General features: G+C 40.4%; 2 protein-coding genes and 1 long non-coding RNA gene across 5 annotated transcripts; 2 read left to right on the forward strand and 1 right to left on the reverse strand.

Moving 5' to 3' along the window:
• Positions 1–10,425: 10,425 nt before the first annotated feature.
• Positions 10,426–18,420, forward strand: LOC134309237 (zinc finger protein Gfi-1b-like). Of its 2 annotated transcripts, XM_062990887.1 has the most exons (5): positions 10,426–10,672; positions 12,559–12,737; positions 14,049–14,189; positions 15,471–15,636; positions 18,119–18,420. In XM_062990887.1, the coding sequence occupies exons 1-5, from the start codon at positions 10,426–10,428 to the stop codon at positions 18,325–18,327; spliced, it is 942 nt and encodes a 313-aa protein (XP_062846957.1). In that variant the 3' UTR covers positions 18,328–18,420. The 2 variants fall into 2 exon arrangements, 1 of the variants encoding a protein (XP_062846957.1); XR_010011012.1 differs by lacking the exons at positions 10,426–10,672; positions 12,559–12,737; positions 14,049–14,189; positions 15,471–15,636 and adding an exon at positions 17,883–17,978 and having other exon boundaries at positions 18,119–18,203.
• A 9,810-nt stretch (positions 18,421–28,230) lies between these two features.
• On the reverse strand, positions 28,231–54,794 carry engl (endoglin, like). Its single transcript, XM_062986652.1, has 17 exons — positions 54,701–54,794; positions 54,060–54,226; positions 53,527–53,839; positions 53,066–53,234; positions 50,830–50,974; positions 50,551–50,743; positions 47,683–47,837; positions 47,399–47,554; positions 45,278–45,367; positions 37,750–37,974; positions 35,619–36,137; positions 33,361–33,443; positions 31,652–31,679; positions 31,574–31,601; positions 30,736–30,801; positions 29,355–29,444; positions 28,231–28,325 (listed from the first exon to the last, which is right to left on the reverse strand). Exons 1-17 carry the CDS (start codon positions 54,792–54,794, stop codon positions 28,231–28,233), a joined length of 2,616 nt encoding a protein of 871 aa, XP_062842722.1.
• Positions 54,795–57,524: 2,730 nt separating this feature from the next.
• Positions 57,525–58,871, forward strand: LOC134309238 (uncharacterized). 2 transcript variants are annotated; one of them, XR_010011013.1, is made up of 3 exons: positions 57,525–57,565; positions 58,380–58,498; positions 58,617–58,871. It is a non-coding gene; the product is annotated as an uncharacterized LOC134309238 (long non-coding RNA). The 2 variants fall into 2 exon arrangements; XR_010011014.1 differs by lacking the exon at positions 57,525–57,565 and adding an exon at positions 58,215–58,276.
• The last annotated feature ends 13,218 nt before the right edge of the window (positions 58,872–72,089 follow it).

Raw genomic sequence — 72,089 nt, forward strand, 5'->3', positions numbered from 1 at the left:
GAAACACTAAATCACTTGGTCTCCTCGGTGCCAAAACGTCTTTTAAGTGTGGTGAAAAGGAATGGCAACATTACAAAGTGGTAAATGCTTTACTATCCCAACTTTTTTTGGATTGTGTTGCAGGCCTGAAATACAGGAATTGATGTTTATTAATAAACGAGATGAAGTTAAGCAGACAAAACATGAAATATCTCAGGTTTATACAGTCTGCGATGAAATAAGTCAAACTAAATGTAAGAAAAACTGTGTTTTTTATTATTTGCATTTTCCATGCTGTCTTAACTTTTTCTGATTTGGAGTTGTATTTAAAGCAAGGGTTTTATGATGGCAGGGGTAGTTCTTTAAATAAGCACACTGGAATAGGATATCATTGCTAGATAAACAGCTATCAGCACTAGTGCTTCTCTAGGTGTATTGCTGCTTAATAGGGTTGCTTAAAAGGAAATCATCATTGTAAACACTACAGATGTCATGTTTGTATCTGACCTTCATCTTGTTCACCTACATTATGAACATTCCCATAATTTACCATCAGTTAAACTTAGAGTGAAAATCTGTTCTAATCAGTACTAGCTATTGAGTCATTTAGCACCTAATTAAGAGCAAAGCAAATGTTTTATAGTTTATCTCTGTTAGATTAATATCATGGGAAAATGTGATTTATTAAAGACCAATGAGACAAATCATGAGCAATCTTTATTTTCCCCTAGAAATCACACTTTAAACCACAGCAAGAAAATCTCACGGCTGATTTGTGTGGGTGAATTGACTTTCAGTAGCGTTGGTTAATCACTCTTTACGTAATAAGTAGTGTATTCGAGAGCTCAATGTGTGGGTTTTCAACAATAACTTGCGTCTCATATATAAATGTTGTTGAATTTGAATGCATGTTGCTTTGCTAAAACCTCTTCAGCATCGGCCACGTTCTCGTAAATGTGTCGAGTTAACACTTCACCTCCTCATGACAAGATTACTGCACAGGGCTGAGCTTCCCATAAGCATCAGCACAAAAACTGTCAAATATAGGAAATAGAGTAGCTCTCACTTTAAGCTAAATGTTTTGTTTTGTTTTTTTGCTATTAGCTGCATTTTAGTTTTACTGGAAAGGTCATGTGCTTTGTTTTTTCTCCAGAGGTGTCAGCTTACAGTTTTTCACTCTCTGACCAACAGGAAGCCACTGAACATGAAGATTCTCAGCACATCATTCACTTAAAAGTGGACAGTGACGATAGCAGGTTATGAATTATAACTAGGGTCCTTGTGATGATGTAAGTACTCCTTACACATCACCAACACTAGACTAAGTAATCTAATGTAATTAGTGTAAATAAATAAACAGGTACAGTAGACCCTTGAGTTACGAACCGTTTACCATACGAACATTTTTGGTTACGAACGATCTTTTTCAACTTAAAAAAGGTGCAGAGGAAGTGCAGAGGTGAGAAAATGAACAAATCTATTACATTTGTTGTTGTATAATTACTCCTGCCAGTAGGTGTCACTGTGTATCAGACAGAGGGGACAGTGAGTGAGAGAGAAGAAGGTCCGCTGAGTAAAGTATTCTTTCTTTCGTGCAATTACACCTACAAAATACAACACTATTAAAATAAAGGAAATAACAGAGAGATATGACAGTTATTGTTTCTGGTAGATACATTTTATATAAAAAGAAGGACATTTATTATGGTGTATGGTACAGCACACGTACTATACTGAAATGTGATGTGTGTTATGTACAGTACTACTGTGTATTGTTGTTTATTATTGTTTATTACAGTAATGTCTATTCTATAATTTAAGATTAAGGGAAAATAAACTTGTATTTATAACGAATAAGACCATTTAAGACATTAGAAGGGTTAGGTAAAGGGGGGGTTTGGGAGGTCTGGCACGGATTAATTCTATTTATATTATTTCTTATGGGAAAAATAGGTTTAACTAATGAACATTTTGACTTAAGAACAGCCCTTCAGAACCAATTACATTTGTAAGTCAAGGGTCCACTGTACTTACCTGTTGTCAGGAGGTGATCCAGGTGTCAACAGAGGTTGGCACTGGTCCGGGACTTTGATGTGTAGAAGATACCTGAAAAGAACAGAATAATGAATAAAGCTAGCTGAATTATTGAATATGCATTATGTATTATGAATGAATGTGTACACTGAATGATATGGCCATATGAATGTGATTTGTTGTGTGTGTTTAAATGCCCGCTCTTATTTCTCCTGCTTCAGGATTGGCCGCCAGGTCCTAGAGAGGAGGGGCCTTTTTGTTAAAGCAGGAGGAAGTGAGGAATGAAGGGGGGGAGATGGCAGAAAGTCTTATGTAGCTTTACCGCTACCACCCCTTAGTGAGACTGCTATGGTCTTTACTGTCTTTAAGTCTTTACTGATTGGTAACTGCCTTTAGTTGACAGAGGTCAATGGGGTTACTTATGTTAACCAGCTGTGGTTTTTATCCATCGACGTGTTTGTAAATATTTCTTGTGTGGAAATAAAACAATAGCCCTGGGAAGTTGGACTTTTGAGCTTCTGTTGCTTTTGCAAGCCTCCAACACTTGGCTCAACCTACCTCACCTCCTTACAGTCCTGCTAAATTAAAATGTGCTTAAATTCAAGGACATTGTTTTTCAAAAATCACAGATTTCATGTATTTTTTAAGAAAAAAACGATAGATTTGCACGATAGATTACACTCAATACACAGCACAGCTACCTTCATGGTAGAATGTAAACCTAGAACATCCAGCGATGGTACGAGGCTTCATGTTCTGTCTCAAATACCAAAATACTCTGTTTTGACACCTCCCACCTCTGCGTCCACAGAATTGGTTGGTAGTTTTCCAAACTCAGTTACCCGAATCGTGTTTTTAGCTGCATTGCACTTCGACATCTTGGACATTTTGACTAAGAGATTGCTAACTGAATTGCTGTAGGATTGCTAGGACGACTCATAGTGCAAATTAACCAGTAAACGTGAGACACTTGAATGCTACGAGAATGAAAAATGTTAAATCGCTAAACACAGACCTTACAGTTACAGTTTGGATTTCACAGCAAAAAAATGGCTTTTTATGGGTGTAAAAGTAGGGCCTACTTGATATAAATATTATAAATGTTACTTGTGTAGAGTTGCACACCAATCCTATTTTTCCCCACACATACACCAACAACATCAGCTTTTTTAGTTGTAAAGTGCTCACTAGGAAGATCAGATTCAGATGATATTGCAGTCAAAGACTTATAGAAACCTGTATGAAATGTGTATAGTAGGTGATGGTAGTCAGGGAGTAGTGGTTTAAATGAATTCAGCAACTGGTCTATTTCTTCAGCTTGATCATTTTTACATTAGTAAGTGGTAAAAGCTTTTTGGAAATGTGCTGCATGTCTGAAATGAAGAAATAGATTGATATTACCAAATAAAATAAAGTTGAGTGAAAACTATTACTAAAAGTCATAGTAAAGTAAGATTTACATTTTCATTTTTTATTTCCCATTTTAACTAAGTTTTTAAGTGAGCTGTCAAGTTTCAATTTAGCTTTACATCAACGGCTTTAAGGGCTGTCATGGAAAAAAACTGTTTTTTGTCCATATAAGTAATCCAGTCAAGCTTTAAAATGGGTGTTGTTTTACTGTACTGTGATATAAATACATGGCAATGTAAAGCTCACTTGACTGTAAACAGAGTCACCTGTCCTCCAGCAGTTATTGCAGAGCATACAAATATCATTAATTTAAAACACAAACAAGTTTTATTTATATGGGCATCATATAGTCCATACAGTCAATTATAATTATTAACAAGGACTTTATACACCATCAAATTAATGATCTAAGTGGAATTAATATTTTTGACCCAGCAGGGTTTTTTTTTAGAAGATCCATTAGAAAAAGAAAAAAAAAACTGAAATTCAAAATAGATTTCCGTCATTCAGTCAGAAAAAAAGAACTGTGGTAAAAATCTTTCAAATCTGCCACGAAAAACAAGTGTGAATGTCAACTTGAATAGTTTTTTTTCTTTTTTTTAACTTCTGGAGTAACAAATATCATAGAAACAAGAATGTTTATAATTTTATCATTTATATATTTTAAAATAATATTAATAATAATTTTTATGTGTGTTACATTTAAATGTACACTGATCAGCCGTAACATTAAAACCACCTCCTTGTTTCTACACTCCACTTACCATATTACAATTACTGACTGTAGTCCATCTGTTTCTCTACATACTTTTTTACCCTGCTTTCACCCTGTTCTTCAATGGTCAGGACCCCCACAGAACCACTACAGAGCAGGTATTATTTGGGTGGTGGATGATTCTCAGCACTGCAGTGACACTGACATGGTGGTGGTGTGTTAGTGTGTGTTGTGCTGGTATGAGTGGATCAGACACAGCAATGCTGATGGAGTTTTTAAACACCTCACTGTTACTGCTGGATTGAGAATAGTCCACCAACCAAAAATATCCAGCCAACAGTGCCCTGTGGGCAGCATCCTGTGATCACTGATGAAGGTCTAGAAGATGACCAACTCAAACAGCAGCAATAGATGAGCGATCGTCTCTGACTTTACATCTACAAGGTGGACCAACTAGGTAGGAGTGTCTAATAGAGTGGACAGTGAGTGGACACGGTATTTAAAAACTCCAGCAGCGCTGCTGTGTCTTACCCAGTCAAACCAGCACAACACACACTAACACACCACCACCATGTCAGTGTCACTGCAGTGCTAAGAATCATCCACCACCCAAATAATACCTGCTGTGTGGTGGTCCTGGGAGAGTCCTGACCATTGAAGAACAGCATGAAAGGGGGCTAACAAAGCATGCAGATAAACAGATGGACTACAAAGTGCTTCTATATGGTAAGTGGAGCTGATAAAATGGACAGTGAGTGTAGAAACAAGGAGGTGGTTTTATTGTTATGGCTGATCAGTGTATATATGTGTGTACATACATGTACGCTCAAGGAGACGTTCAAAAAATTTTGTTGTACTCTGTGCAATGACAATAAAAGCATTCTATTCTAAACCCCCATCATGTCTTTAATTTAGGAAATTGTCTTACTCTCAAGCCCTCTGTACAGCTCTCTCACACCCTAAACTCTCCCTCCACCTCAGTCTGCTTCAACCAAAACACATCATGATGACAGCATACACACATTCACACACTCATTCACATACACACTCATACATGTATGCACAGCATCACCACAGCGTACACACACACACACACACACACACACACACACACACTCGCTCATCAGATCTCAGGTGCTGCTAATGATTTAAGAGGTAAGTTTCATAAGAATAACTAAAACAATAACAGATTTCATCTGAACATTGTTCACAGTGATGACCTGCTGTGTTTCATACACTCGTATTTTTAGTATGAGTCAGATTATTATTATTGGATTTAATAATTACTGTGCAATGTTAAATATCATCATCAGAATATTTTGCTATTTGTTTAATATTATATTTAATAAATGAATAAATGAAAGTTCTAAATTTATTATTTTTTTTAATTATACAATTTTAGAAGACTCCCTAAAACAAGTGAATAATATTGGATAAAATTATATCTGTCATTATTTAATATTATTCACCATTATTATTATTATTATTATTATTATTATTATTATTATTGCATTAGAATTAAACAAAAATGAAATTTCAACGGTAAAAAATAAGGACTATTTACCTGTCTGTGGTTGGTTCAGAACTAGTAACAATATAAAAATAATTTAAAATGTTGTATACATTATATACAGTCTTGATTACATTTCTAAGATTGTTTCTGCTTATATTACACAATTTGTTCTTATTTTTAATGCAGAAAATAAATATTCAAATATTTTATTTGCAAGTTATGCCCCACATTTCTTTACAATGTGTTGCTAAAATTTAGCAATTGATTTATAGTTAGGTTTGCTCACTATAGAGGAGTGTGTTATTTTTAACATAAAAAATCAACAAAACATGAAAACATGTCTAAACTTTAAATAAGAGTGTAGATGTGCATGTATGTATGATTCTATGTGTGTTATCTAAAACCAAAAGTATGTGGACACCCTTTTTGGGAGGCTTTACTATTAGATTTTGGAGTACAGTTAAAGGGAATTTGTGTCCATTTCATTACAAAAGCATTTCTGAGGTCGAGGACTGATATTGGACACAAGAGCATTGCTTGGAAATGATATTGCATGTCATGCGAAGGGTGTTCATAAGGGTTAAGGTCAGGGCTCTGTGCGGGCCACTGAAATCCCCTGATGCCAAGCTTACCAAACACAAACTTGGAAGCATATTATTTTATTTTATTTAATTGAGATTATATACCTGTTAGCACTGGGTGTGGCTGAAATACTCATTAATTAGAAGGGTTGTTCACATATTTGTAGCCATATAATGTGTGTATTGTGGTGGAAAAAAAACTAATAAAATACCTCAGAGACTGGACTGTGAGTAGAAGAGTTTTAATCTTGTCTGCAGAGAGAGATCACATCGACAGAGGCTCACACAGAGTGTAATCACCTTTACACTGTTGTTGGTGAGCTTGTAGGACAGTGGAAGATTCCACGGTTAACAGAGATTTCTAAGCTAGAACATAGGAACTGGTCTAAACCAGCTAGAACTGGGTTTTGGATGTCATAATGTAATTGACGCACTTCTTATCACGAACACCATGTAAACATCCAGTAACATTCTATTGTAGCAGTATTTATGGAATATTGGAACATAACTACTGGCCCTAATCATGCCCTATAACATATCTACATTTTCTAGTAGTAATTGATTATGTATTAATTCTTCAAGTGTAAATGAACATTTTTCTCTCACAGTATATTATTCAATTGTTGTATAATACCAACCAAATTTGATTTAACAACATTGTGTCCTAAATTTGTATTTACATGTATTTACATATTTGACATAAATAAATGGGTATATAACTGACAATATATATAATAATATATATAATAATATATATAATATAATAATAATATAATAATAATAATATAATATAATAATATATATAATATATAGACAATATATAACTGTATTTTATAAACATGTATATATACACACCGATCTGTTACCTACTGTCTCTCAGGCGGTGTAGCACTTACACATACTGTGCAGCGAGGGGGGCAGTGTGCCCTTCTCCCAGAATTTTTTTTAATTTTTCCAATTCTGTGAGTGTTTGGTAATTTGGGATTTGTTGTTTAAATCTGTTGGTGAAATTTTCTCATGTTGTTTTGAATTTTTAATATTTTGTTTTAATGTTTTAATATTTTTTGTTAAAATATTAAATATTTATTATAATATGTTTTAATATTTTGTTTTAATGTTTTGAATATCTATCTATCTATCTATCTATCTATCTATCTATCTATCTATCTATCTATCTATCTATCTATCTATCTATCTATCTATCTATCTATAAATTAGAGAAAGTTAACAGTGTCAGTGTGGATACAATTCACACTCATCATTAATAAAAAATACTATATTAGTTGTGAGCTGCAGTGAGTTCATATAAACTGTGGCAAAACAAACGTGACACTCGATGTTCTGTGCAGCTGGAACGGGACTCTCTGAGTCTGGGTACAAAACCTCAACCTCGGGTTTTAGCATCCTAACTGAATCACACAGGTGTGTGTGTGTGTGTGTGCTAAAACTGCACTATATCATATACTGTATGTAGCTGTACAATCTTTGCTGTAATGTAAAGAGTTCAAGCACCACAAAAGTTCAATCTCTTTGATTTGCCCATCTGGGAAACCTTAAAGATTTTTGTAAAATCCTCCAACCTTCACCTACTATCACTGGATCTTTATAGAACTGTTAACTATCAAATAATTTTGGGAAAGCATTTCTATTTTTGTTTTATTGTTTTTGCCATGAATTGCATTTTGTATAAATTTTTTTTGTTTTGTTTTATTTGTATTTAATAAGTACAAACCCTATCTCTGAAAAGTTGGAAGATTTTAAAATGTGATAAGAAGAAGAATCTTTGATTTGTTGGTTCCCTTAAACCTTTACTTAACTAACAAAAGTACAGAGAAGTGCCTTTTGGTGGACCAGCATGATTGTATTTTATATATACTAGGATCTTCAAAAAGTTTCCACACTTTTATATTTTGGTTGGAAGCGGTGAGGGTGGGAGGTGCAGTAATCGGTCGTGTCTGAGAGACTGAGAGAGCTTATAGTCCGGATTTAGCTCCATCTGATTTCCACCTATTTGGACGCTCAAAGAAGCTTTAAGGGGAAGAAGATTTTCATGTGATGATGATGATGTGAAAGCAGCGCTGCATCAGTGGCTACGCACTCAACCAAAAACATTTTTACTGATGCCATTAAAACATTGGTAGGGTGCTGGAAAAATGCATCAGAAGGTGAAAATGTAGAAAAGTGATGTGATTTGTTTTTGAAATTTTTACTAAATAGAGTTTAAAAAGTGCACCATGCACTTTTTGAAAACCCCTCATATAAATAAATTTAAAATTTGATGCCTAAAACACCTCAAAAAAGTTGGGATGGGGCAAAATAAGTGAAAAGTTTATAGAATATCCCACAGTACACAATAAGCAGGTGAATTGGTAACAGGTGATGGAATCATGATTGGGTATAAAAGGATCCACTAAAGGATCAGTGTTTGTAATTTCTTAAATTCTTTCACCACTATTAAATGGGCGTGACCTTTAAACATGCTATGCAGAAATGCTTATACAGTATAACAGGTTATTTTCTGTATAATGTTTATATAATAGTTTAATACACTGATCAGCCATAACATTAAACCACCTCCTTGTTTCTACACTCACTGTCCATGTTATCAGCTCCACTTACCATATAGAAGCACTTTGTAGTTCTACAATTACTGACTGTAGTCCATCTGTTTTTTTTTTTTACATATCTTTTTAGCCTGCTTTCACCCTGTTCTTCAATGGTCAGGATCCCCACAGGACCACTACAGAGCAGGTATTATTTAGGTGGTGGATCATTCTCAGCACTGCAGTGACACTGACATGGTGGTGGTGTGTTAGTGTGTGTTGTGCTCGTATGAGTGGATCAGACACAGCAGCGCTGCTGGAGTTTTTAAATACTGTGTCCACTCACTGTCCAATCTATTAGACACTCCTACCTAGTTGGTCCACCTTGTAGATGTAAGGTCAGAGACGATCACTCATCTATTGCTGCTGTTTGAGTTGGTCATCTTCTAGACCTTCATCAGTGATCACAGGACACTGCCCACGGAGTGCTGTTGGCTGGATATTTTTGGTTGGTGGACTATTCTCAGTCCAGCAGTGGTGTATAAAAACTCATACCAGCACAACACACACTAACACACCACCAGCATGTCAGTGTCACTGCAGTGCTGAGAATGATCCACCACCCAAATAATACCTGCTCTGTAGTGGTCCTGGGAGAGTCCTGACCATTGAAGATCAGCATGAAAGGAGGTTAACAAAGCATGTAGAGAAACAGATGGACTACAGTCAGTAATTGTAAAACTACAAAGTGCTTCTATATGGTAAGTGGAGCTGATAACATGGACAGTGAGTGTAGAAACAAGGAGGTGGTTTTAATGTTATGGCTAGTGTATTATTTTTGTCCCGAAACTCGCAAATCCGACAATAAACGATGTATTAGTGTACTAGTAATCAGAAGGTTGCTGATTCAAGCCCCATCACTGCCAAGTCACCACCGTTGGGCCCCTGAGCAAGGCTCTTAACTCTCAATTGCTCAAATCATGCTCAGTCATAAGTGTAAGTCGCTTTGGATAAAAGTGTCTGCTAAATGCTGCAAATATACTGTATTTTGTTTGTTTATTAGAATTTTAACGTCATGTTTTACACTTTGGTTACATTCATGACAGGAACGGTAGTTACTCATTACACAAGATTCATCACTTCACAAGGTTATATCAAACACAGTCATGGACAATTTAGTGTCTTCAATTCACCTCACTATAAATATAGTAAATATAAAGACACACATGTCGCTCCTAACTACTACCATGTCATTTCTTTTTATTTTTTGGCTACTATACCCACCATCACCTCACCTCTTTCGCTTTAAGGCAACAACGCTAGCAAATAGCTTTCATTCCACCTGCCGGCTGACACTCATAATCTCTGATTGGTCTCATAATGACATATCTGTGATCTGACTGCATTAAATAGTTACCACAAACGGAGAGGAAACTCTCGACTAGGCGGCGCAGAGAGCACATTCTACCGACACCACACAGCACACCTGGAAAGCTAATCAAGATTTGGGGCACAAACCCTGTCAGATGAATCCTGTCTACCTGAACATTTTTTCTCAATCCGGAAACGTGCACCCCTAACGCTCTGCTTTATTTTTTTTTCTGTTCCAGACACCTGTTCTATCTTCCCTCCTCACATCTCGTAAAGAAAATGCCTCGTTCTTTTCTGGTCAAGAGCAAGAGAGCAGGATCTCACGCCACACGCTCCAGTCACTTCTACGCCTACAGCTATGATAGTCACCTCGCAGCTTTGCCCAGGCCCGGTAAAAGATGCTCACCTGAAGCCCTTGACATCCCTTCCAAAATAACTTCCAGTTATTCTAATCCTCACTGGGCTCCAGAAGCAACAATCCCTGACCCTGCTTCCCAGACTGAGAAACTGGACCTTTGGGAAACAGGTAGAACTCAAATAATTTCCACCAAATGACATTTTAAGTGGCTGAATGGTCTAATGTGCTAGTTTACCAATACCATTAGTGCTACTGGCCTGGTTGGTTGCTTTACAGACACAATTACCTGTGATTAATGGGGGAAAGACCGGACAGGGACAGGGAGTCACCTCCTTTCTGCTATCTCTAAACTGTACTAACTATAAATTACTATTGTAAGCTCCAAAAATGCCATAACCTTTATGCTCCTTGGGTGAAAGGGATGACAACTCTTCCAATCAAAGCTCACCAATTCATGGACATCTTTCTGTCTCTGTCTACAGAATAGGGCAGATAGCGTCCACTGTTAGTGTGTTCAGCTGTCCTAATATGTTACACATGCCCCCCCCATTTTCTCCCCTAATCTAGTCGTGTCCAATTACCCTGATTGCGTCCTCTATACTAATTCGACCCTTCACTGCTGACTGAGGACGCCTCTCAACTGAAATACGCCCCCTCCGGCACATACAGTCAGTACAGACTGCATTTTTCACCTGCATGAGTCAAGTTTATACATCAACAGGCACTAGGTACGGAAGCTAATACATGGAAGCTAATACATGGAAGCTACAATACACAGCACAGCCACCTTGTTGAAAGACGAAAATTGATAACTGAGTTCAACCGTCCGAATTGGTTGAACTCAGTTATCTGCTTTACACTCAGACATCTTGGACATTTTGTCTAACTGATTGCTAACTAAATTGCTGTAGGACTTCAAGTGTAAGCGTATTTAGTGTGCTCAGTAGCATAAATACTTTACTGGCTTGTTCTTTTGAGCACAGACTACAGAGAGATGATCAAGTGTGTAGAGAAGTGCACTGTAACATTGATTATGGAATCCCAAAAGGAACAAAATGCTGTCAATGTGAGCTCACTAGAGCTGGGTGGTTCCTGAATCACCCGGGTTGATGATTCGAATCTTTGTACTGAATCAGGCATCACAAGTCCGAAATCTCAATTAACCCGGATCCTATGAGTCCTCTGAGCTGCTGCTAAGTACACAAGGCGAGTGAGCAGGCTCACCGGAAACACCGTGGACTTAGATGATTTAACTGAACTGACTTTACTCCAGTCCGTGAATCTAAGTAATAAGTTAAATATTCCGATAAACAAGAGGTTAAACACACTGATGTTCGTTATGTTTAAGCACATGCTATTATTATTATTATCAGTAGTAGTGGTATAGATTAGTAATGCAGCATATTTTCTTGTAAGCAAAACAACAACAAAATATAGTTATATATTTTATTATAACCCATCTGATTGGTAGGTGAGTCCACCCCCTCTCCCCCATGATCAAGATTCCACTTAGAAAAAAATGTCAACTTGTCACTGAGAAGAGAAGTGTGACGTGCAAAGAGAATTAAGAGAGAATGATTTATTTACAGAAGATGAGTGCAAAGAAGACAAGTGATATTTGGATGCATTTTCATGCAGTAAATCAATCGCAATCAAGATGCTAGTACAAGTGACTCAAGTGACTCAAGTGAACCGGATCACATTACTGAGTGACTCCCGAGTCCATAAAATGAACCGAATTTATCACCACTAGAGCTCACTACACCCCAGAAAAGTCTCTTACACTAACGTAATTACCGTGTGATCGATAGGACCGCCTCAAATTTCATATTGCGCCACATATTTCAAATGCTATGTAAATGAAAAACGTTAGATTGCTAAACACAAACCTTAGATCTTGAATTTCACAGCAAATTGCATATTACACAGAAAAAGGCTCATTTCACCGTCTGTGACGCAATTTTTTTACGGCCATCGTAATCACATCATAATCTACTTATCATATTATCATATTAGCTTACATCAGCGATGCTGACCCCTGTGTGTCCCTTCAGATCAGTTGGAGGGTGAGACTGAGCGCCCCCCGGAGTCAGGATCAGTGTGGTCTACTCCGACGGTAGAGACCGTGGGTTCCCGCAGAGAGCAGGAACTCGAGCGTTTGGTTCAGGTTCTGCTGAGCTACTGTCTGCAGGACAACAACTCTCCCCTGTGTGAATGTCCTCTTTGTGAGAAGGTGAGAGAAGGTCTTCAGAACTATTCAGGGATCTTCTGAAACCTTTCTAACACTGTGTTCTACTGTAGAACAATGAACGGATCAAGGATGTGCATTCTTGTTGCAATTGAAGCATCTTGTATTTATTGAATTAGAGCTTTAAAAATCTTTTGATCTCTTCACACTCTTTTGATTTTCACTGTAAATCATTTTTTACAATCAATAAAATTTTTAGACAACTTTAGAACTCTTAATATTTTTTGCATTTCCTCCAATTTTCCTTCTAATCTAGTCGTATCCACTTACCTGATTGCATTACGCTTCCTCTCTACTGATGTTCCCCACTCCTGACTGAGGAGAGCTGTGACTAGCACACGCTCCATCTGACACGTGTGCAGTAGCTGATTGCTTCTTTTCACCTGCACAAGGCGAGTTCATATGCAAATCAGCTTTGTGTAGGGAGAGACACACCCTGATCCTTAGTATCCCTAGACTCTGTGCAGGTGCCATCAACCAGCAGGGCTTTGGCTGTTAACTTCAAATCAATTTATATTTTTTTAAGCTTTTAAGAAAGTTTTGAAAGAGTTTAAGATGTCAAAGTTACAAAACCCTCAGGCTTACGTTTGTGTGTTTCTTTTGTGTTGTCAATTTTGGACATATTTTGGACATATTCAGAAGTCCAGTAAATCTTTTTAGAGTGAATAACACTTAATGAGGTGAAGAGACTGCTATTAAAGTGTCATTAAAGGAATCAGCACTGTCAGTCATCTGCTTTTTCATGACCCCTGCTGACCAACAATGGCACGGCAGGTGGGAACATTATCATAATCTGGGCCAGTGATAGCTCAGTGGTTAAGGTACTGGACTAGTAAACAGAAGGTTGCCGGTTCAAGCCCCGCCACCACCAAGTTGCCACTGTTGGGTCCCTGAGCAAGGCCCTTAACCCTCAATTGCTCATCGTGTTCTGCTCATTGTGTAAGTCGCTTTGGATAAAAGCGTCTGCTAAATGCTGAAAATGTAAATGTAAATCTGCATCCCCTGGCAGCCTACATGGCAGGCAGCCACCCTACAAAAATGTGTACAAACTTTTTAGGTATACTGAAATATTTTTTTCTTTGGTATGTTTTTTGCTACTTTAAACCATTACAATTTTAGAATTTTATAGATCAGATAAATATCAGATAGCTCACGTTCAACCATATAAATCATCCAGCATGTCTCTGCAGTTCAATAGAATATCAACTGCCTTTTCAAATGTTACATTAGGTAAACAGCAAAAAGCTTTATGCAAAATTCTGTGTCTTTTCAATAATAATTCACTCTCACTTTCAGGTGCTGTCGTCGGCTGTTGGATTAGTAACACACCTGCGCAGATCTCACATCAACAGGGTCACTGTTCCGTTCACCGGGTCAAGCCTTAACACAACGCATTACAATCCCCAGCCCCCCACTGCTTTATACAGCAGGTCAAAAGTAAGACCTTTTTGTAGTTCAGTGTACTGTATATATACATGAGGGGTAGAGTTAGTAACTAACAACACTGTGCCTAAAGGAAGAAAGGAATTGAGCTGCTGGCTAGCTGGCAAAACTGCAGGAATGAAAGACTTGAGTGGAGATTGAACACAATCAACCTAACATCACACTAATTGGTTTAAAAAAAAAAAAGGAATAAAAATGAGCAGATATACCTGAATGTAAATGATGCGAGAGTGCTAGGTGAAACGTCAACAGAGTGCAACATGTTAGCTACTCAGCCCATCAACGTGTCGACACACGATCACAGTTCAATACTTCTTCATCTGCCCTAATCAGTGAGACAATTGGAACAGTAGATCACAGATCTGTATATACACACCTTAATGTCTACCAAAGACTCCACACTGATCTGGGATCATCGTGGTATAGTGATGAGCTCAGGTGTGGCGCATCAGCACTAACAAATGCAGTGACCCCTGGGATATGTAGTTCCTTTGGTATTACTGCGTGTTGCCTGAGCTTCCTTTTTCCACCAGGAGTGGTATTAGCAATTCGACCTGTTATAGTCACATGACTGAGTAACAGCACACAAACCTAATATTATCAGCTGAAGAGGTGTACATAAGCATTGGACTCTGTAGCATGTAAACAAGTTCAATTAACCTGACTGAATGTCTTTGTACTGTGGGAGGAAACCGGAGCTCCCGGAGCAAACCCACACAGACATGGGGAGAACATTCAAACTCCACACAGAAAGGACCCGGATCTCTCCACTCCAATCAAACCCAGGACGTTCTTGCTGTGAGGTGACAGTGCTACCCACCGAGCCACTGTGCCACCCCCTTTAGTTATAAAATGTCAAAAAGTGACATTCTAGGGAATTGTGTGCATTCACAATGGTTAAGGGTGGCTGTTTCCTGTGTCAGCATGTCAGTACCAATATGCATCGAGCAAGGTCTGTTAAGAACCGGACATGCCTGCACAAAGTTCTGATGCTCTCAGTGTTATCCACCACCTTTGGGTTTTATTGAAACAATGACACCAAGCCAGTTTTTATTGGCCAGTAACAGTGATCAACCTTTCTAATGGATATGATGTTTGGTTGTCTACATACTTTTGGCTTTTGAGCAAGTTGTACAGACTGTATGTGTGTATTACTGTTTGTGGTGCTTTAGTACTAACTGAAAAGTGTAAAATATGGATTTTTACATCTTTGGTTTTGATTTTACATGCTATAAATGTTGAATGACCCTGTGTGTGTGTGTGTGTGTGCTGCAGGAGCGTAGTTTTGTATGTAAGGTGTGCGGGAAGGTGTTTAAACGTTCGTCCACGCTCTCTACTCACCTGCTGATTCATTCGGACACTCGACCATACCCCTGCCAGTACTGTGGCAAAAGGTTCCATCAGAAATCTGACATGAAGAAACACACCTTCATACACACTGGTGAGTCAGACACACTTGCGTGCACAATTCGTTCCTGGTCAGGGTCACAGAGGGTCCAATTGGAAGCGGACAATTGTCCAAAATGTCTAGGATTGCTAAAGCACTAAGATTTCACTAGAACTAAGGAGTCTAGGCCAACCCTTAAAAAACAACCCCATAACATCATCCCTCCTCGATCAAACTTGCAGTTTCCATTGCTCCAGAGTCCAGTGGTGGTGTGCTGACTTGTTGCACCGGTGGCATCCTATTACAGCAGGTTGTTGGCATTTTAAAATACTGTTTAAACACACTGGCCTTTTTATTAGGAACAGGTTGTAGGTGGACAGTTGGAGACTTTTGTCAGAGACACTTTTTCACTGATTTCATTGGAGCGCTATTCTCCTCCCAGCATTGACATTGACACCAAGGGATTTAAAAATCCCAACAACACTGCTGCACCTGATACACTCATACCAGGACAGCACACACTACGAACACAGTTACAGTGCAGTGCTAAGAATGATCCACCACCCGAATGAAACATCACCTGGTCGGTGCAGGTCCTGTGGGGGTCCCTTTCAAATGATGAGCAAGGTAGAGCGGGGTGACATAGGGTCTGTTCAGAAACCCAGTGAGCTGCCTTGCTGTCCCAGCTGCCTAAGTAGAGAGGACTTTAATAAGTCATTGACAGATTATTTGAACGCACTACTTAGACAGTGATTCCATCATTTTTCTGCCATATTTTTTTATTTTTCTGAGAAAAGTTGTGCCGCACTGAATGCTGGGATTGCATTCACTGCTAAGCATCAGATGCTTCCTCATTATTCTGTCAAAATACCATTCAGATTTAAGGTGCCTTACTAGGGAGCATTTTAAGGCATCTAAGAATTTGAACAGCCTCATTCTCGGGAGCACGCATAGGATGACGTAAAATGCTGTCTATGTAGAGAGATCACTAGGTTTTCGAACACACCCAAAATGTAAAGAGTAATGTATGGTCGACAGTCAGGAATTGTATACCCAGAAGTTAATCTGCTAGAGTCCAGTGGTGGTGTGCTTTATACCACTCCATCCGATGCTTGTCATTGTGCTTGTTGATGTAACACTTGCATGCAGCTGCTCGTTCATAGAAACCCTAGTCATGTTGCTCCTGGTGAACAGTTTCTGTGCTGATGTTAATTTCTAGAGAAGGTGTGGAACTCTGTAGTTACTGATTTAAGACACTGTTGGTGACTTTTATACACAATGGCATATATTATGCCAGTAACTTTAGATCAGGGGTGTCAAACTCATTTTCACCGAGGGCCACATCAGCATTATGGTGGCCCTCAAAGGGCCGATTGTAACGTATCCTGCTGTGATTGCAGTCTGTTGTTTTTCTTGGAGGCCGAATTCTGCATTTATATTGTCCTACTCTACCACAGACACGGCCTCATAACACAAGAGACGCACCGGTTTCTCTTCCTGAAGCACAAACTTGTTTTCATTTTCATTACATTTCCTCCTTCTGCTTAATTTTCTTACTTATCTTCTTTTACATTTTAGGATCATGTGTAAATATGTGTAACATTATCTACTGGCGGGATGTGTCACTTTGCAGGTCACAAATTCAGCATGCATTTTGAAAGATGCAGTTTGTTTAGGATTTTACAGTGTATTTTAAAGACAATTGTTCTGCCCTCACTAATAGTTTATCCCCCTTTCCCAGCTAGACAGACAGACAGACAGACAGCTCCCTTCAGAATACAGTCGGTTTTACTTTCTTCCCAGCTGTGTGATACACTGTGTGCATCAAAATGAAGTAAAAATACAAACAATAAAAACAATAAAGAACTTAATACAGTAAAGGCACACAGCTGTAGTCAAGTATTACATCTGGTACAATATGAGATTTAACCAAACGTAAAATAGCGCTAACGAGTTAAAATTGTGTGTAAAGATACTAATTGCTATAGTAACGTAACAACAGTATTTAATTACGGTAAATTTGTAACATTTACTAACAACTGAGAATATAAACGCCACTACTTACAGACGTTGCTTTACAGACATTTATTATTGTTTACATTACTGACTACGCTACTTCGCGTTCTCTTTGCCGTAAAAGTCATATGGCTTAAGGTTAAAGTTAGTTGCCATGACTACGATGTCACGGTTGTCTCTTAAAGGCGCAGGAGTCCCGTTAAATTATAAGTGCGTCTCTGTAACGACCCGAACCATCACAACAATCATACAGTCGTTTAAGCTCTCGCTGGCCCGCGGGCCGTGAGTTTGACACCCCTGATTTAGATGGTCTGTCACTTCGTGGCTGAGCTGCTGTGGTTTCTAAACACTTCCACTTACACACACATTATACACCTGTGGTAATGGGACTTAATTAAATACCTAAATTCAGTGATTAAGAGATGTGTCTCAATACTTTTGTACTTTTATTTGTCTATAAATTGTACATGTATTTTACACGTGTATGTAAACTTTTGACTCTTTGCTTTGTGTATCTCAGGTGAGAAGCCTCATGTGTGTGTGGTTTGCGGTAAGGCGTTCAGTCAGAGCTCTAATCTGATCACACACTGCAGGAAGCACAGTAACTACCGACCTTTTAGCTGCCTGCACTGCCCGGTCGGCTTCCAGAGGAAAGTGGATCTGCAGCGCCACCTTGAGACACACTGCACAAATAACACCACCGTGCCCTACCAGAACGGCCTGAGCTGATGGTCACGTGGCTTCAGTGTCTCCTGCTCTTTCATGTAATTATACAACCAGACTGTCACGTGATAGCTGTTTAATGAATAAAATCATACAGACACAAGCTACAAGCTTCAGTGTGATGAGTGACACACACACACACACACACACACACACACACAAACAGTCACTCCATACGTGTAGGTCTTTGTGTTTTGTCACACACTGGGTTCAATTCTCAGGTGGAGCGGTCCAGGTCCTTTCTGTGTGGAGTTTGTATGTTCTCCCCATGTCTGTGTGGGTTTCCTCCAGGAGCTCCGGTTTCCTCCCACAGTACAAAGATGTGGAAGTGAGGTGAATTGGAGATAAAAAAAATGTACATGACTGCGTTTGACATTGAAGATTTGAACTGATGAATCTTGTGTAAGCAGTAACTACCGTTCCTGTCATGAATGTAACCAGTGTGTAAAACATGACGTTAAAATCCTAATAAAAATAAAAATTTAGGACACTGCATTTAAATTTTAAATTTGGTGAAATGGTTTTATTTGTGTGCACTCGAGATAGTAAAGCTAAAACTATTTTCTGAAACGCCTTTCCATTTTGATACTGGGCTACATCAAGCTCAGCTAAATAACTATACAGTTCATAACATGCAACCTGTGTGGTCTGCTTTGACCATTTTCATTTACATTTTAGGCATTTAGCAGACACTTTTATCTAAAGCAACTTACAGCACTGTGACAGTATATTGTCTAAGCAATTGAGGGTTAAGAGCCTTGCTCAAGGGCTCAACAGTGGCAGCTTGGGCTTAAACCAGCAACCTTTCAATTATTAGTCCAGTAACTTAACTGCTTGCCTAAAACTGACCAGTTTGTTAAGACAGTGCTTGGATTTTTTTTATTTGGGAGACTGGAGTTCAGTATCCACCATCTAAAATGTGTCACACCTATTATTTAATATATTTTTATTATATCATACATATTTTGTATGAGTACACCATACACAAGGCTGACCTAACTAAACAACCCACATTCATGATTTTTTACGCGACTGAAACAACACCAACAACACATCTTACTCTGTACAATCTGGTCCCACTGTGGTTTACAAGACAGATAGACTAGATAGATGGATGGATGGATGGACGGACGGAGCTAGATAGATAGATAGATAGATAGATAGATAGATAGATAGATGGATGGATGGATGGACGGACGGACGGACGGACGGACGGACGGACGGAGATAGATAGATAGATAGACAGACAGACAGACAGATAGATAGACAGACAGTTAGATAGATAGATAGATAGATAGATAGACAGACGGAGCTAGATAAATAGACAGACAGACAGATAGATAGATAGACAGACAGACAGACAGACAGACAGACAGACAGACAGACAGATAGAAAGTTAGATAGATAGATTGACAGAGAGACAGACAGATAAATTAATAGATAGATATATGGATAGATGGATAGACAGACAGACGGATAGATATATAGATAGATAGACAGATAGATAGATAGATAGATAGATAGATAGATAGATAGATAGATAGATAGATAGATAGATAGATAGATAGATAGATAGATAGATAGAAATAAAAATACAAATAAAGTAAGGTGTAGCAAATGTACAATGTGCATATATTTAATATACGGTATGCAAAAACATATGTGCAAATTGTGCATCTGGTACAATAATAATAATAATAATAATAATAATAATAATAATAATAATAGGAGCACTAGTGTATGTATTCTTATAAATAATATATACGCATATACAGTGGGGTCAAAAAGTATTTAGTCAGCCACTGATTGTGCAGGTTCTCCTACTTAGAAAGATGAGAGAGGTCTGTAATTTTCATCATAGGTACACTTCAACTATGAGAGACAAAATGAGAAAAAAAAATCCAGGAAATCACATTGTAGGATTTTTTAAGAATTTATTTGTAAATTATGGTGGAAAATAAGTATTTGGTCAATAACAAACAAGCAAGATTTCTGGCTCTCTCAGACCTGTAACTTCTTCTTTAAGAAGCTGTTCTGTCCTCCACTCGTTACCTGTATTAATGGCACCTGTTTGACCTCGTTATCTGTATAAAAGACACCTGTCCACAGCCTCAAACAGTCAGACTCCAAACTCAACCATGGCCAAGACCAAAGAGCTGTCGAAGGACACCAGGAAGAAAATTGTAGACCTGCACCAGGCTGGGAAGAGTGAATCTACAATAGGCAAGCAGGTTGGTGTGAATAAATCAACTGTGGGAGCAATTGTAAGAAAATGGAAGACATACAAGACCATTGATAATCTCCCTTGGGGTCAAGATCTCATCCCGTGGGGTCAAAATGATCATGAGAACGGTGAGCAAAAATCCCAGAACTACACGGAGGGACCTGATGAATGACCTGCAGAGAGCTGGGACCAAAGTAACAAAGGCTACCATCAGTATACACACTACGCCGAGAGGGACTCAAATCCTGCAGTGCCAGGCGTGTCCCCCTGCTTAAGCCAGTACATGTCCAGGCCCGTCTGAAGTTTGCCAGAGAGCATATGGATGATCCGGAAGAGGATTGGGAGAATATCATGTGGTCAGATGAAACCAAAATGAAACTTTTTGGTAAAAACTCAACTCGTCGTGTTTGGAGGAAGAAGAAAAACCCAAGAACACCATACCTACTGTGAAGCATGGGGGTGGAAACATCATGCTTTGGGGCTGTTTTTCTGCAAAGGGGACAGGACGACTGATCCGTGTTAAGGGAAGAATGAACGGGGCCATGTATCGTGAGATAAGCCAAAACCTCCTTCCATCAGTGAGAGCATTGAAGATGGAACGTGGCTGGGTCTTCCAGCATGATAATGATCCCAAACACACCGCTCGGGCAACAAAGGTGTGGCTCCGTAAAAAGCATTTCAAGGTCCTGGAGTGGCCTAGCCAGTCTCCAGACCTCAACCCCATAGAAAATTTGTGGAGTCCGTGTTGCCCAGCGACAACCCCAAAACATCACTGCTCTAGAGGAGATCTGCATGGAGGAATGGGCCAAAATACCAGCTACAGTGTGTGCAAACCTGATGAAGACTTACAGGAAACGTTTGACCTCTGTCATTGCCAACAAAGGTTATGTTACAAAGTATTGAGTTGAACTTTTGTTATTGACCAAATACTTATTTTCCACCATAATTTACAAATAAATTCTTTAAAAATCCTACAATGTGATTTCCTGGATTTTTTTTCTCATTTTGTCTCTCATAGTTGAAGTGTACCTATGATGAAAATTACAGAACTCTTTCATCTTTCTAAGTAGGAGAACCTGCACAATCAGTGGCTGACTAAATACTTTTTGGCCCCACTGTATAAGTACAGTATATGGCATGACAGAAGCCTGACTGACATGTGGGGTGTTTTCGAAATGCCAGAAGGAAACACAGTTAGTAATATCCTTGATGTAGGTCCAGCCACAGCATAACTCCCAAAATATTTAGTTTATTACTGACTTTCATGTTGAAACAAGAAAGTTACAGTTAACCATAAAAAAAAAAACGTTGATACCCCTGTGTATCTTAATAAATCAACATAGATTTTGACAGCATTAGTGTATTTTCTTTAATAAACACACGTTCAAACATTGCAAATTACAGTTTAATGTAGTTTTCATAAAGAAAAATACTGAAGTACGTCAGCGACAATCCAACACGTTCATCACAGTACAGCACTGAGCATTTTTCTAATAACACTCTTCTATAAAAGCAGCACTAAAACATTACCCTCTCTCACAGGCCGTATACCTGCTTCACTCAGGCCTGCCACTTTTCAAAATAAATATAAAAAACAAGGATCACGTAGTGGTTGTATTATCAGGACACATTATGCAAGCCTGATCTGCAAAACCTGCCGGAAATGTCGGGCTAATTATGTCAAAAATGATGTATCTAATAAAATAAAGTAACATTATTACGCCGAATGTAATTAAGCTTTATTTAGAACTGTTTAACCCTCATAGTTTTTACTATGACAAGGTTTACAGGCTTTTTTACATACCTCCTGCCAGTCAAAAACAAACAAAAGTATTGGAACAACCCTTCTAATTTTTTTAATTTATGTGTTTCAACCAAAGCAATTGCTAACAGATGTAATAAATCAATTATATAAAGAAAATGAGTTAAAAATCAACATAATAAATAAAATGTTACATGTATGACAAGTACAAGGCTGTTTTACTTAAGAAATTATATTACATTAAGGGATTCAATGTAGCTTCAATATAACAAACCTGGTCATGATTACATTAACATGTTTTACACACCTCTGTATTTGTCATGTATGACCTGAACTTTACATATTATTTATAATCTTTAGCAAAATCCTTTTCTGGAACATGTTATAAGTCTTTTTATGTTTCAGTCACATACAGTGCTAACTTGAACGTAAAATTAAAGCACATAGCCATGTCTTCTCCACTGACAGACATAGGCAGGAGAGTGGATCATAGTGAAATGCTTTTTATAGGACAGTTTGTAAAATCTCTGCCCTGCTAGATCTGCCCCAGTCAACACAAACGGGTGCTACTGTGAAACACAAGCAGTTAGAAACAACAGCAGCTCAGCTGCAAAGCAGTGTTAAGGGAAGCAGCATGTAAAACTAACCATCCACTAAAGAGTTCCAAACTGCCTCTAGAAGCAACACCAACATAATAAATGACAATCAGGAGTTCATTAAGCCAAGTTAACACTTTTTGGATGAAGTGAAACATGAAGTGCGAGCCAGACCTTCTTACAAACAACTGTGTCTGATCTACACACTGGACCTATAATTTATTATTATTTATTATTACTTTACATAAACTGTCTACCTCATACATTTCTGCACATTATACACCCATTAAGACCCTATCTATAAGTATTAACTGTATTACTATTATCAGTGCTTGTAACTTTATGGTGTTCATTTGTATTCTTGGGTAAGGTAAGCTTCTGGTTAAAGTGTATATTTTTTGCTGTAACTTGTTCTAGACCCTGTCTTTGTAACTTTGATTATTAACATTGCTAGAATTGAAGTAGCATTTAACTATTGTTAAAAGATAGTCTGTTGATGCATTAATCTGTGTTTTGCTGATTGGTTAAAGTGGTTTCAGGTGACTGTTGTTAGACCTGTTGTTAGAGGCTTAGGTGGGAATTGAGGGGCAGGGCTAAGCTTAGTATAAAATTAAAGCTCGGTCTTCTCTATCACTAGTTTTTTTTTCTACTAATCTAAACTAACTTGGGTAAGTACTATCAGTCTCTGACATTGTTCAATCTATCAAACTTTTTTTCTCAGCATGTGCTACTCAAACATTCCTGTGCTTATATCTCACAGACCCTGCAGACATCAGAGGGCACATTATAGGAACAGCAATGCCAGTAACCTCATCTACCCCCAACTGTTGCAACAGTCTCACACAGTGGTGGTAGGTGGGGTCTGGAACTGTCAATCAGCCGTCCAGAAAGCTGACTTTATCTCAGCTTTTGCACTTTCTCACAGCCTTGACTTCCTGGCACTGACTGAGACGTGGATCACCACCGAGAACTCAGCAACACCAGCAGCCTTATCCTCTGCCTACACCTTCTCTCATACACCGAGAGGATCTGGTAGGGGTGGTGGTTAGTGATGGGCTGATAAAGCCTCGTGAAGCCTTGACGCTTTCCATCAAATTGGTTCGAGAAAAGGTTCATTTCTCGAGGCTTCATTTGCACACAAACCCCCCTGCTGGTCAAAACTATTATTGTCATTTCAACTGATGTGATGACCCCTGCCTCCCATGCAAGTGTTAACATGGGAATAATCACTGCCAAGAATAGAAATAAAAACATCTTAATATGATTTTGTGTGGTTAATTCATCCATCCATCCATTCATTCATGATTTCATATATGATTTTTGTTAAGTGGGAAAAAGTAATATAGGTCTATTCATGTTTAAATTTTAGTTGTGTTTAGTTAGGATTGTGTTTGTGAATACTGGTGAGATGGACTTTATTCATTTTTATTTAGAAACAGTATTTTTTCCACTGTGCTTGGACTCAGGCGGTTTCTTTTTTTTTTGATAGGACCTCCAGCTTTTGAAAAAACCCTTTCACATAAATCGCGCCAGTACTCGAACCACTTCCTGAACCGGCGAGGCTTCACACGTCATCCGTGACGTCACTTGTTCTTAAAGAAGCAAGCCTCGATACGCGCTTCACGAAAGACTTCCTAGATTTCTCGACACACGCTCCGAAGCCTCGGCACAGTACGACCCATCACTAGTGGTGGTACAGGTTTGCTCCTGACCAGGAAATGGCAATTCACTACTGTGAATGTTTCTCACCTTAACATTTCATCTTTTGAATTTCATGCTATTACTGTTACTTTTCCGATTACTCTTCATGTCATTGTCATTTACAGACCACCTGGCTCATTGGGAGACTTCATAGAAGAGCTGGATGTTCTTCTGAGTTTCTTCCCTTCAGATGGAACACCTCTGACTCTTCTTGGTGACTTTAATCTCCCTACACTTCAGTCCTCATGTCTTCTTCCTCTTCTTTCATCTTTCGACCTCCTCTTTAATCACAGCCCTCCGACACATAAAGGAGGCAGTCTTCTGGACCTTGTCTTCAGTCGTCCAACTTCTGTTCTGGACCTCACGGTCACCCCACTCCACCTCTCTGACCATCACTTTGTGTCCTTCTCTCTCTGTCTCCCAACTCTTCCAACCTCCAACCACACTTTCACCCTTACAACACGCCCTAATCTTCACTCTTTATCTTCCTCCCTGTTGATCTCCACCATCCTAACTTCACTACCTAACCCTGACATTCTTGCTACCCTTCCACTCAACTCTGCAACTAATACTCTACTCTCTTCTCATCCCTCGATCAGCTCTGTCCTCCTACCCTCAAACGAGGTAAACCTTCTCACCCTGCTCCTTGGCTTTCAGATGCACTGCGCAGCAACAGAAGAGAATTAAGGGCAGCTGAGAGAAAGTGGAGGAAATCTAAGCTCAGTGTTGATCTCCACTCCTACCACGATCTGCTGTCCAGGTTCTCATCCGGCGTGACTGCTGCAAAAACATCTTTTTACAAAGCCAAGCTTGAACAATATGCTGCTGACCCACGTAAGCTTCATGCTATCTTTTCCTCTCTTCTAAACCCTCCTCCTCCCCCATCTGCCTCTCTTACTGCTACTGACTTTTCAACATTCTTTCAGGACAAGATCGACAAAATCAATCAATCCTTCTCTCTGACTGACCCACTTTCAACTGACCCTCAACCCACCAACACTCACCAGCTTCACCCCACTCACCATGGATGAGGTTACACAGCTCCTCTCATCCAGCAATCCCACTACATGCACACTTGACCCTATACCATCCACCATCCTCAAAGACATCTCACAGGACCTAATCCCCTTCAACAACAACTCCCTGACATCAGGTGTTGTACCTACTGCTTTTAAGAATGCTCAGGTAATTCCCCTTCTTAAGAAACCTACACTAGACACTACAGACATTAACAACTACAGACCTGTCTCACTCCTCTCTTTTCTATCCAAAATTCTTGAACGTGCTGTCTATAACCAACTGTCTGCCTTTCTTACTCAGAATGATCTCCACGATCAGTACCAGTCTGGCTTCAAGGCAGCGCATTCTACGGAAACAGCTCTTGTAGTGGTTACTGAGAAGCTTCATGCAGCCAAAGCAGCCAAACTGTCATCTGTCCTTATTCTTCTTGACCTCTCTGCGGCCTTCGACACAGTGAATCACAGCATTCTCCTGACCACTCTCTCCGACCTTGGAGTAACAGGTTCAGCATGGCAATGGATGGCCTCCTACCTAAAAGGGCGCTCCTACCAAGTGTCATGGAGGGGATCCATATCTCCCCCATGCACTCTCTCAACCGGTGTTCCTCAGGGCTCTGTACTCGGCCCACTTCTTTTTTCTATCTCTGGGCAAGGTCATAGCCTCCCATGGCTTCTCCTACCACTCCTATGCAGATGACACTCAGCTCGTTCTGTCATTTCCTCCTTCAGACACGCAAGTCTCGGCTCGCATCACAGCATGTCTGCGAGATATCTCACAATGGATGTCGGCTCATCATCTAAAACTTAATCCCAGCAAGACAGATGTTGCTCATTCCTGGAGATCAGTCTCCAACCCAGGACCTAGTCATTTCTCTGGATGACTCCCAAATCAGACCATCTGATAAGGTAAGAAGTCTTGGTGTTGTTCTTGATAACCAGCTGACATTCTCTCCTTATATAGCCAACATGACAAGAGCGTGTCGGTTCCTCCTGTACAACATCAGGAAGATTCGTCCATTTCTCTCCAGGGAAGCTACCCAGATTCTGGTGCAATCACTTGTAATCTCATGGTTGGACTACTGCAACTCCCTTCTGGCTGGAGCTCCCATGTCCACGATTAAACCCTTACAGCTCATTCAAAATGCAGCTGCCCGTCTTTTTTAACCAACCCAAACACTGCCACATCACCCCACTGCTGCGTTCTCTTCACTGGCTTCCTGTAGCTGCACGCATTCAGTTTAAAACACTGACAAAGCCAAAAATGGACCAGCCCCAAGCTACCTTCGGGGTCTAATCAAACCCCGCTCTGTACCACGCAACCTCCGAGCCTCTAGTCTCGCTCGACTTGAGCCTCCATCCAGGACTAAAGGAAGACAAGCATCAAGGCTCTTCTCTGTACTAGCACCCAAGTGGTGGAATGAACTTCCTCTGTCTGTCCGAACATCTGAGTCTCTTGCTGTCTTTAAAAAAACTATTAAAAACCCACCTTTTTACTAAACACTTAGGCTGACTTGTACTTATTTACTAACACTTTATCTTTTCCATTTAAAAAAAAAAAAAAAGAAAAGAAAAAAAAAGGCCACTTTGGTTCTAACAGGTTTTAGCAGATTTGTGTTCTTCGACTGTTTACCTAAATTTGAGAAATGAAATGTTCACTATAGAAGCACTTCTGTAAGTCGCTCTGGATAAGAGCGTCTGCTAAATGCTGAAAATGTAAATTCATTATTATACACACCTAGCTATTTCCATATATCTGTATATTACTATGTATCTAGACCTAATACCATCTGTCTGTCTGTCCGTCCATCCATCCATCCATCCATCCATCCATCCATCCATCTATCTATCTACCTATCTGACTGTCTGTCTGCCTGTCCGCCCATCCATCCGTCCGTCCGTGAGATTATCATGATAACTTGAAGTTTATACAATTGTGCCCTGGAATTTGAAAACTCATTAACTAACACTCAAATAAAGATGCATTCTACAGGTGTATAACGACATATAGAGACAGATTTAGGGGGGCGACATGGTGGCTTGGTGGGTAGCACTGTCGCCTCACAGCAAGAAGGTCCTGGGTTCGATTCCCAGGTGGAGCGGTCTGGGTCTTTTCTGTGTGGAGTTTGCATGTTCTCCCCGTGTCTGTGTGGGTTTCCACTGGTAGCTCCGGTTTCCTCCCACAGCACAAAGATGTGCAAGTGAGGTGAATTGGAGATACTAGATTGTCTATGACTGTGTTCGATATAACCTTGTGTGTACTGATGAACCTTGTATAATGAATAACTATCGTTCCTGTCATGAATGTAACAAGTGTAAAACACGACGTTAAAATCCTAATAAACAAACAAACGGACATGTTTAGATCTACAGGTCCGTTAGCACAATGCTTAGGGTACTGGATCAGTGATTAGAAGGTTGCTGGCTCAAGCCCAGTTATTTACATGAATGTAAATGTAAACTGTACATGTTTAATCATCTTATCCACGCCATCCACCACCTGTAAAAGAACAAATATATTACTCAGATATAACAAAGACTAGATTATGCTGATATACATGGTTCATGCTTGATAATAAGGACTTTTTGTTTAGGAGAGTGAACCCACCTCTACACTGCACTGCTGGTTTGTTCTAGTGGAGCTACTGGGTTCCAGGAACTTGGGGTCTCAGTTAGACCTTCTCCACGCACAACCACAGATCGTCCTGTCAAACATAATTTTTTTAATTAAGTAGCAGAGCAGCTGTTGTACTAGGAAAAGATGTTAGAGATTCAGTTTCTTGGCTGATTGGAATCAGTTCTTTAATATGTTCCCCTACGCTGCTCCATTCATGTTTTTGTTAAATAACGTGTAATGCATTTGCAGAGAAGCAGCTCCATATCATGATGCTCCCACCTACACAATGTACTCTAGGTATGGTGTTCTTGCAATCGTATGGGCAGCCATCCAGAGAGTGGATTGACTGTGTGTTTCATCCCCAAACGGGCACCTCCACGTCATTTGCCAACTGTGCTGGTTGGTGTGGTTTAATATTTACTTTTGCTGCATTTAGTAAAGGCTTTTTGTGCCAAAGCGACTTACAATTGTAACTGAATACAATTCAAGCTATTGAGATTTAAAGGTTTGGCTCAGGGGTCCAATAGTGGCAGCTTGGCCAGGTGGGGCTTGAAGTGACAACCTTCAACCTTCTAACTGCCTTTTGGTAACCGTGGCCCAGTTACAAAAACCGACGATTACGGTGTACCTTCTAACACCTGGATTAGAACATTCCCACCAATCACTGTTTTCCCTTTTGCATGTTTTCCCTGTGTCTGTAGGGGTTTCCTCAGTGTACACTGGTTACTCGACTGTGATGTGTCCAGACTGTGTTCCTGCCTTGTGCCTAGTGTTTGCTAGTAAAAAGTAATAACTATTTTATTATAGTAGCAGAAGTGGTACTAGTGACATCAGGCCATGTACAGCATTTAGGTTTCAGCTTTGAATTATAAGTTTCATTTTTAGTTTCTGAAGCTTTAAGTACAAAGCATTATAATTTTTATCATGATGGCTAAAAGGAGCTTCTTGTGCAACATGGTTTGTATTGAACCCAAAGGTTTGAGCTTCAAATCTTGGAGCCCAGTTTAAGCCCACAGCAGAAATAAATGTCTGTAAAAGGTTTAAAAACATGAGTCATTATAAACTGAGAATGAAGATGATGTATATCTGGATGTGGAGATGGCTTGGTGTGTTGTACCTGTGCAGGAGTAGATACACCACAGCGCCCCCATCAGGCCAATACCCAGCAGGAACGCAGCAAACACACTGATCAAGACCGAGCTTGTAACTGACAACACACAGCAAAACTCAGACTTTACCACAGACTTTAAACACAGACTTCACCCATTTTTAAAAGTGGTAGATCAGTGTTTTTGGATCTGGGATATTAATCTGAAGTTTAAGGGTTTGAATCCCAGCATCAACAAGCTGTTGGGATTGAGAAGAAACTGGTTAGCACGTGGGAGCACCTTCACCTTTCGTTGAGAAACTAGTCCTGAGCTGTATTGGCTTTATGTTTGGGGTTGATGTCTTGTTGAAACATCCAGAGTGAGTTACTAATTTCATACATCTTGATACATCCCATGATATCCCAATACGGTTTACAGAAAAACAGCCCCATATCATGATGCTCCCACCTCCAAACATAATCATTGGGAGGAGTTCTATTATTGTTTTTAATGCCATTATCCTAATTTGTCTGATTTTTAATGTGCAAATGTTTGCGGAACTGTTTGGTGCTTATTGTTTGCTATGTAACTGTTGTTCCTGCTGCTTTTAGATCATCCTACAACTTCCCAGTGACTGCTGACTTATTATTAGTCTTTTAATAAATGACAACATTTATTGTAATGAAATCAGGTACAATGTTACTATCTAAAAGTTTTTTAATAGTCACCTTTTACCTTTTAACCCTTTCAAGGGGATTTATTTTAATGGCAACCCTTATATATATATATATATATATATATATATATATACATTAAAAACTAAAATACATTAAAACACATTAAAAAATATTAAATGTTTCCCACAGTTAAACATCTATTTGAATTTTTCCACTTTTTTCCCCCAATTTTCTCCTCTAATCTAATCGTGTCCAATTACCCTGATTGCGTCCTCTATACTGATTCGACCCTTCACCGCTGACTGAGGACGCCTATCAACTGAAATACGCCCCCTCCGGCACAAACAGTCAGTACAGACTGCATTATTTCACCTGCACGAGTCGAGTTCATACACCGACAGGCACTGTGTATGGAGGGCCACACCCCCATCAGCATTATTCCTCAGCCCTGTGCAGGCGCCATCAGTCAAGCAGCAGGGGCCGCAGTTGCACCAGTTATGAGGACCTATGATCCGACTTTTTACTCCTAACCCTATGAACAACAGCCAATCGTTGTTCATGCAGCCGCCCAGCCCAGTCGGAAGGTAGAGCTGAGATTCGATACGATGTATTCGAAACCCCAACTCTGGTGTGCTAGCGTACTTTACCGCTGCGCCACCTGAGCGGCTAAACATCTATTTTATTGTTCATATTTTAAATGTATGTGTGTGTGTGAGTGTGTGTGTGTGTTTACCGTTGCTGGACGAGCTGTGTCTGGACGTCTCTGTCTCTGTTACACGAGGCTTCTGAGCAAGCTTACCTATAAACAAATGCACTACATTTATTACTATTATCATTATTATATCATATATAGGCCGTCTGGCTGTAGTTTTCGCTGCTTTACTTTTTCGATTGATAGACTAAATTGAGCTCTGAATATATTCCACGCCCATGAGATGAGATGTATCCTACTCTGGATCTGGGCTTCTGTGGTTATTTACATTTATAATAATTTGTTATGTGCAGACTGGTAGATCTGATAGATCATACAGAGAAGCCATGCAGAAGTCAGACTGTTTTTTACACAGAAATTGTAAAGGTCATATGTTCATCTTTAGATCTGACGGTGCCTTTGTAAGGGTTCCTGCGGCGTCGGGTGATCTTACCTCTGGTTCCCGGCGTCGCAGGAATTACAGAGCCACTGGAACTAAGGCCTTAAATCAGAGGCCTCCTAATTAAGGCTGACAACCTGCAGCTGTGCCTGCTTGTGCAGCCACAGGTTGTCGTGCCTTCTGTTTGGTTCGTTTTAATTTAAGTTGGCTTTTTGTGATCCTGGGTCCTGTTTCTCTCCTTCATAACAGCCTTATGTTTTTTAGTTCAACAAAAATAGTTGAAATAATATTTAAATATTTTTCAAGGCTGCTTCTTCTTCTTTATGGTTATGGGTAACCTCAGCCCTGTCCTGAACATCCTCCCTCACCACATCCATAAACCTCAACACCCTTCTCCCCATAGATCTCTCAACACTCCTCTCCACATGCTCAGATCCATCTCAATCTCTTCCCCCTAAATTTGTCTCCAAAAAATCCTACCTGCTCTGTCCCTCTCATAAATGTCTTCCTAATCTTGTCCACCCTTGTCACTCTAGATGAGAATCTCAGCATCCTCACCTTTGCCACCTCCAGCTCCCTCTCCTGTCTTTTACCACCAAACATACACCGATCAGCCATAACATTAAAACCACCTCCTTGTTTCTACACTCACTGTCCATTTTATCAGCTCCACTTACCATATAGAAGCACTTTGTATTTCTACAATTACTGACTGTAGTCCATCTGTTTCTCTACATACCTTTTTTACCCTGCTTTCACCCTGTTCTTCAATGGCCAGGACCCCCACAGGACCACCCCACCACAGAGCAGGTATTATTTAGGTGGTGGATCATCCTCAGCACTGCAGTGACACTGACATGGTGGTGGTGTGTTAGTGTGTGTTGTGCTGGTATGAGTGGATCAGACACGGCAGTGCTGCTGGAGTTTTTAAATACCGTGTCCACTCACTGTCCACTCTGAGACACTTCTACCTGGTTGGTCCACCTTGTAGATGTAAAATCAGAGACGATCGCTCATCTATTGCTGCTGTTTGAGTTGGTCATCTTCTAGACCTTCATCAGTGGTCACAGGATGCTGCCCACGGGGTGCTGTTGGCTGGATATTTTTGGTTGGTGGACTATTCTCAGTCCCGCTGTGACATAGAGGTGTTTAAAAACTCTATCAGCATTGCTGTGTCTGATCCACTCATACCAGCACAACACACACTAACACAACACCACCATGTTAGTGTCACTGCAGTGCTGAGAATGACCCACCACCTACATAATACCTGCTCTGTAGTGGTCCTGGGAAAGTCCTGACCATTGAAGAACAGCATGAAATGCTACACCCATATTAATGTTCCTTAACTTCTTAATAAATAAAGCACTGTCACCTCACAGCAAGAAGGTCCTGGGTTCGATCCCCAGGTGGAGCGGTCCGGGTCCTTTCTGTGTGGAGTTTGCATGTTCTCCCAGTGTCCGCGTGGGTTTAGTCCGGGTGCTCTGGTTTCCTCCCACAGTCCAGACATGCAAGTGAGGTGAACTGGAGATACTAAATTGTCCAAGACTGTGTTCGATGTAATGTTATGAACTGATGAACCTTGTGTAATAATAACTACCATTCCTGTCATGAATGTAACCAAAGTGTAAAACATGACGTTAAAATCCTAATAAACAAACAAAAAATGTGAATAAATAGGGGCAGAAATTAATACTATTTTCACTGATTTCAGAGGGAAGTGTGCATGTCTAATTTGTCAGGGAACAGTTGCTGTAATGATGGAGTATAATCATGTTCCCAGTAGGATAATTAACTGGTAAGCAAAATCTTAGACGACACATTACTGTCAAAGATACATCATTAGTCACTCAAATAAATGTCACTGATTATAATCAAGTATACCTATTATTTTTAATTGTTTATTGGACAGTCTGTGGCCAATCATCATCATTGTTTATTAGACAGTCTGGGCACCCCTGACATAAAGTGTCAGTGAAATACAATGGTCTTATTATTGTGCATTAGAAAATATTTAAATGTGTGTAAGGAAATAAAACTCTCTTCATCTTTGATGTAATCATAATGCCTTTTGTTGCCCTGTATGTGTAAGAATAAAATAATAAGAGTATTTCCCATGTTTAAATACTTATCTTTAAATAAGCAATTACTTTTCAATCATTTTGTAAATACGTCTTTTCTTACAGTGATAAACCTAAATTTATGATACAATTATTATAATTATATGGAATCATTGACCACTATTACTCGAGTGTTATATTCAGTACTGACCAGCAGGTGACAGAAGACCAACAAGTGCATCAGGAGAATAGGTGACCAACACCGGTCTGGTCAAGTTTCTGTATTCACACTGAGACAGAGACAGAAGGAAGTTTTGGTTGGTTGTATACACTGATCAGCCACAACAATAAACCCACCTCCTTGTTTCTACATTCACTGTCTATTTTAATCAGCTCCACTTACCATATAGAAGCACTTTGTAGTTCTACAATTACTGACTATAGTCCATATATTTCTCTACATACCTTTTTAGCCTGCTTTCACCCTGTTCTTCAATGGTCAGGACCCCCACAGGACCACCCCACCACAGAGCAGGTATTATTTAGGTGGTGGATTATTCTCAGCATTGCAGTGACAATGACATGGTGGTGGTGTGTTAGTGTGTGTTGTGCTGGTATGAGTGGATCAGACACAGTAGCGCTGCTGGAGTTTTTAAATACCGTGTCCACTCACTGTCCACTCTATTAGACACTCCTACCTAGTTGGTCCACCTTGTAGACGTAAAATCAGAGAAGATCGCTCATCTATTGCTGCTGTTTGAGTTGGTCATCTTCTAGACCTTCATCAGTGGTCACATGACACTGCCCACGGGGCGCTGTTGGCTGGATATATTTTTGGTTGGTGGACTATTCTCAGTCCAGCAGTGACAGTGAGGTGTTTAAAAACTCCATCAGCATTGCTGTGTCTTATCCACTCATACCAGCACAACACACACTAACACACTAACTCACTGCAGTGCTCAGAATGATCCACCACCTAAATAATACCTGCTCTGTAGTGGTCCTGTGGGGGTCCTGACCATTAAAGAACAGGGTGAAAGGAGGCTAACAATGCATGCAGAGAAACAGATGGACTACAGTCAGTAATTGTAGAACTACAAAGTGCTTCCATATGGTAAGTGTGTAGAAACAAGAAGGTGGTTTTAATGTTATGGCTGATTGGTTGTATATGTATGATTACATTCTAACATATGTACACAAAAGCATCGCTGATTTAGAACTGTGCTTACATGTTGAGAAATATTTGATTTAATTTTTACCAGATGTACATTTACAGTCTGGCAGTTTGACAAAAAGACTTAAAAATTAAGATACTACATGCTTCAAGCAACTGAGGGTTATAAGAACCCTGTTTAAAAGCCCATCAGTCACCACAGAGATCTCAAACTCAGTTTGAATCTCAGCTGTGCTTTCAACCTGGCTAAGCATCCAACAGGTCGATAGCATAGACGTCTAATCAACTGTGTCTGGGAGAGAGGGGTTGAATGGGTTCCTTATTGTGGCTGGTAGAAGGATGCACAAGGGACGATAGCAGAGTGTGACTGTACCTGATACGGCTCTTTGTGAGACTCCATCTCTAGCAGCGTAGAGGCGAGTAGCGGTCTCCAGCTCTCTTTGGTAAAAGTGGGGGTGTGCAACAGTGGATGAGGTTACATTTGGGGAACTGGACACGACTAGATTAAGAGAAAAAGGGCAAAATGGGCGAAACAGGCACAGCGGTGGCAGCTTGCTGTGGAGGGACTTGAACCCTTGACCGTCAGATCATTAGTATGGTACCTTCACTACCACTAATTAAAAAAAAAAAAATTTGTGATGTGATGGACACACAGAAACAACGATTCTAGGGACAGGGGTGCATTCGTCCCCTCTGCTCACTGTCTGGACTGTCTGTGAGAAGTTCATCATGCTTTCTATGTGTCAGAAGTTTTCCTCCACCTCCCAAAACATACCAGTAGATGGATTAGCTCCTCTTTCCTTTTCAGTAGCAAGTAAATGTAAGATGCCCTGAAATGAACTGTCATCTTGAACATACAGTATGCAACCCTGACCAGGAGGCAGTTATTGTGAAAGAAAATGAATTAACAGTAGTAGATGGTAGTGTGGATGCTGCATAGGAGCTTAGGTCCTGAAAAAGTGGGTTCAATCCTCACTTCGGGTCACTGTCTGTAGGGAGTTTTGTATGTTTTCCTTGTTTCCTCCCACCTTTCTGAACCAGGTCAGTTCTAAACTGGCCCGGAGGTACTCCACAAAGTTTCGAGATTAACTAGCAGCTCCTTACAAGCAGGGACCATAGGGAAGGATCAAACCCAGGTCCTCAGAACCCATGTTGCTGTGTATCACCCACTCTACCAGGTAAGCCACTGTTGGTTTTGTTGGAGTTGGTTTTGACTCGTTGCACAAGTTAAGCCGAACACATGACACACGTGTGTGTGTGTGTGTGTGTGTGTGTGTGTGTGGTACACTACCTCTTGTGTGCTGGAACTCATGTGTATGAGGGGGGGAACAGGAGTCGAGTGTGTACAGACTCTGTGTGTCCGGCTCACATCTCCACACAGCTGAAGTGTGCAGTGCAGGAACTGGATGGAGTTATTAAACACCGGTCGCAGTACGAAGCTGAACCGTAGCCGTCCAGCCCCCGCCGTCTCTCCGTCCTGCTGTCCTATCGCCCCTCGCTGTCTCTCCTTCGGAGAATATGATGTCCGATAAGCTGGGTGAGGGTTGTTCCTTGATTTGCTTTGGTCACGTCCACTGTCCTCATCTTCGTCTTCCTCCTCTGTTGCGTCGGCTCTCCTCTCATCTTTCGCGGTCACCGTATCTCTGTCCTCGCCCTCGGGTTCTGTCTGACTGTGCAGGATAAAGGAAGGGTCTGCAGGACAGGATTCCTGAATGACAGACCAGCCCATGTGGGCGCGGGGGTCCGAAAGAGGCGAGAACACACAGGAGGAAACCTCCACGCTCCTTTTGACCTCCTTACTCACCGAAATCTGAGGACACAAAGAAAACAAATATACCTAAATCATTGATATTCTCACGAGCACTTTGTTAGGTACACCTATCTGGAATGTACATTCATCGATTATTGTATAAGCTAAACATGTCATATATATGAACTTGTGGGTAAACAATTACCAACTGTAGTGCATCTGTTGCTCTGTACACTTTGTTAAACTTTCTTTATATAACTTTATATAAAGACCTGGTTTGACTAGTTGTGTGCACAGGAGCTCCAGTTTCCTGGTCACAACCCAGTTGAACAGAATAGAAATTTTATTAAACTTCCAACATTAGTGCCTGACCTCACTGACTCTACTGAGTGAACGGACAACAATTCCCACAGTCACACTCCAAATTCTTGTAGAAAGGCTTCCCAGAAGAGTGGATTATTATTATAGCCACAAATGATTCGGAATTGGGTGTACAACAAGCTTATGGTCAGGAGTCCAATGCCAGGTGTCCAATTACTGGTACAATTCCAATTGTGCATCATTTCAGTGCAATTCCAATTGTGCATCATTTTGGTGCAATTCCAATTGTGCATCATTTTAATGCAATTCCAATTGTGCATCATTTTGGTGCAATTCCAATTGTGCATCATTTTAATGCAATTCCAATTGTGCATCATTTTGGTGCAATTCCAATTGTGCATCATTTTAATGCAATTCCAATTGTGCATCATTTTAATGCAATTCCAGTTGTGCATCATTTTGGTGCAATTTCAATTGTGCATCATTTTAGTGCAATTCCAATTGTGCATCATTTTGGTGCAATTCTAATTGTGCATCATTTCGGTACAATTTCAATTGTGCGTCATTTTGTTGCAATTTCAATTGTGCATCATTTTAGTGCAATTCCAATTGTGCATCATTTCAGTGCAATTGCACAATTGCATAATTTCAGTGCAATTTCAATTGTGCATCATTTCAGTGCAATTCAACACTTTTTATCCAAAGCAACTTACAATTGTGACTAAATACAGTTTGAGCAGTTAAGGGTCTTGCTCAGGGGCCCAACAGTGGCAGCTTGGCAGTGGTGAGGCTTCGAACCTGCAACCTTCTGATTACTAGTCTAGTATCTTAACCACGGAGCTAACACTGTCGCTCAAAATTAGTCTTTACATTTAATCCGCAATCAGACATTTACATTTGTGGCATTTAGCACATGGTTATGGTTTGAGCAATTGAGGGTTAAGGGCCTTGCTCAGGGGCCCAACGGAAAAACTTGGTGGTGAGGCTTGAACCTGCAACCTTCTGATTACTAGTCCAGTACCTCAACCACTGAGCTACCACATTGCTTCTCTGGTCTCTGTGTGACTGATAAAAAAAAAAGCATGATCGTATTATTTTACATAGACATTTTCAGCATTTAGCAGACACTTTTATCCAAAGCGACTTACAGTATACAGTCTAAGCAATTGAGGGTTAAGGGCTTTGCTCAAGGGCCCAACAGTGGCAACCTGGCAGTGGTGGGGTTTGAAGCATTGACCTTCTACTTACTAGTCCAGTACTTTAACCACTAGGCTACAACTGTATTATCACGCCTCCCAGCCATTCATAAACACAGCTGAAGTACAGGCTGATAGAGCAGGCGAGAGCTGACCTCGGCGTACACTCGTCCCTGGGCGGTCACCACGCAGGGACCCACCGCTCTCTTCTCAAATTCATCAGTCGCAAACAGCTTCATGAAAAGCAGAGAAGTGGTGCGTGGTGTCGGGAGCCTCTGCGAGTCGGAGACCGGACCACTCCATGGTGCCTCCTCGGGGGTGGAGGCTGGACTCGAATCCACCGCAGTGGCAAGGACGGACAGAGGAGCCAGACAGCTGAACTGAGACACAGATAAACAGATAAACAGTGAGTGTGAGTCACAAAAAGACACATGAAAGGTTTTGGTTTGACCTTAGATAGATTACATCTACATTTGTGGTGTTATTATTTACATTTTCATGTTCTGCATTTAGCAGACGCTCTTATCCAGAGCGACTTACAGAAGTGCTTCCATAGTAAACATTTCATTTCTCAAGTTTTAGTAAACAACAGTCGAAGAACACAAATCTGCAGAAACCTGTTAGAACCAAAGTGTTTTTAAAAAATGTTAGTAAATAAGTACAAGTCAGCTTAAGTGCTTAGTAAAAAGGTGGGTTTTTAATTGTTTTTTAAAGACAGCAAGACACTCAGATGTTCGGACAGACAGAGGAAGTTCATTCCACCACTTGGGTGCTAGTACAGAGAAGAGCCTTGATGCTTGTCTTCCTTTAGTCCTGGGTGGAGGCTCAAGTCGAGCGAGACTAGTGGCTCGGAGGTTGCGTGGTACAGAGCGAGGTTTGATTAGACCGCGAAGGTAGCTTGGGGCTGGTCCATTTTTGGCTTTGTAGGCGAGCATCAGTGTTTTAAACTGAATGCGTGCAGCTACAGGAAGCCAGTGAAGAGAACGTAGCAGTGGGGTGATGTGGTAGTGTGTAGGTTGGTTAAAAACCAGACGGGCAGCTGCATTTTTAATGAGCTGCAAGGGTTTAATCGTGGACATGGGAGCTCCTGCCAGGAGGGAGTTGCAGTAGTCCAACCGTGAGATTACAAGTGATTGGACCAGAATCTGGGTAGCTTCCCTGGAGAGAAATGGCCGAATCTTCCTGTTGTTGTACAGAAGGAACCAGCACGATCTTGTCATGTTGGCTATATAAGGAGAGAAGGTCAGCTGGTTATCCAGGACAACACCAAGGCTTCTTACCTTATCAGATGGTCTGATCTGGGAGTCATCAAGAGAAATGACTAGGTCCTGGGTTGGAGATTGATCTCCGGGAATGAGCAACATCTCTGTCTTGCTGGGATTAAGTTTTAGATGATGAGCTGACATCCATTGTGAGATATCTCGCAGACATGCTGAGATGCGAGCTGAGACTTGTGTGTCTGAAGGAGGAAATGACAGAACGAGCTGAGTGTCATCTGCATAGGAGTGGTAGGAGAAGCCATGGGAGGCAATGACCTTACCCAGAGAGCGGGTGTAGATATAGAAAAGAAGTGGGCCAAGTACAGAGCCCTGAGGAACACCGGTTGAGAGAGTGCATGGGGGAGATATGGATCCCCTCCATGACACTTGGTAGGAGCGCCCTTCGAGGTAGGAGGCCATCCATTGCCATGCTGAACCTGTTACTCCAAGGTTGGAGAGAGTGGACAAGAGAATGCTGTGATTCACTGTGTCGAATACATTTATTATGTGTGAATACATTTCAAGCAATTGAGAGTTAAGGGACTTGCTCAGGGGCCCAACAGTGGCAGATTGACAGCGGTCTGGCTTGAACCTTCTGATTACTACACCAGTACCTTAACTGCTTGGCTACCACTCCCTCAGAACCAAGGACAACTGAGACGGTGCTGACGTTAAAACTCCATATGGTCAAAAGCATGTGGACACCCCACCCCTTCACCACACCCGCTGTAACAGCAAGAAAGTCCTGAATTTCAATTCCCAGTGTCCATGTGGGTTTCCTCTGGGTGCTTCGGGTTTCCCCACAGTCCAAAGGTGTGCAGTCAGGTTAATTAGAGATACAAAATTACCATAGGTGTGTGTCTGTCCTGTGATGAACTGGCAACCTGTCCAGGGTGTTTCCTGCCTTTTGCCCAGTAAATTGCACCCACCACGACATTATGATAAAGTAGAGGTAAAACAGACAATGACTGATTTTGTGGCAATATTAATTTCACTGGGTGACCCATTGTCATATCAGCCTTTCATCCATGCCTTTAAATACCCCATCAAAGACAAGACCAGTAACTGTCAAAATAAACTCTATTTGAACAGTTCCTGACGAGTGCTGCCAGAGATCTAGTTTGAAGGTGCATGCACATGGATCCTCCGAAAGGATGTAGAGGATATAATGAGGCCAAGCTGTTGTTAAAAGTACATTTTAATGATGAAGCGAAAATCACTAATGCTTATATAGAAGAGGCACTAAACTAGACATCTATCAAAGCTGATAATGGGAAATCTTTTCATGTCTATGCACTGGATTTGAAGGAATGTTGCAATGTCATTCAAGATCTAGAATATATGGATGGACTGGATGTAGCATTAAACCAAAACTGATTGTATCCAAACTCTCATATAAACTTCAGTAAAGATGGCGAACTACAGCTTATTCTATAAATGCACGTTCCTCGACCCAGGTAGCTCTGCTACATTCTGCACAGAAAACCTTATGAACGCTTAAGGTCGCAGAACTAGAATTTTTTCCAAGAACGATGGGACAAGAAAGATTTGTCAAGAGTTTTGAGCTCAAAGGACTAGAAATTGGCAATCTAGACAGCACTGTATACATAGATCTTCCCACCGTATGCAGTGAAAGAAATATTTGTTTCTAAAGATATCTTGTATTGATGATGGGCTCGTAGAGTCGAATCAGATAAGTTGGTTCGAAAGTGGACAGGTGTATAAAACCTGAGAACTTTAGTGCTATAAGGACTGCTAGGCTTCATTACTTTTGTGATGCAAGTTAAATAGAATAAGGAACCATCAGCTATTTTCGGTTTGCAAACAATAAGGGACAGGTTCATGTCGCTTTCATTCTTAAACAGCAAACTATTCCAAGACTCGAACTAGCAGCTGCAACACTGGCTGTCAAAGCAGACAGAAAGCTACAAAAGGAACTTCACATAGAGCTTGAGAACTCTACTTTCTAGACAGATAGTGCATCCGTACTAAAGTACATCCACAACCAAACAAGACGTTTCCATAACTATGTTGTGAACAGAACAGACAGTGATTCACAGTCTCTCTCAATGACATCAACGGAGACATGTGAATTCCAAAAATAATCCAGCAGACGATGTCTCATGTGGAATCCATATAGAAGCACTTTTAATGGTCCTCACTTCCTATCAGAAAGTGAAAACAAATAGTCTAATGTACCGGAAGAAGTAGGCAGCATATCTTCAAATGATCCAGAAGTAAAGAGAGACGCACCTATGAATTGCATAAGTATGCAGAATGTAATTTTGAACTATTTTTCATGGGGAAAGTTACAGAGAGCTGTTGCATGGTTCCTGAAGCTAAACCGACTCCTGCTTCTTTGAAGGCAAAAAGACAAAACCCTTGCCACTACATCTACACAAATAGATGAACAACTGATTTTAACTGTGGATGATTTGGATTAAGCAGAAAAGTCAATTATTTGCTATGAACAGAGATGATACAGAGATGACACAGAACTGGCTCTGTTGAAAGAAGAAGAAGGATGCCTTTATTTATCATATATACATATACACGTGTACAGTACAAGGAAATTCTTTTTCCGCATATCCCAGCACAGGGTTAGCCACTGTACAGCACCCCAGGAGCCGAGGGGGCAGAGCCTGGATTTGAACTGGCAATCTTCCGACTGATAGCACAAAGCTCTACTCACTAGACTACCACTGTCCCAAACAGGACAAGCCAGTCAGAGTGGATAGTTCCATATGCAAACTAGATTCAGTCATGGATGAGGGTATCATGAACGTTGGAGATAGAATAGATAAAGAAGCTATGCCAGAGAATCTAAATAATTAAATCACCCTTCCCAAAGATTCACATATATCCAAACTGATTCTGCATTAAATACCTCAACAAGTAGGACACTTGGGAAGAAATCTCATGCTCTCAAAGCTCAGACAGAAATTCTGGCTACCTTTTGCCAATTCTGCCTCCAGAAAAGTAATAAAATGCCTGTTTCTTCTGTAGATGAATGCGAACCAAAATCGGAGCACAAAACTGGCTGATCTACAAGAGGATCGTGTCACTTCAGGTCTACCGCTGTACAAAAGCCCATTGGTTCCACAAATCCCGTGCAATGTGACATCATTAAGCTACGTCGTCTTCAGTGTGTGAGTAAAGACCAAGCCGACTGCATGAGAGTTTGGCATTAATAAAGATATTTTGCTGTGCATTATTGTCCCACAAGTGAGTAGAATCTCAACATATACTGATCAGCCATAACATTAAAACCACCTCCTTGTTTCTACACTCACTGTCCATTATATCAGCTCCACTTACCATATAGAAGCACTTTGTAGTTCTACAATTACTGACTGCAGTCCATCTGTTTCTCTACATACCTTTTTAACCAGCTTTCACCCTGTTCTTCAATGGTCAGTACCCCCACAGGACCACCACAGAGCAGGTATTATTTAGGTGGTGGACCATTCTCAGCACTGCAGTGACACCGACATGGTGGTGGTGTGTTAGTGTGTGTTGTGCTGGTATGAGTGGATCAGACACAGCAGTGCTGCTGGAGTTTTTAAACACCTCACTGTCACTAAGAATAGTCCACCAACTAAAAATATATCCACCCTACTCGTTAATGTTTTGGCCAGGGGCGCACTGCATCGTGGGATTCTGTGCTCACACGGCTGATGACGTAAGCAGGGGAACATCCCACAAATTAGCTCCACAAGATGTAAGCCAATAGTAGACGCCTTGATTGTTTGTGTAAGAAATCGGGTCTTTTTATCCACTCAATACTCTACAAATTGAACATTCAGGCCTGTAGGCCACAGTTATGCTTTAAGTGCAGCTTGCTGCTCCTTTTATTCTTCCATTTTAAATAAAAGCAACTCAAGGGCCAAAACTCTTTTTAGAACTCGTCCAACCACCCTCATCAGCCACTCCAAGTACTTCAGATCAGTGCCGAGCCTTACTACACTTCCTTCAGAACAACGTGTAAAATATAGGAATAATTTGTGCTTATTCCTCTTCTTCTTATGCCCAGCTACTTCATGACATGTTTACGAGTTTCAGTATGACATTATTAAGTCTATCCCTGCTGTCAGCTTGACCCTGCCCTGACCACTCTTCTAAAAGCTTATGCATCTCTCATTTCTCCTTATATATCTCATTTAATAAAGGCTTGTTTGTCATCCAGCTTTGTACCTACTGCCCTCAAAACAGCCGCAGTCACACCTCTTCTTATGAAACCTGGTCTTGATTTAACATGTCTCGCAAATTACAAGCCAATCTCCAACCATTGCTTCTTAGCCAAAGTGATGTAAAAGGTAGCAACGGCACAACTGCAAGCGTTTCCAGTTAAATATCTTTTCAGTCAGGTTTCTGTTCTCAGCACAGCACTGAAGCTGCACTGGTTAGAGTAAATGATCTGCTGCTTGCCTTGGATGGTGGCTCCATCAACATTCCTCTTCTGCTTGATCTCAGTGTCGCTTTTGATACTGTAAATTATGAAATACTTCTGTTCGATTTCTCTTCAAGTGGTATCTCAAGAACAACCTTAGCTTCACCTTAGGTTCCTTCATATCTTCTTTTCTTTGGAGTGGTTTGCTGGGGTGAGAGTGCTAGAACAATGGACACAAACCGAATAAACAAACAGATCAAAAAGGCCAGTTCCATAGTGGGGTCTGAACAGGGCTCAGGTAGCAGAGTTAAGAATGCTCACAAAGCTATCAGAAGCCATTCACACCCACTTCACTCCCTGGAGGTGTTTCGACAGAGCACCTTCAGTCACAGACTGTTTTCTCCCAAATGCAGGACTGAACGCTACAGGAAATCTTTCCTTACATCTGCAATCAGACTGTTCAACAACTCATAATAATTTAAAATAATTCATAATAATTTATAATAAATACCTACTTTTTGTATGCTATGCATGCACCATAAGACCAATGTTTACATACCTAATAAATACCTACATTTTGTATGCTATGCATGCACCATAAAAGTGTTTACATGTATATACTGTAGAATCATACTGTAATTTTTTATTTTTATTTCTTGTTTTTATACTGTTAGTGAATGTTGTATGTATGCAAGTTGTTGTCTGATGCGAGCTGCTGTAACAAAGAAATTTCCTGCAAAGGATCAATAAAGTACCTACCTACCTACCTACCTACCTACCTACCTACCTACCTACCTACCTACCTACCTACCTACCTACCTACCTACCTACCTACCTACCTACCTACCTACCTACCTACCTACCTACCTACCTACCTACCTACCTACCTACCTACCTACCTACCTACCTACCTACCTACCTACCTACAGTGGGGGAAATAAGTATTTGATCCCCTGCTGATTTTGTAAGTTTACCTCCTTACAAAGACTTGAACAGTCTATAATTTTTATGGAAGGTTTATTTTAACAGAGAGAGACAGAATATCAACAAAAAATCCAGAAAAAAAAACATTAAATAAAAGTTATAAATTAATTTGTATTTAATTAAGGGAAATAAGTATTTGATCCCCTACCAACCAGCAAGAATTCTGACCCCCACAGACCGGTTATGTGCACAAAAGGCACACAAATTAGTCCTGTCCCTGTATAAAAGACTCCTGTCACAGAATCAGTTTCTTCCGTTCAAATCTCTCGACCACCATGGGCAAGACCAAAGAGCTATCAAAGGACGTCAGGGACAAGATTGTAGACCTGCACAAGGCTGGAATGGGCTACAAGACCATCAGCAAGAAGCTTGGTGAGAAAGAGACCACTGTTGGCACGATAATTCGAAAATGGAAAAAATACAAGATCACAGTCAATCGCCCTCGCTCTGGAGCTCCATGCAAGATCTCACCTGGTGGGGTAAGAATGATTCTGAGAAAGGTGAGGTCAGTCCAGAATTACACGGGAGGAGCTTGTCAATGATCTCAAGGGATCTTAACCAGCCTCCATTCAGGTACAAAATATTACTCATTACATTTAAAGCCCTTCATGGTCTGACCCCAGCATGTCTCAGGGAGCTCCTGCATCCCTACATCCCTAGACTCTCCTCACTGGGAGGCAGATCTTTTAGTACTGCAGTCTCCAACCTCTGGACGTCCTTGCCAAATCTTTTTGTGACTGTACGACAGTTTCCTCTTTTAGGTCTCTCCTTTTCAATCAAGATTTCTGCCTTTCTTCTATCCTTTAGTTTTTTTTTCCTCTCAGATAATTATTACTGTACTTTGTTGTAAAGTGATCTTAAGTTTAGGAAGGCAGCTGAATAAACAGAACTTATTATTATTAGTGTTGTTATTGTGGGATAACAATGCCCCCATTCACAGTGCACAAGGGGTTATTAAATGGCTTGATAAGTCTGAATATGATGTACATATTGTGTTATTTTTTGTAGTCATCACCACATCTCATTCCAGATACATTACGCATCACTCACATGTATAACCAGCGGCGTTGACTCATTGGCTTTTCTTCCTTCTGTCTCGTCTAGTGGGTCCGTCTGAGTTTTATTCCTCCACAGTAATATCTGCGTGCAAAAACACACAACTCTGATAATTAGTTAGCACACAACATTAGAATGATTGTATGTTGCTAACAAGTAAGGGAAACCAACAACTATCATTTTTACCTACCAGTTTTGCATTAAGCAAACTGCACATCTAATTTATATAAATTAACTAAGCATTGAATAAACTGGAATACAGGTGGATCCAAACCAGGATGGTTAGTGAAATTTAATAAACAAATACATCGTTTTCAGACATTTTTTTGACATGATTAGACCTTTTTTGACATGGCTAAATGTAGGAAGGTTACAAGTGTAGCTCACACTGCATCCGACAGTATTATTAGGTTTACCAAACCTGGAAACTAATTCCACAAATTGCACCGGAACCACATGTTATATCCACTCTGCTCGAGTTAAAAAGCAGCTGTGAAATGGTGAAAATTGCCAAACCATACAGACTGAAAACTAATTTCAGAACTAAAAAATAAAAAGCTAATTTTAGCAGGCTTCTTCCCCTGAGCCATCCGGCTGCTGAACAGTAATGGACACTCACACTCTTTACCATCAGTACAGTGATCTCCATAGACAATCCACACTATACACACCCCATACAACTCGTTTTCCAATGAGTTTTGGTTCCATTCATGACAGGACAGGTAGTTGTTACTGGTTACACATGATTCATATTCAAGTCTTTAATGTCAAACACAGTTATGGTCGATTCTGCATCTCCAATTCACCTCATTTGCACATGTTTGTACATGCAAACTCCATACAGAAAGGACCCAGGACGTTCCATCTTGGAATCGAACCCAGGACCTTTCTGCTGTGGAGCAACAGTGCTACCTTTTAATGTGATTTGATATCTCAGAAAATGCATTAAAGTCCATTCAAGTCCAGACAAGCTGTCAAACCATGGCAGGAAAGAAGCAAGTAAACGATTCCCTTACAAAATAATGTGTTTAATACAACTTAGGCTTATTATTATTATTATACACAGTAGTATACCTCTGTATTCATTTACATTTTACATTTCCGGCATTTAGCAGACGCTTTTACCCAGAGCGACTTACAGAAGAGCTTCCACAGTAAACATTATCCACTCTAGCTTAAGTAGACAAGAATCCAAGGATACAAAGTTCAAAGTATTCTTTCGTTCTTGAAAATTGCCTGTCAGTACCCAAACAATAAACAATAAAGAATGGCACAAGCCACCATGACCATCAAACCACATCTCAAGTGCTCTAATCTTGCTCACATGGGCAGAATGACCCAGGTCAGATACAGATGTAGATTAAGATGCAGGCGCAAAGCCTAAGTGTGTCAGAAAGATCCAGCCAGTTCCTAAACTGTTCTTTTGATAAAGAACTAAGCCTCATTCCACACCTAATTACACCATTATGAGCCATTCAAAAGACAAAACTCAGCAGGGAGCTGTTCTGCACCAGAGTGCCAATCACACAGACGGGGAAGAGCATGATGGGTAACGAAAGATGCCCTTTTTACAATCTCTTTCTAATGTACTTACAGCAAGATGTTCCCTTGATGAATGACATGTCATGCACATGTACACAGTGGGTCTGTCTGACAACCTAGTGATCTCTCTACATAGACACATTTTACGTCATCCAACACTCCCGAGAAGAAGGCATGTCTAAATACTTAGATACATTAAAATGCTGCCTACTAAGATGCCTTATTTCTAAGCGGTAATCTTACTAAATAGCAATTGAGTGTCTGATGCTTCCTTAGCAGTGAAGGCCTGTCAGGGACAGTTTAACCCTTTGACTTTAGCTGGCATGCCAGCAGGTTGTGCCGCCTCAGCCCGTTGGTTTAAATGGCCTAAGGCTGACTGTGTTAGCTTAGTAAGCTAAAACTGCGGTGACTTAATCGCTGTAATCTCTGTCTAAGTAGTGCATCTAAATAATCTGCTTCATCAGTTTGATGTGTTATTAGAATCCTCTCTACTGAGGCAACTGATCAGGTAGGCATTAAGCAGCAAGGCAGCTCACTAGGTTTTCAGACAGACCCATAATGTCTCGCTCTCACCATGTTTTTATACTGCACATGTCTGCTATGCTGATCCATCTCTCCTTCAGTCCCACAGGAAACGACCGGGAACGCCAACAGGAAATGGCTCCCGTTTGACCACGCCCGGCATGAAGTGTCCCTCAGAGTTACCGCCGACACAGACAGTGAAAGAGCCTACACACAAAACAAGGGCATGTTTGAGAACATGCCGCGTCTCTAAACTATCAACCACTGATTACAGAGAAGAAACAAAAATAGCGGCAGAATTAATACGCTGATAACACTGAGTGTGTGTGTTTGACCTGTAAGATGCTTTTATCCACTGAGACAGTCAGGCGTCCTTCCGTACACTGGGTGCTGATGGCGTCTTGGCTGACCACCACACCATCCCTGACCCCTCCACTCAGCCAGTGTCTCAGCCTCGTCTCCTCAGCCTTCGCCTCCATCACTGCCTGGACTGGGTTTGTACAGAAAGACTTGAATATTGAACCCATACGTCTATTTTTATTACATTAAACAAAAAAATGTTTTTGTTAATTTGCTAGAATTTTTAAATAATAAATCTATTTTTCAGTTATATAAAATAAAATATTTAAAAAAATGTTTGTTTTAGATGCTCTGGCAGTGCAACAGTCTATTACGGGTTCTCCTGGAACTCTTAGCTGTGCTATCGGCCAGCTAGACGTTTACACAGACAAGACAGGCTGTGTCTGATGGGGGAATGGCCGAAGCCCTGTGATGGATTGGTGCCCTGTCCAGGGTATTCCTGCCTTGCGCCCAGTGCTTACTGCTGGAGCTGGACCGGTCACATGCCTGACCAGGATTAAGCGGTTGAGGATTCCCCATTGACCACTCCTTCCCAGACACAGCCATTGGCCGCAATTGCAACAGCAATGAGGAATCCCTTTGACCACTCCTCCCCCAGACACAGCCACTGGCCACAAATGCAGCAGCAATGAGGAATCCCTTTGACCACTCCTCCTTCAGACACAGCCATTGGCATATTAAGGCCTCTGCTGGCTGCTTGATGGACCAACGAACTAGTGGTGGACTACCTCTGTGCAGCCCAAACCTCATATCTACTTTACAGTGACATTTATAAGTACTCGTTTCTCTTTGTTAGTACTTGTCTGAGCCATCTGTGTACATTTTAGACCACTGGGACCAGTGCACAAGGGAGGAATAAACTTTGAACACTCTCACCAATCTATTGCAAGGTACCAAACAAACAAAGTATTGCCGGCAAAAGCTAAACACACTTAAGAAACGTTACAATAACTAGACCCCCTCACATTTCAGGGTGATTTAGACCTGTGTCATTTTATTGGTGTATAATACACATACACTAGCACATTTTTGGAATATAGAGCATTTCTGACCATATCACATTTTAAAACATTTCTGTGGAGTCTCCAAACTCCAACTCCAGTTCTAAATGCAGTGACACTGCTGACAGCATGTCTTAAGTGTTTGCAACTGAAGCTCTTACCATTCACTTACTCCAATAATGAACCCACTTTTTAAAGCCAATTAGCTATTTTCCCATAATTCTGCACTTTCTTTTATTTAATGTCTACACTATGTGGACAAAAGTTTGTGGCCGCCCGTCCTAAATGTTGATTAAATGTTACAGCCACACCCAGTACCAACATTTCATTTCATTTTCTGTTATGGATGCAAATAGAAAGGACCATTTTATATTAATAACAATGGTTTTGGACCATGCCCATAGATTTTTGGCCATAAAGGGTTTCTGCAGATTTCTGTTTAAATGATTAAAGGTTTTTGTCACCCTTTTCTCTTGGTGATATGCATTATATTGTTGTGCAGCAGCATGGAGTCAGTGAAGGACATCAGTTTAGATTAGGAACTCAGAAAACAATAAACATTAGACCCAAACCAAAGGTCATATTTAACTCAAATTGTACTGAGTGTTAGAGGTGCAGTGACAAAGCTAGTAGTGTTCTGCACAGCAACATGCATCTTCAGACCTAGGCTCATTCATCACTTTTAGTCAATTTCTATGAGACGTTTGGCACGTTACCCCAGGATTTTATTTGGGTACACCTTCTAATCTATCCACCAGAGGATATAATGGATTAGTGTATGGATGGACAATGTATTATTGGTGTTTTAAGGTAAAGTAGCTAGTGAAAGTGAATAAATGACTATTGTGGGAGCTGGGGTTTGAATCTCAGCTGTGCTATCACTTGGGCGTCTGTAGAAAAATGACTGGCTATTGTTCTGGGAGTGGGATGTCCGAAAAAGCCCAGCCATTGGAAGGTGCACCTGTCAGTGCGCCCTCAGTGCTGGTCCCATGCCCACATAAAAATAGGAGGGTTGTGTCAGGAAGGGCATCCAGCAGAAAAACTGTGCCAAGTCTGGTAAATGAATGTTTCTAAATTTTATTGAAAATTTTAACCCACAAGTCTATTTTTATTTAATTAAACACACCATTTTCTGTTCATTCACTGTTTTAAGGGATTCCTCTTTGCTGCTGCAATTGCGGCAATGGCTGTGTCTTAGGGAGGAGTGGTCGAAGGAATTCCTCTTTGTTGCTGCAATTGCGGCAATGGCTGTGTCTGAGAGAGGTGTGGGTGAAGGGTTTCCTCATTGCTGCTGCAATTGCGGCCTCTGCTGGCTGGTTGATGGCCGGCCAAACTGGTGGTGGACTACCTCTATGCCTCCAAAACAGCCTGAACCTCATATCGACTTCACATTGACATACTCATTTCCCTTGGTTAGTACTTGGTTGAGCCATTTGTGTACATTTTAGACCACTGGGTCCCCACGTCTATTTTTATTTAATTAAACATAACATTTTTTGTTTATTTACTGTTCATTTACTATTTTAAAATAATAAATCTATTTTTAGTGATATAAAATAAAATAAACGTGTTTGTTTTAGGTGCTCAGGCAGTGCAGCGGTCTTTCACGGGTTCTGCTGGAACTCTTAGTTGTGCTATCGGCCAGCTAGGTGTTTACACAGACAAGACTGGCTAAGTCTGAGGGGAGAATGGCTGAAGCCATGTGATGGATTGGCGCCCAGTCCAGAGTATTCCAGCCTTGCTCCTAATGGTTTCTACTGGGGCTGACCAGAATAAAGTGATTGATAAAAATGAGAAAAAAACAAAATTTTTAATAAAGTGTATTAGCTGTTAATAACTCACCTGCTCCGCCCCCTTTTAGCTTAATCACAAACCGATTGGCCAGATGAGCCTCTGTGTACGAGGCCACCAAGGGATACCCGGTCTGGTTGGCCCAGTCGAGCAGATCAGAAGTCACGAACAGGTGAGGAACGGTGGTGCTGGTCATTGTAAGGTCTGGTTTGGGAGGATAGAGAGGGGTCACGCTGTGGGACGACTGAAAGAAAAAACACAAGTGTCATTGAATCAACTTTGGTAAAAAAAAAACACTCTATGTAGGAAAAAAATAAAGAGGTGTCTCACATGGACGGTGATGTGGCCGCGGAGGCCAGGAGTGACCAGAGCCCAGTTTACTGGAGAAGCACTGCTTAACACCAACACCACATTATACCACCCAGCATCAGCAACACGGGGCTGCAGAGAGATAGATACCTCCACCTGAAATGAGCTAAAAGAAAGACAGGAAGACAGATGGATGTAGAGGTTGATGGTGGAGTTCTATCATTAAATCAATCATTGTCTGTTTCACCACCACATCGTCCTACTCAGGGTCACGGTGGGTCCAACCCACCCTCATACACACATTCACACACACTCACACCTCAGAACTTTTGTATCTCCAATTAATCTGACTGCATGTCTTTGGACTGTGGATACTAGACACGGGGATAACATGCAAACTCCCCACAGAAAGGACCCGGACCGCTCCACCTGGAGATCAAACCCAGAATCTTTATGTTGTGAGGTGACAGTGCTACCCAATAAGCCACTGTGTCATCCTACATAAACAACATAATACTTAATACTTGTTCATATAGTTTATGTTAAGAGGCTGTGCATAGGATCAGTGGGTGTGAATGTTGCAGCTCAGTGGTAGACAGTGGTAGCTCAGCGGTTAAGGTACTGAAAGAGTAATCAGAGGGTTGTCGATTCAATCTCCACCCCTGCCAAGTTGCCATTGTTGGGCTCCTGAGCAAGGCCCTTAACCCTCAATTGCACAACCTGTATTCAGTCATAATTGTAAGTTGCTTTGGATAAAAGCGTCTGCTAAATGCCACAAATGTACATGTAAATGAACCCAGACGTGGGTGTGGAGCAGGCGAATATACCCTCCTCGGACACAACTGTGATCCCCCAGCAGCGAAAGACTAATTGACTATGCTAAATCGAAAGAAAAATGGAGAAGATGCATAAATTAATAGAAAAAAAGTATGTGGACATCTAACCATGAGATTGTTGGATGTTTCGTTCTAATACAGAGCCATCAGACATCGGCCAACCCCCATTTAAAGTATCTGAAGCAGGTTTGTGGGAAATTTGCTCTCCTCAGTCTAAAAAGAAAATGTGAATTTAATTTATAATTGATTGTTGTTTTACTTACCTCTTTGCTTTGGCTGTGGCTGAAAAACCCCCAAGCTCAATAATAATGTTTTCCACATACTGTAATTCTGGTCATATCAGTGTAGATGTTTAGATGTAAACATGACTTTTACTTTCTTTATCCGTCACACTCTTATTTTAATGATACGAGGGATCTTCAAAATGTTTCCTCACTTTTTAAACTCTATGTCCCACTGACATCATTTTTCTACACAGTCACCTTCCAATGCATTTTTCCAGCGTCCTACCAACTGTTTAATGCCATCACCTAAAATGTTTTTGGTTGATCACGTAGCCACTGATGCACCGCTGCTTTCACATCATCATCACATGAAAATATTCTTCCTCTTAAAGCTTCTTTGAGCGTCCAAAAAGGTGGAAATCAGATGGAGCTAAATCCGGACTATAAGCTCTCTCAGTCTCTCAGACACGACCGATTACTGCACCTCCCACCCTCACCGCTTCCAACCAAAATGTAAAAGTGTGTAAACTTTTTGAAGAGCCCTCGTATTTGGATTGTTGTGGCATTTAAAGAATGGACAATCGGTTAGTGGGTTACACTTTGCCCTAGAGAAACCCTCCTTATTGCAGCTAATGCAAACCCCCTCTTTCACATTCCTCTAATGCTTCCAAAAAAATGCAGTGGCTAGCTTTAACTGTTTAAGATAAAGCATGTGCTAGCCCTCACCACCCTAAATCTGTAGCCATTGTGTTTGTTTCTTTGTTTTTATGATGCCATGTTATCATATTTATAATATTCATGGAAGAAATCTGTGTTTGATGCTAGTTTTATTGGTCTTGTATTATATATTTATATGTTGTCAGTCTAATATTATTGAGGAGTTTGAGGATTATTTCTGTATTAACTTGGGTGATGATTTCTTTTATTGTTTTGGACAGGTGTAGTCTTTCTCTGTTGTACTTTGGGAATTCGTTCAGGATGTGTTTTATGGTGATGGGTGTCTGATATTCTTCACAAAGTCTGGGCTTTTCCCCTAGTATTATGTGTTGGTGTGTCTGGAACAACCTATTCTACATCAAGTGTAGATAACCTGGTCTGTACGTTTTCCATAATGTATTATAAGTTTATTCCTGACGTTGGGGTAAAGCCATTGTGTAATGGGGGCATTAGTAAAAAGTTGTTTAAACTCCAGCTCACCCGCACAGTCCGGATCCTGCAGACCAAAGTTTGATGATGTGCACCTCTGGATCAGAGTGCCTCGCTGAGGGAGCGCAGCCGTTCACCTCCTGTTCCTGCACCTCTGACATCAGGTAGTTATGAGAAAGGAAAAGAGACTGGAGCTGGCACACGCTCGGCATGCTGGGATCTGAGGGCCAGAGGGAAAAAAATACACAGCCTTTATGTTTCTGGCACTAGTAAGTCTTGGCCGCTTTGTTAGTGGTTCATGGCTTGTCCCTTTTCAGACCACTGTCTGTGGGTACTCACCATGGCTGCCTGATAAGATAATTTAACCCAGTCGCCTAACCCAGTCTGCCTCATAGTACAAATTAACCAGTAAACCTGAGATACTTGAATGCTACACGAATAAAAACATTAAATCAAAAAACATACAAATCAGAGATGATTGAGTGTGTGTGTGCATGTGTGTGTGTGCTCACCCTCTCCAAGGCGGAGGTAGGCACGGTTGGCACGGACAGAGTGTATTAAGGACGAGATGGACGAGTGACGCTGCAAAGTCCATTGTAGCAGAGCTCGTGGACGCCATGGCAACAAAGGGATGTAGTGAACACGAACCGATACACTCCCGTTCTTCAACGTGGAGTTAGACGACACCTGAACCAGCATGTGCAGATTCCACGGCAGTCCCTCACTCTCCAGAACCCAGTGCACGGCATGCTGAGAACTCAACACTAGGATGACTGGGCGACTGACAGGATGAGAGAAAGACAGCGGCTTTAGGACTACCGTCACCTAAAGAGAGAGAGAGAAAGCAACTCAAACCTCTAACAGTAGAGGAGGAACAGGTTATACGTTTCACCTTTCCAACAAGTCAGTTTATTAAAAAATTTCTTTACTTTGCTAGGTAGGTAGGTAGGTAGGTAGGTAGGTAGGTAGGTAGACAGACAGACAGACAGACAGACAGACAGACAGACAGACAGACAGAGACAGACAGACAGACAGAGCACTTTACCTGTTTGTTCGGGTGGTGACTGGATCCCCCCACAGCGATCACATGGGTCTCTTTAGCTCCTTCTTCTCTAGCAGCACAGCCCGGCCCTGCCTTGAACTGTTCGAGCTGAGCATGAACTGGATGCAGCGCCCCCACAGGAGAGACTGAACACCGCAGTGCCGAATCACCTGCTGATTTATAATAAATACATTAGTGATGGGAAGTTTGGCTGGCAGAAGGAGGACGGAGGTGCAGACAATTGTGTCTGTGCCCTGTGAGCATTAATTCCCTCCAGGTGAAAGTTTTTCTATATATATATATCGTTTTTTCCCTCTCTGATTTGCCAGCTCCTTTGTTGGCAAACCTGCCGTTTCTCGGAAGCCGTGATACTGGGCTGCTTGGTCCAGTCTGGTTTTCTGCTGGCATGCAATGTCATCATACTTATCTTTTTTTGGGAACTCAGCCCAGAGTTTTTTGGGCCTTACGATGGAACTTTACTATCCATGAAGTTTTTTGGGCCTTACGATGGAACTTTACTATCCATGAAGTTTTTTGGGCCTTACCATGGAACTTTACTATCCATGGACTACCCCATAGGTGGCGCAGCATCCCATTTCCAGAATGGACCCCACCAGTAAATTCATGTTATGCACAGGGTGAACAGTAGGTGTTGTTGGGGTGCTGCTCATGTATTGCCAGTCCTTGCCAGTTCTGAGGGTTTTCAGTTCTGAGAACTGAGCTGTCGCAGACGGCCATGACCGATGCCTGTTCTGTCCACTTTCTCCAGCTGCAGATATTTTGTGTCTTTCAGTCGTTACTTTCTTGCTGTTATTTTGACCACTAACTTATTTGCATTTGCCCCTTTTTGTTTTGCTTACTTGCTTTTTAGACACAATATTGTTTTTTTTATATATATATATTTTCTTTATGCATTTTCTCCCCTTTTTCTCCCCCTTTTAGCGCGTCCAATTGCCCGATTGCATCATGCTTCCTCTCCACCAATGCCGATCCCCGCTCTGATTGAGGAGAAAGAAGCAAACCCACGCCCCCTCCGACACGTGGGCAGCATGCCGTATGCATTTTATCACCTGCACTTTGACAAGTGCAGTGCAGCTCAGCGTTGTGTATGGAGCGACACACCCTGAGAGCACTCTTTTCTCATCTCTGTGCAGGCACCATCAATCAGCCAGTAGAGGTCTTAATTGCACCAGTCACGGGAGAGAGAGACACCATCCGGCTTAGTCCCGCCCATATCTGAACAATAGGCCAATCATTGTTCATGTGGCCGCTCAGCCTTAGCCCTAGCTTAGGCAGAGCTGAGATTCGATACGATGCATTTGAGATCCAGCTCTGGTTCCAGTGTGTGCTTGGTTAAAACCTTTCGCACTTGGATTATTTTAATTCTTGCAGTTGTGGGGCTTCTCTTAATGCTTCATTCGTAAGACGTGACCTAAGAATCTGGGTTTGATCCCTGCATTGTGTCAACTGTGAGACATTTTTGTTTTCATATTATTACGTCTGTGAAGATTTTCTCTGGGTAGTTTGATTTATTCCCATCTTTATTCCCACCATGTAGCAGGTGGATTGCCCATAGGTGTGTGGATTGCCCAGTAGGTAAATGTGTGAGAGTTTGTTCTGTAATAGATTGGTGCCCTGTTCATTGTCCATATTCGAAACCAGTGATGCCCCCTGAAATCACTGGGCTTAAGTTAGAACCAAACCTTGGACAGGGCACCAATCAATCACGGGACAATACACAAATAAACGATTGCAGTAAAATGTGCCCCATTCTGGGAATAAACACTTCATTAAAACTAACTAAGTGATGGTAAGTCTTGAACCAGCAACCATATGATTACTAGTCCAGTACCCTAACAGCTGAGCTACCACTGCCCTAAAATATTACATTTACTTACAGTACACTGTCTAAGCAATTGAGGGTTAAGAGCCTTGCTCAGGGGGCTCAACAGTTGCGACTTGGTGATGGTGAGGCTCGAACCAGCAACCATATGATTACTAGTCCAGTACACTAACAGCTGAGCTACCACTGCCCTAAAATAATACGTTTTCATTTAAGACACAACTTACCTTCTGATAACTAGTCCAGTACCTTAACCACTAGGCTACATCTGTCTCGTTATCTATATTCAACCACAACCTCACAACCTGCTTTGCTCCGTACCTGTAGTTCCTGCAGAAATCAGAGGGAGGCAAAGTAAAGTCCATTTTGTCAGCAGCATCATCTTCCCTCTTATCCAGAGAAGTTCAGATTCAATGGACACGTCCTCTTACTGAAACACACAGAGCAAGAATAATACTCACAGACTGAGTGGGAGGACAAAGAGTAATTCATAATGAAACCTTACATTCCCAAAAGTCATAGTCTATGGTGTCCTCAGCACAACTTCCTCTCTCTCTCACTCCTTCTCACCACACACAGCATCATCAAGCAGAATGAATCTTGCTGTTGTGTGGTTGTTGTTCAAAATGAAACCGTACATTCCACACAGTCAAAAAACAAACAGCTCTAACAACAGGACTCTGGTCTGTCACAACACAACTCCAGTATGTTTCATCTTTCTACTTCTCAGTGGATCTCAGGCTGTAATATCTGCTTAGCTTTCTTTGGCTTTATACACCAAACCATGTGGTTTTGGTTTCTACAGTATACACCACATAGAAAGCTTAAGTGCAAAATCAATGGCTTTCTATATCAGTCATGACAAAACGTAATATAAATAAAATAACAATGAATCATTTACTCCTACCAACTTATTTGCATTTGCTGCATTTAGCAGATGCTTTTATCCAAAGCAGCTTACAAGTGTTAGAAGTTAGGAGGTAAAGACCTTGCTCAAGGGCCCAACAGTGGCAACCTGGCAGTGGTGGAGCTCGAGCCAGCAACCTTCTGATTACTAGTCTAGTCTCAGACAGACTAGTAGGTCTAGGGGACAGTGGAAGTCTAGTGGGTAGAGCTTTAGGCTATCACTCAAAATGAATTTGAATCCCAGCTCTGCCATACTGCCACTGTTGGTGGCAGCCGTACAATGGCTGACCCTGCGCTTTGACCTCACCTTCCAAACAAGCTTGTTTCTTACACTCACTGTTCATTTTATCAGCTTCACTTACCATATACACTCTAAGTAATGTGTCATTTTTTCTACACAGCTACTGTTTCCTGGGGTCTGTAACACGCTTTGTGTCATTTCTGGCCCCTTTTTACACAGACACGTGTAAAGTAACTCCAACAGTTAGTCTACACATTTATGTGTAGAACTGTGAGAAAATACATTGTTTAAAAATATATATTTATTCAATTTTACTTAAATTTGTTGGATAAAATAATGGCATTTATGACTAAAAACATAGATTATTTCACATGTAAGATTAAAAATAAATTAATAAATAAAAATTTGCATAAACCAATCACATTTCTCCTATCAAGTATATCTCAGTGTTTCATGGTTGATTCCCTCTTTCTGGACCATGCAAGGAAAGGAGCAGGATCCGTCCTTATACCCTTATTGGTAAGTTGCAAAAGGAACTAGTATTGAGTATGTTTTATTAATGTTTATTTAGTTCATGTTTATCAGTGTTTTGTTGTGTGTTTTATGAAGTCAAGCAAAGCTATAAAAAGTAGGTTTTAACCCTGTGACCTGTTTTAACAATCGACTTTAATTGACAATTGACTTAGTTAAGTAAAAAAGGAGGCACTGAATTACATTAATATAAACCTAAGTTTGCTTTTCTCTTCCTATTCAGTAATAAATGTTCTGTTAAACCTGACTAGTCTTTCTTTTTATTGGTATTATTTATCGTTAGCTAACTGGCTAACCGTAAATTGGACTTTTAGTTTGGTCAAAAAGGCGCCGCAACAGAATGACTGTGGATGAGGTTACCATAGCAACTCTCTGTGTGTTCAGTGTTCTCAGGGTAACTTACTTAACTGAACTATTGGGACTGTGTGGTTACAGTGATTGAGTAACATTATTTCAGTTAAATCTCATTATGAGAAGCGAATTTTAATCATTTTTACATTTTTCTTTAGCTTAGTTTAGCTCAGTTCGTTTTACTGAATCGGTTCTTTTAAATCATCCGTTTAAACGAATCGAAAAAACTGAATCGATTGATTCATTAGGACTGTTAAGAGGCTGAGTTCATTCATAAGAATCGAAAGTTTGACTCCTTAATCACAGCTGCTTATTTGGCTTACAACAGTGGATGCTAAACTACTTAAGGTGGAACGAAAACTTCAAATAATTACTTAACTCAAATATCAAATATAAACTTGCATGAATTCAGAGAACTAATGTTATTTTTATTATTTATCCACCCTGGAAGCAAAGGTATTCACTGAAACGAGTTGTTCGGAAGAATCGGTTCTTTAAATCGAATCGAATCGTTAGCAACATTGCCTAACATCATTAGCATCAAAGCTGGTAGTGGTGGATATATTTAGGGTAAGGCAACTAATTAAATAATAAAACTCCTCCAAAAGTTAATATTTTGTATTGTGTACACAAGATTGAGAGAGAATCACAGCACATTGTAATGATATTTTTTTTGTCTTTCTTTTAGGACAGAGAAACAGACGTTTTACGAGTTCTTGCAACCATCTTTAAGAACGGGAAAGAACACAAGAAACTGCATTTGAATATTTAAAAGTGTGTTTGGGCCATTTGTACTTTCAATACATTCTTAATCCATTATTCATTACAAAATATTGAATATTTTAATACGTTTTTGTACCTTTACTGTTAAACTGTTTAATTTATTACTTGTCACAAAAAATGTTATTTAAACATTTGTAATATTATACAGTAAAATAAAATGGCTACAAATTTTTACACCTGTTTCCATTTGTATTAGTCTTTATTTTACCCATTTTCTTGATTACACATAATCAACACACATTGTGTAAGAACAATTACAATTATTGTGTTAATTATCCTAACACGGTGGGTGTACAAAAACAGGATGACACATTTACTGTGTTTAAATCAACACAGTATGTGTCGTCCCTGAGCACACTCCTCACATGTTGAAATTCCACACAGTGTGTGTCGTTTTTAACACATGACTTTTTAGAGTGTAGAAGCACTTTGTAGTTCTACATTTACTGACTGTAGTCCAACTATTTCTCTGCATGCTTTGTTAACTGTTCTTCTATGGTCAGGACTCTCACAGGACCACTACAGAGCAAGTATTATTTGGGTGGTGGATCATTCTCAGCACTGCGGTGACACTGACATGGTGGTGGTGTGTTGTGCTGGTATGAGTGGATCAGACACAGCAGCACTGCTGGAGTTTTTAAACACCTCACTGTCACTGCTGGACTGAGAATAGTCCACCAACCAAAAATATCCAGCCAACAGCGCCCCATGGGCAGCGTCCTGTTGCCACTGATGAGGGTCTAGAAGATGACCAACTCAAACAGCAGCAATAGATGAGCGATCGTCTCTGACTTTACATCTACAAGGTGGACCAACTAGGTAGGAGTGTCTAATAGAGTGGACACAGTATTTAAAAACGTCTAATAGCATTGATGCGGGAGTCCATGTCCAAAGTGCTTGCCACTATCAAGTAAATGGCTCGGCTTACCATGCAGGAAAGTATTACTCCCCAGTGAAAGTAGTCAACACCAACATGTAAAAAGGGTGGTTGTAACGGAGGGAGAAATTACCTCCAAGGCAATACTGGTTGAGACGGGAAAGCAATGGATAATTGTATTCCCATTAGAGAATAATGACACAAAGAGAGAGGATCTTCATTAATTGCTTCTGTAATACAATCCTTGTGCAAATGCATTGTTCGCCATGAAACATCTGTATGATATAGTTACAAAGTTGTTGTATGAGTGTGTGTGGTCTACAAAAAACCCCAGATAAAACCGTGTTCACAAATGGCAAAACATCACATACACATTCTGTAGCGAAATTAGGAAGAATTACTCGTCTCTGACTTTACATCTACAAGGTGGACCAACTAGGTAGGAGTGTCTAATAAAGTGGACAGTGAGTGGACATGGTATTTAAAAACTCAAGCAGTGCTGCTGTGTCTGATCCACTCATACCAGCACAACACACACTAACACACCACCACCAACTATCCATACAAATCCCAGTTTTGTACAATGCAGTAAAAACAACAATCTGTAATCGTAACCTAGTATTTTGACAGGACAGACGTTAGCTTCTGCACCTTTCGCTGATGATAGTCTGGATGGTCCTTTCAGTCTTTCACTGGCCAACTATCATCCGAGATGAGCTCAGGCCCAAATAACTCGACAGTATGTCTGTATAGAATTGATGTATGGTTTTATCTTTGTGTAACATCTGCAGGTTGAATTTACTGATGCAGCGGTGGACTGTGTTAAGTGACAATAGTTTTCCTACAGTACTCCATAGCCCATGTGGCTATATTTTTGCACAGTTTTACATGGGTTTCTAATGCAAAACTGTCTGAGTGCCAATTCACTCAATAATTTTACAACTACAAAGTGCTTCTATATGGTAAGTGGAGCTGATAAACTGGACAGTGAGTATAGAAACAAAGAGCCATTTTAATGTTATGGCTGATTGGTGTATGTCACTTTACATTTATTTGTGCCCATGTAATTAGGGCTAGTTTAACAGATCCATTACAAAGTACATCCTTTCTTTGCTTTGACAGGTTCTGTCAGTGTGAACAGGAGAGGCGATTACATATCAGGGCAGTTTAAAACACACAGCTCCTCCATGTCAAGTCAGACACCGCCAGTTTATTTCTTTACCTCATATTTCAATTTAAACCAGTATCATTAGCTCTGCTGTCATCATCCCTCCACAAGTCAAGCCCTAAGTAAAGTTCTACCCCCAGGGCTGGTGTCTGTACTGCTTCAATGGATTTGAACCAGTGAGTCATATATAAAATCTATGAGAGTTTACACTTTTTAATTAAATTATGAACAAAAATGAACTTTGCACTATATCCTATTTTAGATCCACATGTATATAGCCAGTATGCCATATATACAGACATATGCAACAAAGTTAAATAACAAAACAGAACTTCTAACATCATCAAGAGACCTTTTTAAACCATCTGAGTTGCTGTATGTATATGTAACACATATATTTTTGGACAAAAGAATTCATAAAGAAAACAAAAAGGAACAAGTGCAGAACTTACTGAAAGTTCAGGAGTCTGTGCAAACTTTTGAATTCAGCTGTACCAGCTCTGGTTACAAAACAAAAACTGCAATATCTCATTAAAGCGATTCAAAATAGATCAATACCGATTGTGTTTTAAACGCATCCAGATAGCAGAATATTACTAAACTTTAATAAACAGCTGGCTATAAGTATTCGGAATGACCTCAAACACTTCGTTTCAGATCGTTTCTATAAAAATCTATAAAATAATGTTCGGTCGTTTTCAGTACTGAAACTAAAACCTAATCGCGTCTTAATTATAACTAATATATAATTACAATATATAGTACACTGGACTAGTACACAAGAGCGTATTAGGATTTTAAGATACACCCACCTGTGCCGATCTGTGGTCCCAAATGACATCACTGGTGCTGGAGGAATCAGGAGTGAGCGCTCCGAGACCCAGCCGCATATTTAAGTATGAGGACACACACACACACACACACACACACACACACACACACACGCCACCCCCCAGACCGTACCCCCTCACACACCACCCACAAACTCGGTACCCCTCGCAGACACCACCAATAACCCACTTACCCCTTACACGCACCATCAATAACTCTGTACCCCTCATACACAACACTCACCAATAACCATTTACCCCTTACACGCACCATCAATAACTCTAACCCCTCATACACACCTCTTACCAACTCTGTACCCCTCATACACAATAACTCTGTACCTTCATACACACCACTCACCAAATCTGTAACCCTAAAACACACACTCATTTGTTCAAACTCAAAGAACAGGGTTAACATCCTCAGAAAGAAAGAAAAGACACATTAAATTCCTCATAAGCAGGAAGTTTTTAAATCAGTATAATCAGAGCAGTCTGACCCACACTCAAAAAACACTCAGGCACACCCTATGAGTTCCACAACCTGCAGCCAGTACCTATTGAAGCTATTGCAGTAGTTATCAGCCTTAGGGTCAGGAACAACGGATGGTCAGGGATGCAGGAAAAAAGTAAGTAAATAAAAAAACATAAATAATATGCAAATCCATTTTTTGACCTTTATAAAACTGAGTATGTGCTTTTTAATTAAAAAAAATAATCAATTACCCTTCAGTATTTAGATGCTTTTCACAGATGTGCAATCTACCGATGTCATTGAAGCTAACACCCCCCCCCCCACACACACACACACACACCCCTGCCAATACCATGCTTTTGTAACAATCATGATGGTTCATGATGGTTCTTCGGCTGTAATTTTTCTACAAAGACATTAAAAGTTAGACTCGTCACACACAGCATACATTTTCTTTTTCACATCGGTCCATCTTATAATGTTATGGAGTGTAGAGAAATTTCTAGCAATTATGTGGAGAGACACCAGTGGTGGCTCCTGCCAAATCTCTCAGGGGGGGCAATTGTTGTGATGATGGCCAAGGTGACCCGTTCAATGGGTAAATTAAAGCTTAAATAATTAACATGTTAAGTCATCTGTTAGTTTGCCCTCACAAATAACTTTGAACATGGAGAGAGAGAGCAGCTTTACCATTAATCATAAAATTAAGTAAAGCCTTCACACTAACAATTTAATTCAGTCTTCATCAGATAGCATTTTATTTTAGGTGCAGCAGATCCAGAATAAAGATTGGCATCAGGGCTGATGTGCAATGAATAAAGAAGTACAATTAAACAATTGGGGAGATACAATAAGTGCAATCACAATTCACTATTTAAACATTACATTATTTACTTGTAATTGACTTTCCCCCCCTTTGTAGATACTTGATGTTTAAATTTGGTCTGGGTGGCCCTAATTCTTAAGTTGCTAATTTATCCTGATTACACGATGGAGTTGCTCCGAACTGAGTTAATGGTAGTCATGGTGACGAGATCGCGACACCAGGTTATGTGTGACGCAAGTGCGTAAGTGCAAGCCCTCCCGGAAGCCATTCAGAATGTATTGCAGCGCCTGCAGTTAAAAAAAAAGAGCCTTAATATGAGAGTCTATGAGAGCAATCCGGGGCGAGTTTCAGTCAGACTGAAATCGCCCCAAAAGGGTACTGTACGGAACACAACTCGATGCTGATTGGACTACGATATTCCGAGGCAAGACTGACTCCAGAACAGTCACAGCTGTCGCCCGATCACCCTAAGGAGCGAGCCGCCCCTGAGAGACACTGCTCTTAAACTATTAAACTATTCACTCACAAGTGACAGACCTGCCACCTCAAAAGTGGAGAACCTCAACCCATTCATGCTATAAACGACTGAGCCTTTCATTTCGACTCCTGCTTACCTGTAAAAAGTTCCAACACAGGTGTTTTTATATTATTGCACAAACTTTTCAGTCTTAGATTGTCCCTGTCCAGATGTTTATAATTAGTTGTAAGCATCAAATCAGATGTTAGCATATTTTAGACAAAAAATAATAAAATTGATAAGGTAAACCATTAAACATTTTTACTTTAGTGGCGTTTGCCTGATGTAGCAGTTGGAATACAGGGTTTAATTCCCCAGTGGTGCTTAAGTTTATTTCTAGGTCCATTAGGCAGAGAAATTGCAATTGGAAATCACTGAAATTACTAAATTGAAAGGAAAAGGGGCTGAAAAAGAAAAACTAACAATAACCAAAGTTGTATACTTTCAACAACAAATAGGTAGTACAGACACTCTTAAACATGTCTTCTATAAGTATTTACCCCTTACCGTTTTTGCTATCTTTTTTACTTTAAGATAAAGATGGTGGCACAGTGGCTCAGTGGGTAGCAGTCGCCTCACAGCAAGAAGGTCCTGGGTTCGATCCCCAGGTGGGGCGGTCCGGGTCCTTTCTGTGTTGAGTATGCATGTTCTCCCCGTGTCTGTGTGGGTTTCCTTCGGGAGCTCCGGTTTCCTCCCACAGTCCAAAGACATACAGCCAGGTTAACTGGAGATACAAAATTGTCCAGGACTGTGTTTGACATTAAACTTGTTAACTGATGAATCTTGTGTAACCAGTAACTACCTGTCCTGTCATGAATGTAACCAAAGTGTGTAAAACATGACGTTACAATCCTAACAAATAATAAAATAAATAAAGTTAAAGACAACAACAGTAAACACAAAATGTAGCACAATGATAAAAAGATAAAGATTTATTAAAAACTTATATGACCCATGAGAAAAAGTAATTGCCCCCCCCCAAACCCTAATAAGTGGTTGTTCCACCTTTGGCAGTAAGAACTGCATTTAAACGTTTGCAATAACTTAAGATAAGTCTTTTACATCGCTGTTCAAAAATGTCAAAGTATTGTTTGCAGAATTAGTTTAATTTGGCCGAATTGGAGGGTTTGTAAGCATGAACTGCCCGTTTGAGGTCTTGCTGCAGCATCTCAAAAGGATGCAAGTCTTGGCTTTGATTCAGCCACTCCAAAACCTTTATTATGTTTCTTTTGAGCTATTCTGAGGTGGACCTGCTTGTGTGCTATGGATCATCATCCTGCTGCATAACCCAATTGAGCTTGAGCTTTAGGTCACAAAGTGATGTGTGGACGTTTTCCTACAGGATTTTCTAACAGAGAGCAGAATTTATCATGCCATCAATTATGACATGTCGGCCAGGTCCTGTGGACGCAAAGCAACCCCAGACCATCAGACTACCAGAGTGATCAAGCCTTTGGTGGATCCTTTTACACCCAATCATGATTCCCTCACCTGGTACTGATTCACCTGCTTATTGTGGACTAAAAGTCATGTCTTTGTACTTTTGTCAGTTAAATAAAGGTTCAAGTAAATAAAGAAATAACATGTTCTTGTTTTATTACAATTTATATAATGCACAACTTTCCAGAAATAGGGTTTGTAGAATCTGTTAGTTTACTGATGTTTGTAAGTTAGTTGTGTCCTGCATTGTTTTTGAAAAACACACCCCAAAGCAACACAAGCCCCTATCAATCATCTGTGTTTACATCCACAGAATAGAAATGTTTGCATCCATTTTTTGAAATCCTTGCTCGGTACAGTCACCGGCATTAACTTGCACACTTACCTGTGTGTATAATGAACTCTTCCTGTTGAACCCCTTCACAAATAATCAGGTTTCCAAGCCAGACTGGCAAAATGCCTTCCATTTTACAGCATCATGTCTCATTACTTTGGGGAAAAACAGGTGCATCATCTGGTGCTCAGGGTCCTGAACTTTTTTTTTATTAAAATTCCAGCAATTATAAGATGTACCAACCAAACTTTAAGCTCTTAATACAAATCTTCCAGGTTGTTATGAGAATGTTCCATCCGTGTTCTTGGAATGAGCTTTAGAAGTAAATCATAAATAAATCTGACCAGTAAACATGGTCACAGACTTTAATCAAACTAGCCCTGACATTAGAAATGTCATACTTGGTACAGAACTTTATGTTCATTTACTGTCCATTTAACCACCGAGTTATCCTGGTCAGGGTCACAATAGGTCAGATTCATTAGACAAAAGGTCGCAATGGGTCTGATTCATTTGGGCAAATCATTGGGCAACCTGTCACCAGTCCATCACAGGGCAGACAAACCTTGGACTTGTAGGAGAAAACCCACACAGACACAGAGAGAACATGCATACTCTACACATAAAGGAACCGAGCCGCCCTGCCAGGTACCCAGATAATTTTCCCAACTGCACTACTGTGCTGCCTTGAAACTTGCCACTTTGGTGGCATTAGGTGTGGTTGGCTCCCCACACTTTCATTTTAAACATTAGGAAAGATGAATTTCATTTTTTTCATTTCCTTTTTTTGTACTGAAATATTTCAAGTAGACTCTACATGTAGACTCTACCAAAAAAAGGTCACCACCTGGATTTAACTAAGCAAATAGGTAAGAGCCTCCCATTGGATAATTACTGCATGGGTGATTATGTTTCAGCTGGCAACAAGTTATTTAACCCTAACTGATGCAGTGAGTAGCTTCTGTACAAGCCTGTGGGGGCAGTGCTATGATCTGGGGTTGCTGCAGTTGGTCAGGTCTAGGTTCAGCAACGTTATGTGCCCAAAGAATGAGGTCAGCTGACTACCTGAATATACTGAACCACCAGGTTATTCCATCAATGGATTTTTCTTCCCTGATGGCACGGGCATATTCCAAGATGACAATGCCAGGATTCATCGGGCTCAAATAGTGAAAGAGTGGTTCAGGGAGCATGAGACATCATTTTCACACATGGATTGGCCACCACAGAGTCCAGACCTGAACCCCATTGAGAATCTTTGGGATGTGCTGGAGAAGACTTTGTGTAGTGGTCCAAATCTCCCATCATCAATACAAGATCTTGGGGAAAAATTAATGCAACTCTGGACAGAAATAAATGTTGTGACATTGCAGAAGCTTGTGGAAACGATGCCACAGTGAATGCGTGCCGTAATCAAAGCTAAAGGCGGTCCAACCAAATATTAGAGTGTGTGACCTTTTTTTTGGCCAGGCAGTGTATATCAGTTGTCTAGTTAATTCGTTAAGTTAGTTGCATCACTAATATATACGGTGGCCGAGAAGTGCAAAACAAATAAACATTTTAGAAAACAAAATTACCAAAAAAACCAAAAACTAATTTACAACAAAAACAAAAACAAATTTACAAGAGCTGAAACACTTTTACCAATGCCGAAACTAATTTACAAACGGCGGATCTGACAGAAAGGGTAGGTACAATACACAGGAAGTGCTTGTTGCTTACCTGCTGTCAATCAAACTGTTTCTCAGGGTTAAAGTGAACGGAGTTTGTGATGGTGTCTATTTTGTGGAAATCATTTTATCCAGTTGACCAGCTTTTGTTTTTCTTGTAGGAAGTCCTTAGATTGTTTGTGCAGACGTTTAGACGTGGCGTGTGCATCTACCGTCCGCTCTTCTAAACATCTAAGGAATTCTCACAAGAAAAAGAACAGCGGCCCAACTGGCTGAAATAATTAACACAAAATTACGGTGGCCGAGAAGTGCAAAACAAATTTACATTTTAGAAAACAAAATTACAAAAAAACAAAAACAAATTTACAACAAAAGCAAAAACAAATTTACAAGTGCTCGGGTACCCAGTGTTTGTAAATTTGTTTTGGCATATGTAAAAGTGTTTCAGCACTTGTAAATTTATTTTCGGCATATGTAATTTTGTTTTCTAAAATGTATATTTGTTTTGCACTTCCCGGCCGCACATATTTGACGGAAAAGGCAGGGACAATAAACCGGAAGTGCGTGTTGCTTACCTGCTGTCAATCAAACTGTTTCTCAGCGATAAAGTGAACGGAGTTTGTGATGGTGACGATAAACAAGGTTTTGTCTAGTTTGTGGAAATCATTTTATCCAGTTAACCCGCTATTGTTTTTCTTGTGGAAAGTTTTGTGCAGATGTTTAGACGTGGCGTGTGCATCTCTATTTACCGTCCGCTCTTCTAAACATCTAAGGAATTCCCACAAGAACAACAAAAGCGAAATAATGAAAATAATTAACACAAAATGGACAAAACATTGTTTATTAGGGACGGAACATTTGATACCGAGGCTTTAAAGCTTGTTTCACTTTTGTAACACTGGACTCAGTGTATCGGAGCTTATATTAAAGCAGCATGTGCAGGACTGATGAAGCTTTGTGCTGAGTTTTATCTCACTCACTATATAAGAGACAATCAAACCAGGGTTACCCACCGTCCTGTAACATACAGAATCCTTCTTTATCTGGAGACTAAACGCCGCGTTCAGTATTGAACTGATACAGGACGCTTTGTTCCGTATTTTTATCAGTGGGAGACTGAGGGAATTATATTAAGTAGTGTTCACTTTTATTCTTAGTAACGGTGTGTGTGCGCTGGTTATAGCAGCAGGGGGGGACCTTACACAGTCATGAGAACAAAGGTTTTATTTATGGTGTTTAAAATTTATTATTTTCATTCTTTATAATAAGTCAGAACCATATTTTAGGCAAAACAACGCACTCCGCCCACTGTGCTACTCATACAGCGGTGTATTAAACAGGTTATGTCACGTTACTAAGAATAAAAGTGAAATGTGCGGCCGGGAAGTGCAAAACAAATATACATTTTAGAAAACAAAATTACATATGCCGAAAATAAATTTACAAGTGCTGAAACACTTTTACATATGCCAAAACATATTTACAAACACTGGGTACCCGAGCACTTGTAAATTTGTTTTTGTTTTTTTGTAATTTTGTTTTCTGAAATGTAAATTTGTTTTGCACTTCTCGGCCACCGTACAAAATGGACAAAACATTGTTTATTAGGGACTGATTGAAAGCTTTGGTGCTGTCTTTTATCTTACTGACTATATAAGAGACAGTCAAACCAGGGTTGTCAACCGCCCCGTAAAATACAGAATTGTTCTTTATTTGGAGACTAAACGCAGCGTTCTGTATTGAACTGATACAGGACGCGCTTTGTTCTGCTACTGTGGGAATTAGAAAGCGTTAGGTTATTATATTAAGTAGTATTTGCTTTTATTCTTAGTAACGCGGTGTTTATCAGGTTTATCAGCATAACAACCTGTTTAATACACCGCTGTATGAGCAGCAGCGCAGTGGGCAGAGTGCCTTGTTTTGCCTAAAATATGGTTCTGATTTATTATTATAAAGAATGAAAATAATAAATGTTAAACACCCTAAATAAAACATTTTGATAATGTTCTCATGACCGTGTTAGACCCGTTATATATATATATTTTTTAAATACCTCCTCCCCCGCTCAGGTATTTTCAGCACAATCAGGAAAAAGCTTCAAAAGCTTTAATGAGACTTCATCTGCACATCACTATTGTTTAGCGTCACCATCACAAACTCTGTTCACTTCACCCCCGACAAACAGTTTGATTGACAGCAGGTAAGCAAAAAGCACTTCCTGTGTATTGTACCTACCCTTTCCGTCAGATCCGCCGTTTGTAAATTTGTTTCTGCATTGGCAAAAGTGTTTCACTTCTTGTAAATTTGTTTCTGCATTGGCAAAAGTGTTTCACTTCTTGTAAATTTGTTTCGGCATTGGTAAAAGTGTTTCACTTCTTATAAATTTGTTTTTGTTGTTAATTTGTTTTAGTTTTTTTGGAATTTTGTTTTCTAAAATGTTAATTTGTTTTGCACTTCTCGGTCACCATAAATATATCAATTAGGTTTTTAATTTTGTGTGTTGTAGACACTACCTTGCTGACTCCATTCAATCCAAACTATTAATTAAAGAGTTATTAAGAACAGGAAGCAATGACCATATAAGGTGAGGGGGGATTAGGTAACGTGTATGAGGGGTAAATAGCGACAAAATCAGAACGGAACACAAAAAAAAATAGTAAATTAAACATAATAATATTAATTGGACAATTAAATGTTAAGGGAATAACTGTGACAATAAAATGTAGCCAGCTGTAAGTTTGTATTAAAACTTTTTTCTGTGAGAAAGTGAAAAAAAAGGCAACCAAATTTAAGCCAATTACTGGATTGAAGAGATTAGCCTGTTAGCTTGGTAAAATAATCACAGAAATTGGTTTAATCCATAAAATTTAGTTTCTGCTAAATTGGGGCGGTCCTGGTACTTTCTGTGTGGAGTTTGCAAGTTCTCCCTGTGTCTGCATGGGTTTTCTCCAGGAGCTCCGGTTTCCTCCCAGTCTGAAAACATGCAGCCAGGTTAATTGGAGACATTGAATTGCCCTATAGGTGAATGTTTGTATTTGTGTCTGACCTGCGATGGACTGGTGCCTCGTCCAGGGTTTTACTGTATGCCTTGCGGCCATTGAAAAGCTGGGATATGCTCCAGCAGCCCCCCGCGACCCTGATTGGACAAGCGGTTAAGAAAGTGAGTGAGAGAGAGTTATGAATACAAGACAATTTGTTTGTCTCACTAAGAGCCTTATTATAAAATCAAGCACTTATTTTCCAAGACCAACAAGAGCAAAACTGCTTTACAAAAATAGCAACAACTTTTAGCAACACATATTTTTTTCAGAACTTGTGTTAGTTCTTGATTAAGCCATCTCTGGTAGGTTTTGAAGCTGAAAATCACTTTTAAGTAGGGATGTAATGATTCACCACAAGACAGTTAATAACCGATTTAAAAATTCCACAATTCAAATCGATTTAACATGTAAAATGAATCGATAATCACTTTAAACAGCACTGGCACAATATACCTCGCCTTGTTGACGTCACTGGCGCTATACGCCTTGTTGCCAAATTTGGGGTTTTTCAGCCAAATTGGGCTTAATTCAAAATTGTTTTGCATAGTTTGTACCTACCTCAGAAATAAAAGGGCAGGAGAAATAATAAAAGTCATTTTCAGTTTTAAAAAATCAGATCTGTTGATCAGAGATCAAGTTCCAGTTATTAAATTGAAGGAAAAATCTAAATAAGAGCTCAGAAGAGCAATGACATACTGTATGTTTCTCACAACTTTTTGGACATTTTACCACTCATGTTTTTATTCCTACTGCCTTGGATGTCTTATTAAACCTTTTATATCTGCTATATACACTATCAGATATTTCATCAGACATTCCACATTAGCTAATAAACGTCCTGTCTTTTAGCCCTTAGTGCCCTTTAGCCTGACTGGTTACATCAGCCAGAACTAAACTAGAACTCTAGGAAAAAGTTGCTCATTTACAATGATTTGAGCCAAATTTTATCAATTTCAAGCCTCAATCACTGAAAAAGAAACAGAGAAAAAAAGAAAAAAAAACTGCACTTGGTGTGTGAGCAGTTTTCGAATTCTGAAAAACACCAACAAAAAATCAGCTTAATGGACGTTGTGCTGTTTTTCACAGAAAAGCTTTCAAAATCATTACGCTGAAGAGCTGAAGAGACGTAAACAAACAGTAGAACTTAAAATCGGCCCACTCTTCTCAACTCCCAAATGAACATAAAATGTTGTTTAAGTCCAGTTGGTTGCTGAGTTGGTGCCGCAGTTGTCAGGGCCAGTAAGGAACTGGTCAAAGCAAAATACAACCACAAATCAAACACATTTTTGGACAGTATACTCACTCACTCACTTTCTTAACTGCTTATCCAATTAGGGTCGCGGGGGTGGGGGGTGGGGTGTTGCTGGAGCCCATCCCAGCTTTTCAATGGGCGCAAGGCACACAGTAATTCCCTAGACGGGGCACCAATCCATTGCAGGGTAGACACACACACACCCATTCACCTATAGGGCAATTCAGTGTCTCCAATTAACCTGACTGCATGTTTTTGGACTGTGGGAGGAAACCCACGCAGACACAGGGAGAACATGCAAACTCCACACAGAAAGGACCCGGACCGCCCCACCTGGGGATCGAACCCAGGACCTTCTTGCTGTGAGGTGACAGTGCTACCCACCGAGCCACTGTGCCGCCCTTGAACAGTATAGAAAATGCTAATTAGAAAACTACTTTGCATTTACATTTACTTTGACTTTGATTTTATTGCAAACAGCCTGAATCAAAGGCTATTACATTGTTTTGCCTGGTCAATTTCATTTCATTTGTTAATATACCTCCATTCCTGCATTTCAGGCCTGCAAGACATTCCAAAAAAAGTTATACTGTAAAGCACTTACTTGTTGCCATTCCTTCCTCCTTTTGTTGTTTTGTCCCATTTGTCCTGCAAACACTTTTTTGTTTTAAAGTTATACACACATTCTCACATTATTACACATTATTCTCTATTGGGGACAGGTCCAGGACTGCAGGTAGGACAGTCCAGTACCCGTACCCTCTTCTTCCACAGCCATGTCTTTGTAATGTGTGCAGCATGTGGTTTTTCATTGTCTTGTTGAAAATGCTGGACATCCCTGGAAAAGATGACGTCTTGAAGGCAGCACATGTTGCTTTAAGATCTCAGTGTACTTTTCTGCATTAATGCTGCATCAAAGTGTAAATCACCTTTGCCAAGGGTACTGAC

The sequence above is a fragment of the Trichomycterus rosablanca genome, chromosome 2 (assembly GCF_030014385.1).
Source record: "Trichomycterus rosablanca isolate fTriRos1 chromosome 2, fTriRos1.hap1, whole genome shotgun sequence".
NCBI lineage: Eukaryota > Metazoa > Chordata > Actinopteri > Siluriformes > Trichomycteridae > Trichomycterus > Trichomycterus rosablanca.

What these genes read in the sequence shown, in the direction of transcription:
- LOC134309237 (XM_062990887.1), top strand. Translation starts at nt 10,426, where the DNA reads ATGCCTCGTTCTTTTCTGGTCAAGAGCAAGAGAGCAGGATCTCACGCC. An exon ending in ACTGGACCTTTGGGAAACAG is followed by an intron (nt 10,673 to 12,558) that starts GTAGAACTCAAA and finishes GTGTCCCTTCAG; the next exon opens with ATCAGTTGGAGGGTGAGACT. An exon ending in AATGTCCTCTTTGTGAGAAG is followed by an intron (nt 12,738 to 14,048) that starts GTGAGAGAAGGT and finishes TCTCACTTTCAG; the next exon opens with GTGCTGTCGTCGGCTGTTGG.
- engl (XM_062986652.1), bottom strand. Translation starts at nt 54,794, where the DNA reads ATGGCCGTCTGCGACAGCTCAGTTCTCAGAACTGAAAACCCTCAGAAC. An exon ending in CAACGCCGCTGGTTATACAT is followed by an intron (nt 37,975 to 45,277) that starts GTGAGTGATGCG and finishes TCTGTGTCTCAG; the next exon opens with TTCAGCTGTCTGGCTCCTCT. An exon ending in ACACAGCTCGTCCAGCAACG is followed by an intron (nt 29,445 to 30,735) that starts GTAAACACACAC and finishes GTGTGTTGTCAG; the next exon opens with TTACAAGCTCGGTCTTGATC.